The sequence below is a fragment of the Rhipicephalus sanguineus genome, unplaced genomic scaffold (assembly GCF_013339695.2).
Source record: "Rhipicephalus sanguineus isolate Rsan-2018 unplaced genomic scaffold, BIME_Rsan_1.4 Seq225, whole genome shotgun sequence".
Taxonomy (NCBI): Eukaryota; Metazoa; Arthropoda; class Arachnida; order Ixodida; family Ixodidae; genus Rhipicephalus; species Rhipicephalus sanguineus.
The window spans coordinates 499,170-571,258 of record NW_023614810.1 but is presented as its reverse complement, the minus strand read 5'-3'; the positions used below and the strand labels follow the sequence as shown (position 1 = coordinate 571,258).

Here is a 72,089-nt window from a genome sequence, read left to right as displayed (position 1 = left end):
CCTGTGTGTTGTTGAACAATAAAAAATTCACAGCGTGCGCGTTAACTAAAAGCCGAATTCTTCTGTCTCCCATTCCCCATTAGCAGCCATTGGCATGTTCCAGTAGGAAACGTTAGTAGAAGTAGAAGTGTAAGTGTTAGCTAAAAGCCGACTTCTTCTGTCTCTCATTTCCCATTAGCAGCCATTAATTGTTTACCTCCAAGGTAGTGCCTGGTGAGACTTCTCCTGTGCGTGATTAAACAATAAAAATTTTGTTCAAAACGCCGTTGATTGATGAAATAAACCAACGAAAGACGCCAGATGTTTTCTAAAAGCAAAACGAAAGAACGCCAGATGTTTCTAAGCAAAACGAAAAGACGCCAGCTGCTTAACGAAAGACGCCAGATGTTTTCTAAAGCAATGGTTTTCTAAACAATGAAAATTCACAGCGTAGATGTAAAATTAAAGTGAGCTGCAAGTCGTCATAACTCTCATCGAACCTTTAGTATAAACGCGCCCGATCTCACGTCGGTGATGATGTACTGGGCAGAATTCACGGAAGATTCACGGTTTACCGATGAACCTCCGCAGCTTCGCCCACTCATCATCATTCACTCCGTGGATATGCTGTGATTTTTTTTGCTTGGGTTGTCCACGAATACAATGCTGGGATGTTAGGTGTGGACAGATCGGACCAAATCATTGGCACTTACAACGTCCTCAGAAAATGCGTGCGATGGTGGAAAACTCTTTTTTCACTGTGTTGACATCGCGTGCGTGAACAGCTTCATTCTCTTTTAAGAGCACCGAAAAAACAAGTCCCGAAACTTTCCAGAAGCATTTGTTTTGATCAATTGACCTTTAGAGAATCACTAATTCATCAGATATTTGATTATGACGAAGTCGCGCAAGGACACGCTCCCATCTCACCCCCCTTCGCACCCTTGGACGTACCCTGTTCGGCACCAACCAAAAAGAATGGATAAAAGAAGAAACTGTAAGATTTGCTACGAGAAAACAAAGACACAAAACAGAACAAGTGTCTATTGCTCCACCTGCAAAGTTTATATTTGTTTCATGCCGTCGCGCGACTGCTTTGCCGAGTGGCACAGCCGTCAAGGCCGCTAGATTAACGAGCATCCAAAAATGCAGTACTTGGAGCACCGGATTGATATATACTAAACGATAGCTGAAGGAATAGGGAACAATTTGTATATATCAGAATTTCAAAAATAATTTTCTTGTTAAGCATACTCGCTCACTTTTTTGTTTGTACTTTTTGTGCATGTTTTTCTTTTATTGACAAATAAACTTTCCGGAGGGGGAAAGTTTCCGGGGGGGAAGTTGCAAGGGGGGGCAGCTGCCCCCCCTTGGAATTTTGGATACTAATTTTCTATGCAGTAGCAGTAAGCTACACAGCTTGATTAGCGCACTCCAGTCCCGCATATCCACGTGAAACATCATTCAGGATTACCAGCCAACTTTGCACGTTACATACTGCTATGGACTAATCTTGCCGGTCATGTCACGGCAATGAAAAAAAAAAACACCTATGCTGTATGCCCCTCCCCCTCCCCCACCCTCTGCTGATGCACCCCCCTGGAAAAAGTTCTGCGGACGCCCTTGCTTTCAACCCTCACAGCACTGTCCTTTCAGAGTTGGGAAGCCAAATGAAAAAGCTACGATTTGATGTATAGCAATGCTAAAATCTAGCAGTTGTTCAAGAGAAAAAAAAATTTTTTTGTGGAAGCACTGAAAATCAGCCATTTTCCCTCTGTAACGAAAGAGTTAAATTGTATAATTGCACTACAAGCGTCCAAGTGGTACATATATACAAATCAGTGCATTAGATTTTTCCGTGTGAACCTGATAATAAAAATAAAATGAGGTTTATGAAATTGTTATTCTGGTTCCTGCAGCAAGGGCGCACTGATTAAAATTTCTGACTATGGAGTAACGGCGGAAGTAACGTGCGTTACATTTTTTTGTAGGTAACGTAGGGCGGTAACGCGGTCCTTTATTGTTAGCGTAACGAGTAAAATATTTTGTTACTTAGTTTTTTCCGGTAACGCATACAACAAATGCTTATTACCCTGCTTTGGACTAAATTTTTCAAGCAGACTCTTTTTATGCTCTAGTTCGTGTACTGTGTGTTTGGGGAGTGGGGCAATGTGCATGCTAATAAGTGCACATTAAAGCTTAATAACATATATTGATCAAGGTGTGCCGTCTGCTTGTGGCATGTTTATGGGCCAAGAGAAAGCTTGTCGAGGGCGGCCATGACCTTTGTCAACCACATCACTTCAGCTGCTTCCTGCTTTTTTTTTTTTCTTGTGGGTCAAGAGTACTGGCATGAAAGGAAACCATTGACACGATTCTAACTTTGCTGAAAAATACTAATGTTAATTTCTAATGTAAATACCCAATGCACTTTCGAAAAAGCAACATGTTACTAAGACCACTTTGTGCAAGTCAAAAGAAGTATAGCTTGTTACAAGTTCTGCACGAAGCAGATAATGCCATCACCTTTCCTCTAATGTTTGCAGTGATACGCTTGCAAAATGTTTCTGAAGGTTATATGGCATTTAACTGCTTCGGATCTTAACTGGACTTTGCTCATTAATAATTTAGTAAGGCAGCTCACGGCCACTTCATGTTGTATGCAAAGAGTAAACAGTGTGAAACCGCAAGGTCCAAAACCAACTAGACGAGACAACGCTGTTGCACAAATACATGAAATTGTTTACAAAAAAAAAAAAACATAAAAGCTGGATACAAGACATATCACAGTAGCCCAATGTGCAGTCATAATCCCCCCGTCCCATGACCAATCTCATGGTGTGATGACAGTGGAATGGCGACACGCTCGCTTCGGCCTCTCTGCAGTTTGAAGCAAAAGCGCCTTTATCTAGTGATTAATATTCAATTGATAGTCCCTTAGAAGCTGGGGCTGCATACATCTTGGCAATTCCATTGTTAAAACAAGTAAAATGACTCCTTGCTGGTCCAACGATTAGTTACTTCGGGGTTTTACCGTCGACGCTGATTATACGAAAAATATCGGTATTTTGAATACACACATTTGATTCGAATATCGAATCGAATAGAAGACTAGTCAATTTGTTATTCAAAATTTTAAAATATTCGCACACCCCTAGAGAAAAGCAATGCACCAGTACCAGCTTCTCCACATAACGCTTTTGCACTGTGGTGCAGCACAGTGATACATCAGCAGTGGCCGTATTGTCAGAGGAACTAAAAGCACAATCCAGAAAAGAAATGCATCAATGCCACCTTCTCCACGTAACACTTGTGCACTGTGGTGCAGCACAGGGATGCACCAGCGCTTCAATGGTCACAAAGATTTGAAAGCGGATGCGAGTCTTCTTCCTGAAAAAAGTTCGGAAATTGCCTGTCAATTTGAGTGAAATATGAAAACGAAATAATGTTGGCAACAGCCTTCCGTCAGTGGAGCCAGATACAGTGCAAATGCCATCGCAAAATGACGACGGAGCACACTTTTTCGCGTTTGCATAGGTTCATTTGTTCTAGCTCACCATAATTTTGTGCGGGGATGCAACCTGTGAGCCGCATCAGTTCTCAATTATGAAAGCCTATGTGAGTGAGTGAGTACGAACTTTATTCAGGTCCTGAGGTGAAAGAAAGCGGTGCCGAAGGCCCCGTCAATCAATCCGGCGGCTCCACCCAGGTCGGGGCCGGTAGACAGAGTCCTTCGGCGACGGCCCGGGCCCTCTGGACAGCCTTGAGCCGAGCTATGAGCTCTGTGCTTTGAAGCGCTGAGTCCCATGACGACTGGTCAGAAAAATCTGTACCCGCGTTGGCAGGGCACAGCCAGAGCATGTGCTCGAAATTGTTGTATTCGTGGCCACAGTGCGAGCATACAGCAGGAAAGTCAGGATTGATCCTGCTTAGTGTCGTCGGGGGTATGTTTCGAGTCTGCAACTGTCTGTAAGTGATTGCTTGTGCTCTGTTGAGCTTTGTGTGAGGAGGGAAAGTTCGACGTCCTAACCTATATGAGAGGGAGTTCGTGTATGACACGAGCGGCTTTGTTATCGAGGTTCCTGCAGGCTGCATTAGCGAGGGGGTGGACCGCAGGCGCGGAAAGTGAGGCTCTCGCGCCAGTTGGGTGTGCCCGCTCGTTTGGGTTGCAGGAAGGAGATCCGGAAATGTTTTCCCATGTGAGCCGGGGAACCATGTAATGTGTAAGGACGGGAAAATTATCTTCGCCCTTTCTTGGCAGAAGAGTTGTGACAACCGTAGCTGCTTCGAAGAGACGAGGGCAGCCGAAAAAAAGTTCTTATGCTGTCTGGAGTCCGAGTAATGATGAGGCTCCCGTGCAGCTTTGAAGGGCCACCGCAATGGCCATTTCTTATGCTTCGTGGGTGAAGTTGGTAACTACCGTGGCGCGTTGACGATGCGAGCCATGGGCGTCGCACCACGGAGACGGCGTAAGCGCCTCGATTCCAATATCTTGCAGCGTCAACAAGAGGACTTGCGTTTCGTTGCGCATGATCTTGGCGAGTATGGCCTTGGCTCTCGCTTTTCTCCGTCCTTCGTTGTGGGTCGGGTGTATGTGTCTGGGAATCGGATTCAAATGTTTCGCTTTTTTTTTTGCGTGGCGTTTTTTGCAAAGTTGTGACTTCTCTGGCGCCATGAAGAGGGGCTGAATGCCGGCTTCCAACAAGATCTCGTTGCCCGCCCTTGAGAGCGAGAGCCGACTAATTTGGGCGTGCCGCTGTGCCTCAAACAGTTCGGTAGCTGTATTGTGCATGCCCAATTGGAGGAGTCGTTCCGTACTAGTATTTCGAGGGAGGCTCAGGACCCTTTTCAATCCTGTTCTAATTAGTGTATCGATTTTATTGAGCTCTGTCTTCTTCCAGTTGAGGAAAGGGGCGGCGTACGTTACTTGGCTGATGAGAAAGGCGTGAAATGCTTTCATGAGGTTGTCTTCTTTCAGGCCGTCCCTTCTGCCGGCGACCCGTGATATAACCCTGGTGAAGTTGAGGACACTCTTTTCTATGCGTTTGAGTGCCTCCACGTTGTCACCGCTGTAAGCTCCAATGACCATACCGAGGACCTTGATTGTGTTACACCTGGGGTCAAAAGGTAGTTATTCTGCATGCAGAAAGAAGATAGCTGAATTGCGTCGTTTTTTCATGCTGAAGCCCTGTGACTGTGAGTAGCAGAGGGGCGAGATCTTCGAGTGCATGTCGGTCAGGAAAATTTTATGGGACGAAAACAGGAAAATATGTGGACCTCAAACACTAGCTTGCTGACAATCTCAAGCAACTTCATGAAGACAGACCTTACCAAGGTCTGCCTTGAATATCCCTTCTAAAGCTATGAAAACTACATCAGTGAAGAAAATGAACTGCGAGGAGATAAATGCCCCAATTCACGAATGGCATAGGGTACTTGTCTCTCTCTAAGGGGAGCATCAGCTTTATATTAAAAAGCTGGTATCTTACATTCAGTTTAATTTTTGTTGAACCCACGAAAGCCAGGTTTATGTTAGATTCGAGTAAATGTTGCATTTTAATTGTTTCTCTGTTAGTAACAGAGAGGTGTCATACAAGGTGAGGTCGGCGTAAAGTTTCCTCAGATAATGAAGGTTTTTAGTGAATTTCTGTGTGTTTTCCTGAGAGCATACCAATTCATCAAAATACAGGTCATCGCATAACTGGGGGATGTATAATCAAGGTGCCACTGTAGAACTGCACATTTCAGTAGACTAATGCAGCAAATGTGTAATATCACAAGTATTAATGCATTGCACTTAAAGAGCATTATTAAACATGCGTCCACGGTGCCGCATTAAACGGTGCTTGATGTGGTGCATATAGGAGGGTCAGGGAAAGAATACATGCAACGACTCTCAAGCACTATAGTGCAGAATAATTCAGGCTCGATTTATTACTATGGTTGTAGAAAGTTAGTGTCACATCCATTAAAAGTGCCCTAGGACTGCCCCGACCTGCCTGTTTCATTCAGAGCTCACTTTGATCCACTTTGTCAACATCTTCCCACGTTGGTCACAGTATGAAGGCCAGCATTAATACAAATAGCTTAATGGCTGTCACGTATTTCATAGACTTCATAGAAGTACGATCACCGCAACAGACGTCCACTATCGCGTCTCATTGTACAAGCTGGATCTTCCTCTTGTTATATGTCTGGTTTCTATTTAAACTTCAGTTCAACAATCTGTCAAATGCATTCAAAGCTGATAGCATTTCAGAGATCCAGACTTCCAATCAAACCTCAACTGAAGATTACGAACTTGACGAATTACTAGATGTGCGAGATGACAACCGAAGGGCTTCATTCCAGGAAAGCACTGCATGAAGCTGACACAAAAACTGAGGAAGGCACAGGAAAACAAAAATTGTTGCTTAATCAAATGGTTTAATAAACTTTTGCATCATCTTGATGGCAAAGAAAATAAAAAATGAGAAATAAAACACCCACTTACTACTGGGTAAGTGTTTACAGACTGAAAAGTTACCATCTCTGGCAAAATTAAGCACAGTGCAGAAGATGAAGCAGAGAAGAAAATACCCCACTCTCCCCCCACCCCATGATGCTACGGGCATCTTTACTTTTATTTCTATCTGCATGCATGTCTTTGCACTGTGCTTCATTTTACCTGAATTACAAACTCTCCTGAGCTCCCAGCCTTTTTAACGCTTCTTCTTACTGCCTCCCTTTTTTTTGGCCTTGCAATTTTCAGCAGGTGCTGAAAGTTCGTTGTAGCCAGATTGCAAAGCTCTGGCTAGCTGGGCCACGCCCAAGAATGCTTCTTCCTGGTCACAATGCGCAGCCTGAGCCTTGGCACTTTCACCAGTTTTCGAGCCGCTAAATGCCTGTCCAGGTGCTGAACCTACGGTCTTCGAAGTGGCACGACACACGTTTTTGGACTGGCACCTGGCACCAGATGTTTGATTTTCCAAACGTAGTGGAATGGAAGTGCTGCAACATTTGCTAGTCACAGGAGTTGACGACCACTGGCTCACTGCCGCTGCAGTCGACTGCTTGACAGAAGGCTGGCTGCTTGGCACCGTGGTTGGACGTTGCGTCGATGTGCCTTTTCCACTGCCACTGGAGAGCTGTTTTTTTGACCTGGCTTTTGCAGCCTCCATGCAACGTTCTGCAGCTGTTTTCTTTTGGCATGTGGCTTCCTTGGCGGGTGGCAACTTTGCTCCCGACACTCCAGCCAAATCTTTTTGCTTTCCTTTGTCAACTGTGGGTGGTGGAACAGCCAGGAATACTGATGGCACAAAAGCCACTCTTGGCAATTTGTCCCGGGGTTGTTTTGAAGCAGACTTCACTGATGATGTCTTCGTTTCTGAACATGCTGGTGCTTTCTGTTGAAGTGAAGAAGGGGCCGACGGCACAACAGCCGTCTTCTTCTTCACTCCTTCTGGGCGGCGACGTCGCAGTTTGCTGATGCGCGGCCCCAGATCTCCGTAGGCCGCACGCACAGAAATCCTCGCCGAGCGGCGAGAGATGACGTTCGGCGCCGTGAGCGCCGCCTCCACCCGACGCTCCTGCTTCCAGATGCGGCAGTGCCGGTCCGTCATGGCATGCGGCCGGCCACAGTTGCCGCACTTGGGTTCGGCAGTGCACGAGTCGTGCGAGTGACCGCCACTTTTGCCGCAGCGCATGCATCGCGACGGGCGCAGGCACGACGGCGTTGCGTGGTTGAAGCGACCGCAATTGCTGCACTGAAGAGGCCGCGGCCGATTCGGCTTCACGTCCAGCTGCACGAGGCAGTGTTTCTCGATCACTGTCACCTCGGCCGGCGGTGAGGGCGCGTCAAAGCGTAGCAGCATGCTGCAGCCAAACTGCGTCGGGTGATAGCTGACCAGGGGCACCGAGGATACGATCTCGGCCTCGGCCATCTCTTCGGCCGTAAGGCGACCCTTGACGTTGTAGTGGTCGTAGATGATGCCCGAGCTGGTGCCCGGACGAGCGGCCAGCTCGCGGCCCAGAACTTCGAGGCCGCCGATGCTGCCGGTAGCCACGAGGGCCAGAACCGCGCTGCGATCGACGCCGTCGACGGCCACCACGTTGCGCTGGAAGTTGACCCGCACCGCCGCCACGCCTTGGATGCCGTATAACTCTCTTACGATAGCCGGCCGAGGAAGAACCCGGAAAGACACGGTGCGGTCTTTGGGCCTAAACAGAACGGTGCCGGCTATGGTGGCTGCCGGCGCGCCGTCGCCCATTGACTGGCGCGTCTCGTTTCTGCGTTTGCGGTGGGCCTGCCGTATCTCCCTCAGCTTGTCGGCACCCCGACGCCGCGCGCTGGCTTTGTCAGCGCCGTCTCGACTGACAGGCCCTCGGGCTTTGCCCCCCCATCGTCTGTAGTCCGCTCTCTGGGGCAGCCGTCCCTGCCCTCTCCAGCAGACAACGATGTGCTCGCCTTGGTACACTCACAAGACGCTGCACTGGGGTCTTGCACACCTCGCTGGCACCCCTTGCGAATATTTGCTTTCCGCGGTGCTGGGATTGGCGGCTCATAGTCCTTCGGCTGCGACCCTTTAACGCTATGTTGCTCTTGCGGCCTCAGGCGATGGCTCGCACAGATGGGGGCTTCTGCAGTGGACATTGCACCACCCGTGTTGTGGCAGCACTGAAGCGCAGGTTTCCCTACCACCGTTTCACAGTTCGTCGGTGGCATAATTTCGCTCTCAGTATCAACCGCCACTCACCTAATGCACTTCTCCGTCCGGCTGCTTCCTACTGAAGCTGCTGAAGCGCCGAAAACCACTCAGTGAAAGACGTAGCCGCAGTAGCCACACACACTCATGCAGCAAAACGCGCGAAAGACCAGAGAGAGAGATTCCCTGACAAGCTGGACAAGCTGGCTACCATCTGGCTACCGCTACCTACGGCTGCGGTTGGCTACGCGAGCTAAAAAAAAAAAAGCTTAGTTCTGGTTTTGTTTTGGTCCTTGTTGAACGTTGAATTTGTGTGAAGGGTTAAGCTACAGCATTATCGAACCATTCGCACCAGTATTTAGGCGAAACTGCTTGTATCAAACAACTTTTTTGGTGATAGTTTTAACATTGCGTTACCATCCATTTCAGCATGGCCTCCGAGATGGCGCGCCGGCGGGTTTCTCTCCGGCCATAGAGTTTCATTGTAAGAAACTCTATGTCTCCGGCATAGAGTTTCATACAGTATTATTGTAAGAAACTCTCTATGGTTTCTTAGGCCTCCGACTTGGAACGACCACCACGCCGCCGCCGGTCGTTACTGCGTGAGCCCTGCGGACTCACTTGACTCACTAGGCAGTGAACATGGCCTACAGGTGCACGCGCATTATGCATTGCCGGGTTGCATTCGGCCGCGTGCTGTGCACTGTATTTCAGAGTATTTTCTGTACACGTTGCGCTAATATTCTGCCAATTTCTTTACCGGTCGACAGTGTGTTTTGAACTGGTCAACAGTCGCGCACAAGCAAATTTCGAATGCGGCCGAAATGTTGGAAGATGTCCTTTTAGGTTCGGAGGGTATGCTTACCCACATATCAAGGACGCCATGCCGGCGAAAGCACCATTCATGGGCGATCCGACGTAAGTCTGGCGACAACAGCTTTGAACGTGTCCACGGTGCGAAAGCATCGTGATATTTGGAGGCGCCACCTGATTTCGCCAAATTGTACACACGTTTTTCACTGCATATCAGAGTGTCGTAGAGCATGCCAGTTCTCGTGTATGGATGCTGCCACTTTTTGAATGAACCGTGGCTTGCAATGTGTAAAATAGTACACCGTTATCGATGCTGTGCATACACAATTGTCTGGTCGGCTTTAACTTTGTCCAGCTGCTGTTCATCATGACATGATGCGTAGTTCGAAATTCGCCTACGAACTTGCGTGCGCACCTTACAAACGTAGTACGTCTTGTTCGTTTTCGGTGCAAGAGCATCTAGAGAAAAATGTCATTGCGGCGATCGCTCGATGTGTGTACACACAAAGACCTCATCACACGGCTGTGTAGGCCCACCCACCATTTCCTATCAATTACGCTGTTGGAATAGCCTGTACGCATTCTTTGCAAAGTCTAAACAAGTAACGCGCGGTATTAAACCTATGCGGCTTTGGCTCGACCACCGAACAGTATTGTTGGCTTCCGAATAATGTGAGTCTGTGTAAATTAGAATGAAAAAATAAACCTGAAATATGCGCCAAAGCGAACAGTCGAACCTCAGAAACTCTTTATTGAAGGGCTACATTCACTGATACTGTGGTGCTGCAAATAAGGTAGTTAGGCAAGGCTCTTCCCAGACCTCACAGTAACCCTCTGTTCCACCATTCTGTATGTTCTAATGTCAATGTAAATTTTATTAACTTCTGCGGCACCAAAAATGAAATTGAACAACTTGACTACCTACCTTCTTGGTGCTTGCTTGGCAGGATGCATGATGTAAGTGCATGTACACATCATAGGAGATGAACAACACTTCTGCTCTGTTTATTTTTTTTCTTCAGCATCTCATGGTATACTTCAGTGCAAATAATTCCGATGGCCATAACGTAAGCTCAGTTGCATCAAGTTATTCTCCATCTTGCACACTTAAATGTAAACATTTCGACAGAAGTCTGTCTGGCTGGGTGGAAGAATTAAGAAGTTGAAATACCTCCAGCCACAAATTCTTGGAGGAAACCCGAAGTTTCGAGACCGGATTGGTCTCTTCTTCAGGGGTGACTGTGCTGATCAGGGGGGCTTCGTCGCAGCTTGTTTTTGGCTCCGCCTTTCTCTTTCCCTCACGTTCCGGAGGCCGTGCACGTAGATCGGAGGCATTGTTCCGAGGGACCGGTTCACATTCGCAGGTGTTCTGGATGTGCCACGACTCGAGTAAGAGCCTCCTTCGCTTCCATCATAGAAACGGAAAGGAATCTGGGAAGGAGGCTCTTACTCGAGTCGTGGCACATCCAGAACACACCTGCGAATGTGAACGGTCCCTCGGAACAATGCCTCCGATCTACGTGCACGGCCTCCGGAACGTGAGGGAAAGAGAAAGGCGGAGCCAAAAACAAGCTGCGACGAAGCCCCCTGATCAGCACAGTCACCCCTGAAGAAGAGACCAAGCCGGTCTCGAAACGTCCGGTTTCCTCCAAGAATTTGTGGCTGGAGGTATTTCAACTTCTTAATCTTGCACACTGGCTTTTGAAAAAATCCGTAAACGGAGGGTGGTGCTCGAGCTGACGTTTCGACAAGTGGACTTTTCTTCAAGGCTGGAACGTCGGCTCGAGCACCCTTGTCGAAACCTGGGCTCGAGCATCCACCCCCTGTTTACGGATTTTTTCATCGCAGCTTCCATCTTCCACTTCGTGCCGTTTTTTGGATTTACACTGGCTTTTGTGTGTTGTATGTTTGTTGCCAGCACATTGTCTGCCGGGCGCTGGTCACTTGTCAACACACCGTGTAGCTTAACTAAGTACATTATGAGCAATCGAGACAGAGCACAATCTCACTAGGTGCACATATTAAGTGCGGAAACTTTCGGGGCCCTGGCTGTCGTCTCATGTTGCTTGGTGTAGCACTGGCAAAACCACGTATAGCATAGCCATCTGTATCAGAGATATGAGCGCACCAAGGAGAAGTCTTCCATCTCTTATATCAACCACGTATAGCATAGCCACCTGTAGCATGATGAGCACGCACGCCTAGGAGAAGTCTTCTTCCTCTTGTTCTTTGAGCGCCTTGAAGATGATATCAAGTGCTGAGCATATTAGGGACCCGGGCTGTCGTATGCTGTCGTCGTCTCATGTTGCTTGGCGTAACACTGGCAAAACCACGTGTAGCGTAGCCATCTGTGGCATACTGAGCGCGCGCCAAGGAGAAGTCTTCCATCTCTTATATCAACCACGTATAGCATAGCCACCTGTAGCATGATGAGCACGCACGCCTAGGAGAAGTCTTCTTCCTCTTGTCTTTGAACGCCTTGAAGATGATATCAAGTGCTGAGCATATTAGGGACCCGGGCTGTCGTATGCTGTCGTCGTCTCATGTTGCTTGGCGTAACACTGGCAAAACCACGTGTAGCGTAGCCATCTGTGGCATACTGAACGCGCACCAAGGAGAAGTCTTCCATCTCATATTTCAACCACCTATAGCATAGCCACCTGTAGCATGATGAGCACGCACGCCTAGGAGAAGTCTTCTTCCTCTTGTTCTTTGAGCGCCTTGAAGATGATATCAAGTGCTGAGCATATTAGGGACCCGGGCTGTCGTATGCTGTCGTCGTCTCATGTTGCTTGGCGTAACACTGGCAAAACCACGTATAGCGTAGCCATCTGTGGCATACTGAACGCGCACCAAGGAGAAGTCTTCCATCTCTTATATCAACCACGTATAGCATAGGGCCACGTGTAGCATGATGAGCACGCACGCCTAGGAGAAGTCTTCTTCCTCTTGTTCTTTGAGCGCCTTGAAGATGATATCAAGTGCTGAGCATATTAGGGACCCGGGCTGTCGTATGCTGTCGTCGTCTCATGTTGCTTGGCGTAACACTGGCAAAACCACGTGTAGCGTAGCCGTCTGTGGCATACTGAGCGCGCGCCAAGGAGAAGTCTTCCATCTCTTATATCAACCACGTATAGCATAGCCACTGTAGCATGATGAGCACGCACGCCTAGGAGAAGTCTTCTTCCTCTTGTTCTTTGAGCGCCTTGAAGATGATATCAAGTGCTGAGCATATTAGGGACCCGGGCTGTCGTATGCTGTCGTCGTCTCATGTTGCTTGGCGTAACACTGGCAAAACCACGTATAGCGTAGCCGTCTGTGGCATACTGAGCGCGCGCCAAGGAGAAGTCTTCCATCTCTTATATCAACCACGTATAGCATAGCCACCTGTAGCATGATGAGCACGCACGCCTAGGAGAAGTCTTCTTGTTCTTTGAGCACCTTGAAGATGATATCAAGTGCTGAGCATTTAGGGACCCGGGCTGTCGTATGCTGTCATCGTCTCATGTTGCTTGGCGTAACACTGGCAAAACCACGTGTAGCGTAGCCGTCTGTGGCATACTGAGCGCGCGCCAAGGAGAAGTCTTCCATCTCTTATATCAACCAGTATAGCATAGCCACCTGTAGCATGATGAGCACGCACGCCTAGGACAAGTCTTCTTCCTCTTGTTCTTTGAGCGCCTTGAAGATGATATCAAGTGCTGAGCATTTAGGGACCCGGGCTGTCGTATGCTGTCGTCGTCTCATGTTGCTTGGCGTAACACTGGCAAAACTGCATGTAGCGTAGCCATCTGTGGCATACTGAGCGCGCGCCAAGGAGAAGTCTTCCATCTCTTATATCAACCACGTATAGCATAGCCACCTGCAGCATGATGAGCACGCACGCCTAGGAGAAGTCTTCTTCCTCTTGTTCTTTGAGCACCTTGAAGATGATATCAAATGCTGAGCATATTAGGGACCCGGGCTGTCGTATGCTGTCGTCGTCTCATGTTGCTTGGCGTAACACTGGCAAAACCACGTATAGCGTAGCCGTCTGTGGCATACTGAGCGCGCGCCAAGGAGAAGTCTTCCATCTCTTATATCAACCACGTATAGCATAGCCACCTGTAGCATGATGAGCACGCACGCCTAGGAGAAGTCTTCTTCCTCTTGTTCTTTGAGCACCTTGAAGATGATCAAGTGCTGAGCATATTAGGCTGAGATATGAAGTGCTGCTCGAGCGCATCAGTAGTTCATTATGAACCAACTAGACTGCAAGGAAGTATAGCTGAAATGGGATCTTTCCTACCTATATGCTTAATAACATTCGACTGCAATCTGCAACATCATACTGGTAGTTAGGGGTTCGCATTACTAGTAAGCTACTTGAAAAACTGATATTGGCCACATACCCTCTCAGGCAGCTCACCACTAAAATGCTTTTGCTGGACATTTTCTCTAGCACCATCATCACTCTATACGGCTGGCATTCATCCACAGCTTGAGTGTTCACATTATGAGGAGGACCCAAAAAAGCTTCCCCCTTAACCAGAGAGTGTCACCAACATGGAGGCTCTCCTGTGCCTTCCATTATTATCAGTCCACAGAAAATTATCGCATCTGTGTCTTTTCCGCAATATCTACTGCCACAGCGTATCATCCCTGTTCAACCGCCACCACACATTTCATCTCGCATTAACCATCACCACTGCAACACCGTTGGCTTGTCATATTCCTCAAGCCAGCAAAACATTGGAATAACCTACCCACAGCACTTTCAAGCATAACTAGCACCAATAACTTTGACATTGTGCTTCAAAATTTTATTTTATAATGTTACCTGTTTTTATGCCACATTTTTTTGTAAGTCATGTCTCGTATTTTATTTAAGTTATGCCACATATTTGTGTTATTGTTGGCATATTTTCGCTTCTCGTTCTTACCACCTTGCATGCCATGTTTGCCATATTTCTTGCCGTGTATTTTATGAGCTACTTGTCTACCATTTATGGGACAATTCATTCTCTTGCTTTTCTTCAATATTAACTTCCACATGTCTGACTTTTTCTCTAAAGCTTCTTTAAAATTTTTCCTTACTTATATTATGTATCTATAATGAAGTGTTCATAATATATTTCCTTTATAGGGGTGATTTCATATATTCAGGCCTCATACCTAAAACTCCCAGTGATTTTAAGATGGCCACCTAGCGGAGGCCTGCATCTAGTTTCAACTCTGTGTGCAAATTGTGGCCCCTTTTCTGGTGGTGGTTCGGCATCTATTTTAGTCCACAAACTGCATATGCAATAAAGGGTTTTTTATAATGGCCCCATTCACATGGTGAGCGTTGAGATGGCTGTAGCGAAAGTCTGTGGCTTGAAGGAGATCCACCCTATAGCTTAGACCTGAGGCCCAGCGTCTACTGCCTTCTCTTAAGGCTGCAAAAATCTACAAGGCAAAAAAAATTGCTGCTGAAGATGAGTGAAGTCTGCGGACAAAGTTGAGACTACTTTTTGAAAGGCATACGATGTTAATTGAGGTGTTTGAAAAATATGTTGATTTTAAGGGAGGTTATACTGAAAAGTGACCCAGTTGTTTTATTGCCATTAAAAGTTTGTCAGGCAGGCAACTTATGGAATTACCGTCCTTACATGCCTCTCCTTCATGTGGACCTTAATAAGGGCATAACAAATGAAATGAAAGCGTGATGCTGCAAGCAGCTGTGGGCAGGAAGCCTTTGCAAGGTGTAACGACGTTTGCACTACCCTTCCTTGTATTTTCACTTTCTTGTGCTGCTTGTAAAGTCGTGTGACAAGGCCAAATGTGTCCCCCTGGGCACAGAATGTATAGCACAGGGGGCCAGAGGAAATTCGCAGACACATTTGATGTCGCTTATTTGGAGCATTGCACCACATATGTGCTTGCCTTTGTTTTTCAGGATGGGGGCAGCTCAACACTTCTGGCCATGTAGAATGGAATGGCTGCCCACAGACCAGAGCTCGGGTCGAGGTGAGATAATCCACACGAAAGGTTGTTGTGAAAAAGCCGATTAGGGATGGTAAAATCGATGAACGATTAATCGATTAAAAGTACGCCGTGAAACGATTAATCGCCATCGATGTCCACCTTTCAATTAATCAAATTAATCGATTAAAAACTGTTTCGACTATGGCACCCACCCACCCCCAACCCTTGGCCGGAGCGCATGATTGCGAGGCGAGCGATGCCGAGACGCAGAAGTCGAGTGCATCTCCTCTTTCACTACGGCGAATATTTGTACACTAGCAGTACGAGCCCGGAGCCGCCTCTGGCCCTACCCCATAGAGACAGAAATTAACTCGCCCTGATCTCTGTCACCTAAGGCGTCACCTCCAAGCCCTCCCCAAGGCTTCAAGCGCGGGCAGGAGGTGGCCCCACCACGACGAGGCAGAAATGCACTTGCCCGCTTCTCTCGCTGACAGTTTACTGCCTTCGCCCCTCTCACCCTCCTTTCTTCTGTCGTGTGCTGGCTAACCGTCTGCAAAGTACACATGGGGTTTGCATGCTATATTGCGTGATTATTGCATTTTGGGGGTGGATACTGTTTCCTTTGTCATGTCATGATGGCGAGCAATCGCAAGCGGAGCACGGTGTGGACGTTGTTCACAGAAGATTCGAAAATGAAGACTGCGAAGTGTGATCAACGTGGTAAGCAGTATACGAAGCCAGTAACGAACTGCTGCGCAAACACTTTATTAACGTGCCGAAAAGTCTCTCCAAAGAAAGGTGGTCAAGACGGAAATGACAGTGTCAAAGACCCTGTTCCTGAAGGCACGAATCCGCCTCTTAGGTAAGTTATCAATATCTCGCTGTGTAGCCAACAGCCGTCCACCTTTGTGTAACTTATTTTGAAAATCAAGTCGCTTTTCAGTAATGTAACACATTCTTATGTTTCAAAAGCATGGATTGTTGGCTGGGTGTCGGAGCGAAATATTTTTTGTTTTGGTTTTAGTTTCATTCCACCGCAAAAAGTTCCGTTCCGTTTCTGTTCCGGAACGAAAAAAAAAATTGTTCCGTAACAGTTTGTAACAGTTCTTATTTGTGTGTGAAAACTTGAACTTAAAGTAGCGATAAAAAACACTGGATTTGTGGTACAGTTACTTGCGCTCCTTAAGAAAGTGGGATAGGGGTAAAGCATGTTCTTCCCACAGTCTTCAGAGTGCAAGTAACTGTACCACGAATTCTCACCAACTAGCACAAACCAGTACTCTTCGTAGTCATAGTAATTATTTTTCTCAAAAGTCAATTAAGGATTTTTGTGAGCAGGCTCAGTGCTTTGTGTCAAGGGAATGAGCACGATGTCAGAAGCAGCACATCATTCAGTGCACTCTGATGTGCGAGACCACTGTTCTGATACAGCAAACTTCAAAGCCAAGATTGCTCTCTCCACGCTGGCCTGCGTGACAGGCACATGGAAGTCCACTTGCGTTAATATAAACATCTCTGGTTGCCACTATTTTCGTTTTTCGCACAATTTCAACACATCTTTACTTGGGAATTCCTGCCTGAAGTATGTGATACTGTACCCTCACCTATGCATCATGGCTCATGTCGCATGACCTCGGTTGTTTAGGATGGCCAAGTTTTCCCGTGAACTGGAAAACGATTAAAAAAATTTCGGTTTCAATATAGAACGAAATAATAGATAACGTTTCGGTTGCATTTTTGTTCTCGTCAAAAATATCGTTTTTTTTTCATTTTTCATTTTTGGTTTTCGTTCCGTTCCGACACACTGATTGTTCATATTCGTTCAAAAAGCTGGGTCCTCTTCACAGGGACCTCTTCCTTAGTCCCTGTGTTTCAGCGCTATGGCTCATTGAATGAATGCAGCAAGGCGGTGTGTCCACTCAACAGTGAAGTTTGTTTTCTGTAAATTTCAGACGTGTGAGCGCATCGTCTTGCGCTTATTTTATTTGTGTTCGTATTTGATCGGTGCTGTTTCAACGTGTTCCCGCACAAACTCTGCTCTCCTTGTCTTTGATAAACCAGTGGTTTTCGTTGCCTGCAGTGTCTATTGCAACTTTTTGGTATTTTACTTAACCCTCAGCTGTTACTTGTTTTTTTTTGTGTAACTGCACTATACAGTGGTCCTAGAAGCGCCACGTTGTAGTATACACTGTTTATTAAGGTGAAAGTCTTAGATGCCTCTTCGAATGCGAAATTTGACCGTCGGCGTCGGGGACATGTGATGCAAAAATCATCGCGTGAGGACATCACCATATGACGTCACGATGACGTCACATATCGCCGAAATGTGTGACATCATCATGACGTCGCTGTGATGTCACATGATGACGTCATCACATGACATCATAGCTTGGTCAAAGGTCCGATCACAGAGGCAGTGCAAAACCACGTAAGTGCAGAAAGCTTTCGAAGGGTGAGTGGCGGGGCAACATCAATACATCGACTGAAAAGAAAAATAAAGCGGCTTTCACCTTCGAGTCGTCTAAGTGAATGCATAAGAGACCCTGTGAGTTTTTTTAACTGGTTCATATTGCCGCTATTGTTTACTCCTCAGCAACTCAAAGATTATGTTTACCAATGAAAGAAAGAGAGAAAATATATTAGAAGGCAGAGAGGCTGGCCTGAGCTAGTACGCCCAGGCCTGCTACTCTGGACTGGGGAAACTGCAACGGGGGAAACAGAGAGTGATGATGATGGATACAGGAATAAGTGATCCACATATATATATAACAATACGTGATTACTAGCGTAAAGGCGACAAGGACGCTAACAATCATTTCATTATGCTATACTAACTAGCCCAACTGTCCATCTTATAGTGTATATACCTTTTGTAAAGCTAGCTTTCCTGAGATGCAGTTAGCCAAATTAATCGCAGTTAGGCACTTCTGCAAACAGCATTTTCTGGCGCAGTTTGCTTGCACTATGACGTGGAAATATAGACTCGGCTCTCTTGACATAAAACGCGTAATAGACAAACCCCAGCACGTGCATCGAGGAGCTCGTCTCCACTTGAAGCACGACAGCTGCTGTCATTAGTTGGGTGAATATGCAGCGCAGGGAAGCGCACTCGCAGATTATGAAAATGGTCTGATTGACCCTTTTCATAATCACCAACTTTACGCATCGGTTTGCCAAACATCTAGGATCCAGTCCATTAGTACCAAAAAAAATGACCTTGCAGCATTTGGTAATACTGTATGGTCACATATTCAGAGAAAATACAGCTTTCAGCTAATGCTTGCACTCCTGTGTCAGCCAGGCTAGAGGCCCCCATCTTCTGCTGTGACACGAAGGGAGGGCAGTCACGAAATATATGTTCTAATGTCTGATACATTAGACAGCGCTCACAGTTCGGGCTGTACGCACGATTGAAAAGGTTAAGGCAACGGTGCGACTTTTTGACCAGTGTGGTCACCGAAAGCACCTCCAATATTGGTTCGCTCTAGTTGGAAGACTTTGAGGAAATATGACCTGCTGCCGAATCGTCCATGGATGACGGCCACAGATACTTGAATCCGTGACATCACCCAAAGACGACGGGCCCCCTGTGTCCAGTGGGTGAACGTGTGAATTTTCACGCAGGCGCTAATGCACTCATGTGATCTCTAGCGCGTCTGATAGAAATACTTGGGGCGATATCAGACACAAACAATGCATCTCCATTTTTATAGCACCCATCGAAAATGTTGATTAATTTATTAATTGATTAAAAATCACATAGAAAGCATTAATCTTGAAGGATAAATCGCAGCATGTACGTTTTCACAGAATTACGCAGCATGTACGTTTTCACAATAAATTGGATTGGTCGTTTTGGAATGCCCTCTACAACGTAACGAAGCGCATTTGGCCCTAGAGTGAATATCAGAAAAGTTGAATAATTCATCTTTGTTAATTAACAAAGTAAGCGCAATATACAAATGCCCTAACGATAGCCACATGACGGTAAACTGTTGGTGGTTTTTTTCAGTTGTGGTTAACCACGTCTTTGTAAATATTTGGTTCCAGTTACGTGAAACACTTTGTATAAACACGATACAGGTGGCACCCCGAAAAGCTCTGACAATATATAGCATGATGTATCGTCAACATAGATGCTAAAGTCAGACAATAGAAAGCTCAGTGCCTATGGATAATGACATAAAAGAGCTCGTAGAGACGATTATGAGAAAAATGGAGTACTTGGAATTATATTTCTCAAATCCCCTTCGTAACATCTGTATATTTTTCTTATAATTTCCATTATTATCAGGCGAACTCAATTTCGCTGTTTTACTAAATCCTAGGCAGAACTTTTGTTACTGTGTACTCTAGGCACGCTCAGGTTATTTTAGCTTTGTCCTCGGCATCGCCTTGACATAACAGTAAGCTCACATGAAGTGTACATATGTAAACAGTAGCAATGGTGCAGACAGTAAAAAATCAGAATAAAGCAAAGAATGTATTTTAGCAGCAGGTTACAAATGACATATCAGAGTAAACAGATGGGCAAAAACTATACAGAGGCCTAGGTAATGTATGGGTTGCGAATGGAGGACAACAAAGAGAGCACTTGTACTACCAATCAATTTATCATTAAAAGAACTACTTGAATAATTTAGCGCGAAAAACAAAGATGCAGTGCACCAAAATATCTTCTGTTGCATAAATCCTTGTTTATTGCATCTAGCATTGGCACCGGTGGCGCAACGATTGTTCAAATCTCATTTGCATACAAGTAAATCTCATCTTATGTAAGGCAAGCTTACATCCACGAGATCTTTCAAATTGCTGATGCATGAAAGCAGCAAGATGCAAAGCCACCCCATTCTTGCATTCTTGAGATATTGCAACGAAGCATCACGCAAGACATACTTTGGTAACTACACTATAGCGGCATGAGAATCTGAGTGAAAAGATGTCGCACACGTTGGAGTATGCAGCACAGTACAGTGGCTACGAACAAGTGCCATGGCACCGACACAAAATAAAAAGAAAGAAAACAGAGAAAACAAACGGTCGGATGCACGTAGACGCTTTCGCGGTCTTGTTTTGTCCAGATGGCTCGAGCGCCATCATCTGACTCTGCTCCACCAATAGGGATGCATAAACCTTATCGCCTGTGCTCGCTGGAGCACTCTGGCAGACAGATAAAAGCACGTCAATGTCGTAAGCTTAGGTGGCTTAGTGGCAGCAATACCAGCTTTATTGTTTTTTTGAAAGCCTGCCCTTAGGCATAGTAATTAGTGGTGTCAAAAGTACAGATGCAAATTTGCTTCGTGTATAAAGTCTAATAATAATCAGTGGTGAGGTCCACGGATCCAGCGGTCGAGGTCGGGTGCTCGGCCAGGCCTGAGGCCTGTTGCACGGTGGTGGCCAAGACGGCTTAGTTGTAGGCCTGTGCAAGTCCACAAAAAGTGTGTGGCAGTCATATCGTGGATTGGGGCGTCACAAAACGGGCGCGATGTACCATACGGGCCGCGGTAACAATGTTGCGCCCGACAACCTTGAACCACTAGGGAGGTCTGATCCACACGGAGGAACAAGAGCTCATGTGGTACATCGGAGGCTTTCAGTTCAGCCGATGTTTATTGTTTCGCATGGTGATGTTTCTATAGCAGTATCTAGGCAGCAAGTTATCTTTTCGTCCACTTTACTTTCTTCACATTTATATCATAATTGCTACAAGTAACACCCCCTATACTTTCCTTGGCATTATTGTCTGTTAGTTCTCATTAAAATTGTGTCTAACAAAGAAAAACAAGCCCTTAAAAGTAATCTTCTTTCCTTCAGAGCAGTATCTTGTATCTTAAGATACGCGATACATTATTGAATGTATTGGAAATACAGATACAGATACTCGTTTTGCAAGACATATCGCGATACAGATACAAGATACCCAAAGAGTATCTAAGATAGTATCTAAGATACATGCATCTTCGATACTGCCCAGCACTGTAAAAAAGTAATTAACTTATATTATTACTAATTAGCTTCCTACAACATTTTAAGTTATAATGGAATTTTATTACAGTTTACAGCTGGCCAAAAATAATGAAATCACATTCCTATTACTTAGTGATGAAATTACTTTGGAATTACTTTAATAAAAGTTGATCATTCATGCACTGGCTCATGTACACTTTATTTACGGCACATATACATTAAATTATCAGAGATCTTTGTTCAGGTTCCATGCTTGAGGTCTGGCACTAAGAATAACTTAATATTTTTCCTTCTTTTTTGGACAGTTTTTTATGCCATAAGGGAAGCTGGCATGCATATTTTAGTCAAAAGTTATTGGGGAAGCAATGGGTAATTTATTAAAGATTACTTCCTCGAAGTAATTCATTCCATTACTAGATTACCAGCCAACATAAGCAGTTCATTACAGTGAAAAGTGATTTGTAATGTCTGGATTGAAGAAAGCTGCAGAAGTGGTTAGTATGGCTCGCCATGTGGTGGTGCCCTGTGTGTTGCTCATTTTCTCATTCTTTTTCTATTGTTTGAGGATGGGCTCCTTTCTGGCTGCTTTCATTGATCTCTGCTACATGGCATAAAGAGATTGCCTTCTATGATGCAGCGATCTCGTGCAAAGAACCATGAATGTTGGAAATCAGGTGTACCCGACAATCACATGCTCTGGTACATTGCAGGAACCTTGATTGTAGTTGACAGTAATAATGCTTAGTTGCAAATTGCATCATGATGCAGGGTTTGGAAACTGCACAGTGCATTGAATGCAAGATCTTATTGACTAGAACAGTATGCGATGTGCTCGATTGTTTACGGCTTTTGATGCGCATAATTACGCGCATCAAAAGCCGTAAACTTATAAGGTTTACTATTACATAAAAGTTGGCTTCTTTTCAATCATTTCCATGTGTTTGGTTAGGTGCTTTACATCAGTGATTGTATGAACTGGATATTTGCAGTGAATCCTGATGTGAGCTGTGAGGCCTGCAGTAGCACTGGTGGATGCCCAGGGTAAGCACTTCTGAGCAAGAAACAGGGAGTGCAAATTGAAGCATGTTTGGGAAGTAAGAAACGCTATCGAGAATGCTTTAACGGGAGAGCACTGCACAGCAGATCGGAAGTTATTCAACATGGAAAAGGGTAGCCACTGTTGGGAGCAAGCGATACACTGCCACATGCATCATGCAGAGTATGCCATCTAATTTATCTTGTCTTGTTTGCATTCCCGTTCATGTAATGCCATCAGGTGTTTTACAAGCCTGACTTAAGCACATTTCTCTGGCAGACATTGTCAGTGGCCGACAATTCGTTGGGGATTCGGGGCAATAAATGATGCACAGGATGCTTCAGTAGAGACGCAGCTTTTTTCAATAGTCTCTCAATAAGCCCTTGTTGAAGGCCGGTACCCAGCTGTAACTCACGAAATAATTGAATTTGTGTGCCTGAACTTATAACACATGCACGCAGGCGCACACACACGCGTGCGCGCACACACACACACACACATACACACGCACGCACATGCGCACACACACACACGCACGGGGTGGTTAACCCCCCCCCCCAGCGAACATGAATGCGACTCCTCTTTTACCTCAGACTGGAAATAGTCGTGACAAGTACGTGATGAAATATTTGAATGGAGGCATGTTATGACCGTATCTTTTTTGTGAAAAATGGCAAGTCATCTCACTTGCGCCAGTGGATCACCTTACCATTGTGTGTGGTGTTGGTGCTTATTCGTTTCTTTCGAGATGTGTGCAAGAAAGCCGCAATATCAACCTTTTCTTTCTCTGTGAAGCATAAAGCTCCGGAGCAGCCACTGTGGCACTTCTTGCACACAGGCGAAATAGTTTCTTGCTCCTGTTTATAGTTAAAGAAAGAAACAGATAATCACCACACATTGCACCCAAAAAATAAGCTGTCTACGAGTGTATTTCAGAATGCTGCTGATATTCCTGACCATACTCTTTGGTGTGCCTTGATTCAAATTTCCTCACTTCCTTGTCATGTGTGGTTCCTGTCTTGTGTAACAGAGAGGCCGCATTTCCTGCATGCTGGGCGCGATCAGTTTTGATATCACTTTAACATTCGATGCTTAGTATCTCGAATTACGTGGAACTTACATGATTTCTAAAAAAATGGGTATGCCAGCTTGTACAGTGTGCAAGCCTAGACATTGCTTGTTTTTCATGCTGCCCCGTGCCGACCGCTTTCTCCGGGCAAACGCGTGCTTTGTGTGAAAGACATCATGGAGAGGAAGAAGTGCACGTGAAATGCCAACCGCTTTCTCTGGGCAAATTCGTGCTTTGTATGAAATACGTCATGGAGAGGAATAAGTGCAATGTCGGTGTGCACGTGAAATGTTTCAAGGCTTACCACACCCGCACATAGCACCCCTAATACCCAGTGTCTTATATGTGTAGGACAGCTTGAAAACAGTGTTCCGTTAACCTGGCAGTAAATAAAGAACTTTTGCTTTCTTTTGAAGAGGTAGAAGTACACTTTATGTGAAAAAGAATATTTATTTTGTCATTTTTTTTGAGCTTGGGCATATATGGGTTAAGATGCTTCCTAAAGAAATCCACAGGATAAAGATTAACTGGAGTAGCCCACTACGGAACGATTCATAACTGTGCTTCTGGCATGTAAAACACCAGAATTATAAAGTTTTAGTACTGTTGGGCATACTGATGGTCATTAGCCTGGCACTTGCACACTGCAACATCACAATAGTGTTATGTATGATGCAGTCATCACTAAGGACAATGTCTTACTTGTGCTGTGAAGCACAAGGTCACAGGTTTGATTCCCAGCCACAGTGGCCGCTTTTTGAGGGGAGCAAAATGCAAGAACTTGCATCTGTTGTAATATCGGTGCACACCAAGGGGATCAGAATTAGTGCATGGCTCGTTTCTTGTTTCTTGTGCATAAAACCCTAGAATTAAAGTCTTCATGTGTTCATTACAGTGTCGTACTTCCTCTAAAAGAACCCTCTCTTTTGGAGTGCGATTCTTTGGGCAAGTAGGTTGTTCATGTCGAGATATTTACAGTGCAGAGAAAAACTTCTCTCGCGTCATCAGTTTTGTCTGTGCCTTTTCTGCGCTGTAAAAATTTTGGCTTTGCTGCACTGGACTCTATGGGAACTAGGCCTCCTAAAGGGATAGAAGGCCCCCGGTGCACAATGCAGACAGAACGGTTTTGAATAACCCTGGTGTGCTGCCTTTGGCAGTTTCTGGTGTGTTAGTTTTGTGGCAATTCTGGGAAAGGGTGCCATTTGAAACAGCCATTTTCTTAGAGGGCCAGGATGCCTTGGAGGTGCATTGGTTCAGCCAGGACTCAAGTGTTCTGACACCCTGTGTTGGTCTCCCCAGGGGAGAGTCTGCATTGGCAAGCAAGCAACCTTTGCGGTCAGTGCTGCTGGCTTGTCGCCGTCCAGGTTCCCACGAAGATGACGCCAGTCTCAGGTGCGTGTTTTGTTTCTTGGAATAATGAAAGGATTAATGTTGCCAATGTTGAATAATATGCGAGCAGATGTGGCTATTTGCCTTTTTTCATTGTGCCTTCAAGACCCAGGGTAAAGAAACATGCAAAAATAAATAAGGATGCAGTGAGAGATAATTAGCTAATTGAAGTGATGATGGTTGAACAAAACTTTGCATTGTCCTTGTAGGCGGCAGCTTTGCCTGGAAGGTGGTTCCACTCCTGAGAATTTCTGTTGGATAATTGACAGGATTGTAACACTACTCAATAATCAATACAGTGGGTTGGAGATGACACCAGATTCCTGCACAGGTAGGCATGAAACAAAGCAAAGTGAAACCATGCACATTGGGCACGCAGAGGAGGAAGTAGAACAAGAAGTAGTATACATTTTTTTCATGGAAGTTACGCTTACTGTGTGGCTATAATTGCTAAAGATAAAATATGCATTGCTTTGGATTAGTTTGAGTGATTGAATAAGGGTTTCAGAGTAGGGGTGCCAAATCTATCAAACGTATTTCATTTTACTCCTAGTTAATGGTTTGTATCAAATTAGCTTCAGTAATGTAGGAGCAGAGCAGAAATTTCGGCCAGTGAAACCTTGCATGCGGCTAGTATTGTTAATTACCCTGTCGTTATGTAAAGATCAGGAAAGGGTCGAGGTAATGTGGAATGCGTTGGTATTATCATACGTTACAGCTTCTAGGGGAGTATCATTAAGGTAATAAGATCGGCAGACCAAACTTACTGTGAGGTACACTTATGCATTAGTTGCTTTAAGTTGCAGTAACCATATGTCACACCAATTAGAGATATTGTTGCATCGCCTTGCAGCGTTTTCTTATCGGTACTGTCTGCAGTGATGTGACAGCTGCGCCAGTTGCACCAAACTGCACCAAGAGGTGAAAGCTGCTACATGCTGCAAGATTTTGGCAAAAATCTCACAATTTGTGCGGAATGTGCGCCAAGACGTTGTTTTGCAGTCTTTCACAGAAAAAGAACACAACAGGTGCTCAAATCCATATTTCAGTTACCACTGTAAATTGGAGTGGTCATGGCAGGAGACAGGCGAGTGCTACGCATGTATCCAAGAAATCTCCAAAGGCCAATGGTGATAAGTAAATTGCAGTTGTTGCCTCTTGATGAATACAGCTTAGCACCATATCCATACCTATAACCATAACATTTACGCTGAAATGTTGCTTGTTGCAGCCACATTTCCCAGTTACAAAGGCATCAACACAGCATCTCGCAAATGGCGACTTGAGAATCTAAGTGCGTGTTCTACCGTAAACTGCACCGCCGACATTTTGTGGAGAAAGAGTGCTCGTGGAGCATTTGCTTCGCACACATAGCTGGCGGCTCACAAACTCTTGTAAGCTCGCAGATTTCACGAGAGTTTGATTAAGAGTGGGGGCCTCTGTCTTTATGTACCGACCTAGATGGCGACACCTGCTAGGGGCGAGGTGGAAGCCGATGTTGCCGTGTATGAGGGAGACACCCCATATGAATTGTTTCAATCAAAATTGGACTAGCAGGCCTATATAATCTTAGGGCAGGAAAACGAAGAGCAGTAACTTAAATTCATCTTTTAGGGTATTCTGAATAAACCTGCATGTGCAGAAAGCGACTGCGTTAAACCTGATACAACTGCTCCAGCTTAAATAAAACAGAGACACGTAAATACTAATACTAACTGCTCAAAAGACTGATTTGCTGCTCCAAGGTGAGATTTTAGCCACTCCAGAAGCTGCATCAAGAGAGCGTCAATCAATCACATCACTGTGTCTGAAATCTTGCGGAGGATAAAACTGTTGTCTGCGAAACAGTATGAATTAGAAGAAGCCTGATTGAGTGAAATGTAATTCAGGAAAAGAGAGGGGCCTAGAATATACCATCCTTGGGGAACACTAGAGTATGCTAGGTTGAATGGCCGATATGATTATTTAATGCAGCAACCTATGACTGACTCATGCTTCATCCTTGCAGACGAGTTAGGATCAAGACTGAAGTTTACTTACTGAACTTAAAGTTATAGATATTCAAACTACCAAACATGAGAGCATTTTCTGCCATTTGATAAGTGCTTATGCAGCAGAACAAAGGAAGACATTGAAAAAAAGGCACTTGTTCATTTTTGCCAAAGATGTTTTGCTATTTCATTGGCTGGTTCACTTGGCAAATACCATTGGCACTTTCTTCCATTTGGGATTTTGATAACTTTATCTACAGCTATAAAATCTGACAAATTTTAATAGTTGTTACTGCCCATAGGGAGGCCAGTTGCACCACTTTGCAGTATGAGTCTGTAGGGAGTGAATCCTAAATTGTGAATATGCATGCCGAGTGTACAAAAACAGGAAACTAAGGAGGAGGCACACAAGCACAAACCTGCAACTCCTCAAGGCAGAATGAAAAGGCCAAACATGAAGGCTGCATGTGGCTGATAGTGTGGATCAGCACTTTCCAGAGCATTGAACCATGGGACAGCATTCTGCATCATAAGCCAACCATCCACAGCCCCCACAGGCCAGACATTTCTGTGTAGGTAATCAGACATTACTCTAGCATAAAGTGTTGTTACACGAAGAATTGCCAGCCAGTTTTTGCTCAACTGTCGCGGCAGTGCAGTGGGTCAGTTCATCTTCATTTTACATTACATAAATTGAGGAAAATGTTTTGCTTAGTGAAAGGCAGACTATGGCGTGGGTTTCTGCTAGAATCGGTGTTCTCTTTCAGTTAGAGCTCAGATATTGACAGAACCTGTGTTGCAGTGGCGCTGTGGAGGTGCGGCACCTGCCACCAGGTGTGTTGGTGCAGCTGGTGCCTCAGGACGAGAACCACTTCCACCTGGAAACGGCCGACACCCAAAGCGTGCTTTCTCTCTACGTCCAGAAGGACTTCAGGTGAATCCACAACAACCATTTGGGCAGCCAAACGTCGACTCTGTTCCAATTCTTGACAGCATCGAGCTCCAGTTGTCCGAGTAGTGGAACGCGTCTGCGCAATGTGATGGTGCCTCATGCTGACAAGGAAACAAACAGAATTGTTATTTCTTTAATTTCTTTTGTGTTAGGATCTATGAAAAAACTGAACGTGGCTCATATTAAGTGTATAAAGGTATCTGCTTGTGGGCAGATGGCCATACCGGCGAGATTTGAGCTATTCAAGCATTCTGCTCAGCTGCCACCTTATTTGGACGGCAAAGTAGCCTGCATTGTATTTGTCTCCAATGCTGTTTTCGCAAAGCTACCTACTTTGCCAGCTGCTCAAGAATTGAAATGAGGCTTTAAATGGCTGCTGCCCTTTTAGCCATCTACCGTTAGTATTGGAACACACCCATTGATACCTAACGGCAATGAACAGAGCAGGAAACACAAGAGAACATGGTACTATCACTGCAAGACCAATGACTATACAGGAAGTCTAGCTGTGCATGTGTTCTGTTGTTCCTGCAGTTCAAGAGAAATACACGTATATGATAAAAGTGGGAGTAAGTCACTCTGTGTTACTGCACACTGAGGGGGGGGGGGTGATGTGAAAGGCAGGGGTGTAGCCAGATATTTTTCCGGGGAGGGGTTCGACCATACTGCATGTGTATTTGTATGTGTGCTTGTATATATTGTGAGGCAACGTTTAGGACGCTCAAGACACTTCTTTCTTGCGTCGAGTATGAGCCCCACAACCCAAACCCAAGCAGTGATGAGAAGTATGCACATATGAGAAGATGAAGCGCATAAACAATGCTCACACTAATTTCTCCCGCGCGCGCAAGCGGCCAGCACGGTCACGATTCAGGTGGGAAAGGTACGGCGAACGAGTGGCTTGAGGCGTGAAACGTGAACTATCTCAGATGAACGGTAACAACTGTCCGAAGAAACCTCGATGGGGGTGACAAGGTAGTTGACTGGGGATGTTTGTTCATGAACAATGTATGGGTCCAAGAAAGTGCGATTGAAACTTCGCACACAATCCGAGAGTACGAACAGGCATCCAAAGTAATAATTAGAGCTGTGCAAATAGCAAAATTTTGGGTGCGAAGTGAATTCGAATATTTAAGTGTGAGTGCGAATCGAATCGAATATTTTTAGAATATTTCTCGAATATTTCTAGAATATTTTTCAAATACTTCGAAGCGAAATTGCAGAAAAAAAAGTTAGAGAGGATTCCTAAGCATATTCTTATGAGATAGCAACATGAAGTGTTTGTTTTCGTTAGGTTGATGAAGCACTGGCGGGTGTTTCATAGTTGTCTTATCAAGAATGAGGCAGTGTAGAGGCCGAATTGTATTTATGTACATGATTTGGTGCAACCAAAGTGTTGCCGACAACACTTTACACGTGATAGGCAAAGATGCCATTTCCTCAGCCCCTCCTCCTCTTTCAACTTCTGTGGAAGCCCAACTGATGTGGCGGACAAGGGTGTGCTCCCTTCAAGTCCGGAGTTCCAAATCTGCCTCGTAGACGTCGATATAAAAAATTTCTGAAATTTTGGATGCTAAAAGACGTTGGCTTCCAATTTTTTGAACTTCCTCCCCAATTTCAAGTCCAAAACAGCATTAATTGAGCCCCCATCTCTGCCACATCTTTCATCTCCATGTTGGAACCAGCGTTTCCTTGAATTAATACATTTGCGACCGTAGCAGAGCTTGAAAGGCAGCTTTGCCGCAATGCCGGGGTGTGATGAGGTAAAACATATTGAAAATCTAGGGACCACTTCCAATCGGACGTTGACTGTCTCTTGGCTAAGTTCGACCATAACGGAGCTTAAAAGGTAGCTTTGCCGCAATACGGGGGTGTGAGGAGGTGAAGCATACTGAAAATCTAGGGACCACTTTCAATTCGACGTCTTTTGGCAAAGTTTGACCGTAACGGAGCTTAAAAAGCAGCTTTGCCGCAATACAAGAGTGTAATGTGGTGAAGCATATTAAAAATTTGAAGGGGTCACTTTCAATCGGGCGTTGACTGTATTTGTCTTTGGGAAGTTCGAATAGTTCGAATAGTAAAATTTCAGTGCGAATCGAATCGAATAGCAACACCATTAGAAAAATATTCGAAATTTCGAATATTCGCACACCTCTAGTAATAATTCATCTTCAGGATGGAAGGTGACGTCGCGATGAAAGGTGTCATAACACTGCTTGTGGACTTGTTGACTGGTTTCTGTGTTGAGGCGAGCAAGTTGTCGACATTCATCCAGCCTAAAGACGAAATGTTCTGGTGTAGTTGTAGAGGTTTTAGTCGTTACATTGAAGAAAGAGGCGTCGATAGTGAATGTCGGCGCACGACCGTAGACGAGGTAGAAAGGTGAATATCCAGTAGTCTGTTGGATAGCGGTGTTGTGTGCAAACGTCACGAACAGTAAGATTTTGTCCCAGTTATCGTGGTTTGGTCCGATGTATATTGATATCATGTCTGTTAGAGTCCGATGGAATCACTCTGTTAAGCCATTTGTTTGAGGGTGGTAGGCTGATGGTCTTATGAACTGTGCCACAATTTTTTAGCACTTCTTCAAGAATTTTGGACAAAAAGGTCTTGCTGCTATCACCATGATGGTGCACCATGATGCAATACAATGGCTTCCGAAAAGAAGGCGCGGCAGCATCTGACACAGAACTAGTGTGTAGAGGGGCGGTCTTTGCATACCGTGTGAAATGATCGACAGCTGTCACGATCCACCGATGACCTGCTGGCGTTACGGGAAGTGACCTGACTAGGTCAATTCCGATAATGGCAAATGGTGTTTTGGGACATGGGATGGATTCTAACAGGCCAGCAGGAGGTGAAGTTTGTCGTTTCCGGTGTTGACAAAGTGTGCAAGAAGCGACATACTTGGCCACAAAGGTAGAAAGGCCAGGTCAGGAGAAACGGCTCCTAAAGCAGTTGTATGTCTTGTGAAACCCCAAGTGAAACCCAGCAGATGGGTCGTCGTGCAGTGCTTCGAGAACTTGTGTACGCAGCGAACTGGGAAGTACTGGCACTCACCTAAGTCCATTGGTATTGTAAGTATAGCGATGCAGTACGTTGTTTTCCAGCTTGAACAGCCTTAGCTGACGACGTAGTCTGGCATTAGGTGGAGAAGACGTGCCACTTAGATATCTGATGATGCGGTTACAATAGGGGTCGTCATGTTGACACGAGGCGAACTGAGCGCAGCGGTTGGAAGATAGGGACTCAGCAACTGCCAGTGGCGATAACGCGAGTGAAGATGAAGCCTCATGATCACCTGAGGGGAACGAGGGGCATGGTCGAAGATGAAAGTGGCATAGGGCAGTGAGAGAGGGCGTCAGCATCCTATACACAGCGTCAAAAGTGTACTCTTGCAAGCGAAGTATCCAGCGACCGAGGCGCCCAGACAAATTTTTCAGTGAGGACAACCAGCATAACACGTGATGGTCGGTAATCACAGTGAAGTGGCGTCCACAAATATATGGTTGAAATTTTTGTATGGCCTAAACTACAGCAAGACATTCCTGCTCTGTTATCGAGTAGTAGTTCTGCTCCGCAGGTGTTAGTGCACGACTGGCATATGCGACAACTCACTTGTGAAGTGTCGTCGCACTGTAGGAGGACAGCACCGATTCCATGGCTGCTTGCATCTGTGTGCAGAAAAGTAGGCGCACTCTCGTTGAAGTGACGTACGTAGGGCAGAGGACGCTGCCATTGCTGCCCCGCAATGGCAGCAAAGTGACTGATGAAGCGGTGGAAGTAAGACGCCAGGTCAAGGAAACATCGCAAATGTTTTTATTTTCTGGGCGAAGGAAATGAATCACGGCAGCAATCTTGTCCAGGTCCAGTCAAATGCCATCTTTACTGACAAGGTGGCCCAGCACTTTAATGCTTTTGCTGGTGAATTGGCACTTTGTATTGAGCTGAAGTCCAGCGTTCGAAATGCATGTTAAAACTTCGTCCAAACACTCTAGGTGCTGAGAAAAAGTGGACGAAAAATTAATGATGTCGTCTAGAAACAGGTTTTCCACTTGAGGCCATGTAAAACAGTGTCTATCATGCGCTCGAATGTTGCAGGGGCATTGCATAATCCGAAGGGCATTAGACGTTGAACTCATAAAGCCCATCCGGCGTTGCAAAGGCTTTTGTCTTTGTCCGCTTCGTGCATCAGTATCTGCCAATACGCGGACCGGAGGTCGAGACTAGAGAAATACTCTGCGCCTTGAAAAAGAGTCGAGGGCATCGTTGATTCGTGGCAATAGATCGACGTCTTTTTCGTGATTTATTAAGTGCTCTGTAATCGACACAAAATCATACAGAGCCGTCCTTTTTCCGGACCAACACCACAGGAGATGACCAAGAGCTGGACTAAGGCCAGATGTCGCGTTTGAGCATGTCGGCAACGTTGTCCTAGATTCCGCCAAAGACACACGGTATGGGCGACGGCGGCGTACACTGGAGCTTCCATCGGTTTCGATGCGGTGCTCTGCAACGGTAGTGCGGCCGAGAACCTTGGAATGTACGTCAAACGATACGCTGTGCTTCTGAAGAATGTCTAAAAGGTCTCTCTTTGTCAGCAGTGAGGTGGGGATTGATGGTAGCATTTAAAGCAGCGCTCGCAGCCTTAGGATCAGTTGAGGCAGACAAGGTGGTGGTTTTTACCACCTCTTGCTTACCATCGCACAAGGCCAGGTGCGATGGTAAGCCCCGTAGGTTTGCAGCAACCAGATGGTGCAATGAACACATCACCATAACAATGGTATCAGAAGCCAGCGTAACAATGTTCTTGTCTCCCAGCGAAATACAACAATCAACGGCTGTGACAAAACGCAAGCTGTGAGGAACGTCATCGGAGGAAAACTCAGTTCTGTCATATGAATGACTCGCTGACGACAACATATGAAAGCTGATGCTGAAGAAAGGAAGTCCCATCCCAAGATGAGCGCGTGAGTTAACGAGGGCAGCTCAAGAAAACTGAATATGATGAAGGATGCCATCATGGAAACCCGCACTGTACAAACACTGGAGGGCGAATAAGAACTCCGTCAGAGCAGTGAAGGGGAAGGCCATCGAATGGCGTCTTCACTTTTCAAGCGGGAACACAAGTCTGCACTAATGACGGAAAGCGATGCTCCTGTGTCCACCAGTGCCTCACTCCGTACACCTTCAACATGCACCAACAAATATTTGACAGACGGTCCGGAGGAGTTTCATATAGTGCGAAAGATGCAGCTTTCCGTCCCGAAGCTGCACTATTAGTTTTCCAGTTGATGACCAGGAGTCGAAAGCAGCAGGTCGAAGTGGGGAAGAGGAGCGTCACATCGGTGAAGGTGAGCGACGACGCAAGAATCGGGAACTACCAACTGCGCCGAAGTTCTGCGGAGACTGTGATCGACGTGGGCTGTTCCAGTATGGGCGACGATATTGCGGTAAAACTTTCCTGTTCAAAGTCTTCGTAGCCTGTCTTTCGTCTTGCTGACGGCGTCGGCAAAATCTTGAAAATATGGCCACGGATGCCGCAATAGAAGCAAATCGGCCAAGGAGTGCGCCAGGCGTTGTAAGGATGGACTGGCGCGTGGCGTGAGGGAGTTGAGTGAACCGTGTACTCAGGCACCTGTAGTGATGTCTGCTGGGGCGGTGGTGTCATAGTAGCAATCTGAGCATAAGTTGGCGTTGGCACGGAATGCGGGCTGGGACTTGTGTGCCGGTCATGGAAGCCAGTTCCTCCCTCACGATGTCACGTAGATTGGCACCAGGTGGCGTCGTACGAACCTCAAGTTGGCACAGCGAGCTTGTGCATGGATGATCGAGCGGATGATCGATCTCTCGGATCCTCTCGGATGATCGAGCGGATCAGTGCACGCAGCTCTATGTCATTGCTTGGCCTCAGGTCAGACATGTCAGGTTGAAAGCGTGTGGTCGGAAATCATCGAGGCACTGACAGGTAGTGACAATATCGACTACGGTTGTGGGATTCTGCACTACGAGCACATTGAAGCGACAGTCCCAATGCCCTTGAGCAGGTGGTGCACATGGTCGTTCTCTGCCATTGAGCTGTCGACGCGACGGCAGAGGGCGAGGACGTCTTCTATGTAAGAAGTGTATGACTCGCCGTGTGTTGAACACGCCCAGCAAGCCTCTTCTTTGCGACATCTGAGGCACAGACGGGCTTGCAAATATTTGGCGTAGCTGAAGTGTAAAAGAGGTCCAATTCGGGAAATCTGTCCCATGATTGAAGACCATGTCTTTGCGATGCCTGTGAGGTAAAATGCAATGTGGTGAGTTTCGCAGGCTCATCCCAGTGGTTGATGGCACTCACGCGGTCATACTCCTCCAGCCAGTCTTCAATGTCCTTACCACAAAGCCCAGCGAACATTAGTGGATCCTTTGATGCTCGCCCCGGCAGCAACCCCATGAAGGGGTTGCGCCGAGGCGAGCTTGTGGTTTGCTGCCGTGCTAAGCTCCTCGTTGTGGACCCAGCGAACGCAGTGGTGTACCGCTTCCTGAACGGAGCTACCGGGATGTTTCTAGATGAAGCGGAGATGGTCGGTTAGGGGAGAGGATTCAGGGCTGGACATCATCTCCACCACTTGTGAGACACATTTAGGATCTCAAGAACTTCTTTATTGTGTCGAGTATGAGCCCTAAACCAAACCCAAGCTGATGATGAGTCATGCACATATGAAATTAAGTGAATAAACAATGCTCACAATGTACACATGCAAAATTTCAAAATTTTGGGGGGGGGGTGGGGTTTGACCCCTCCAGCCCCCCCGTACTATGCCAGTGGTGAACGGAGCTTAAAAATGAGAAGCAATGTGTGACACATTCATAGCAGCAGCCCTTCTGGCTACATGTTGCATGTGTATAGCCTCATGTGCTGCTTACGTGAGTCAGCCTCGTCAGATTCCTTTTGTGATACCACTACTGGCACAGGTTTCTGCTTGTCCTTGCAAAGTAAGCACTTTCGCCTATTGTACCTGCTCCTTTTGTTTAGATGAAGTATTCTCTCCATTTTCTCAATATGGGGGCTCTTTTCTGCTTAAGTCTCTTTGTGGCTCCGTTGCAGTTTAGGCACTTTGTTTCTTGTGGCGTGCATTAGCTTGTTCATGGCTCCCAGAATAGCCTTCGCTAACTCTGCTAGCTTGTCGTTTAGCTTCAGACTTTAGGCCTATCAAAGGGCCAAGGTGATGCCACTCAAAAATGTTTATTGCAGTGGCTTCTGTCTGTCAGAGATGAAAGTGGCATCAGCGTCGATTTAACCTTGTGGGATATCCTTGTGCAAAAAAAAAAAAAAGAATGTGTACCACTACATGTCCAAGTATTCAAATTTCTCCATGAATGCATCTAGTGTAATCTGTGTGCACAACTGTGAAGTCACTTCAAGTGTAGAGTTTTCTTTTAATACTGAGAGGAAAAGCCATTTGCTTGCAAGCAAAAAGCTATAGTGTTGTATGAATGACAGGGCATTTACTGACTGTGGATACATGCTTACAATAGCACTTGGAGCACTTGCCACTTTACCGTGCCCACGCAAGGTCAGTTATTGGTCTTCCTTGTTGGGCACCCACATGCACCATTCCAGAGCATGTATGTAAAACACTACCCCAAATCTAGGGGTTGGCACTTACAGACGAGACTTGAAGCATGCAACTTGTACAGTATTTCTTGATGGATGCTATGGGAGTCGTGGTATAAACCACTGGTATGGGCCCCTGTATCGAGATGGCAGCATCTAGGGCAGCCCCAACGCGGGAAACAGGTATTGTAGCACATCTCAGTGTCTTCAGCAGTAGGGCAAATGCTGTTGGTTCACTTGGGAGGTCAAGAGGTGAGCACGGGCCTTTTTCGTGCGTGGGCAGGCCAGGTTGCAGCATTAAGCTGGACCATGGTGCGGTGCAATGCAAGTCCTTAGCCGAACAGGAAAAAGTATATTAACCGACAGTCATGGTAGAAGCAGTGCAAAAGGGCGGCAACACGAAAATAAGAAAGACACAGGACAGGTGCTGAACTAACACTGTCAGTTTTATTACACAGAAGGATAGTCCGACTGCACAGGCACACTCACATTACAGATATTTGTCACATTTTTCGAGTAGGCTGATTTCACAATCATGGAGAAAGATGGATGGGGCAGAAATGCAAATGTCGTGGTTGTTCTTAATGTGAAGAGCTTCTATGATTTCACGGGATCTTTGATCCACGTGCCTAATGATGACATGCGTGCTATGAAACAGAGGAATACAAGCACATGAGCGACAACGAGGGACAAATGTGAAGTAGGTGTGCCCTTAATGTGTTTTTGTGCTGGCATAGCTCTCATTAAGGCAGGCACCAGTCTGTCCATATATCTGTTGCCAAAAGTTAGCGCGATGTTATAAACTACACCACGTACACATGGTACAAAACGAGTGCAGCGACTGACAAAGCACACATTCTTTTGTGACTGGCCTGTCTTCTTCCTATCTATTGCGGCATGAGCTCTTCCAACTTTGCCACGAGAAAAAAACACATTACGTCAAAGCCTTTTGCAATCTTCTTGAGCTGTATGAAAGCCCATAAGTGTATGGAATTACTGAAAGGTTGTGGTGATGCCATATATACACGCACACCACCTGAAGAAAGTAGGACAAAAGCATGGAGTGGACTGTGAGCTTTCTAAATTGTTCGCTTTAGTACATGCTCAGAGGGAAAGGAATGCATGCCAGAAGATACTGTCAAGCCCTTTATGACTTGTACAACCAAGGTCGTTTACGAGATCTCACTAAGCTGTGGTAAATGTTACATCGGCCAAGCTTGTTGATCTGTTAACGACCGGCTCAGGTAGCATCACTGTCTCTAAAGGCTGTAGTGGTTGGTATGCACTTACCTGCGCACATCAAAGTAGCGGTTGTGCACCGCTCTTTGATAATGCAACAACTGTAACCAAATCTAGTGACAGGCTCGTGAGGGAAATTGTCCAGGCTGGCCAAATACACACACTATTGGACATGTGCTGAGCGTACCGTCAGTTGCGCTGATGGATAAAGAACTGTGTTATCGGCAAGGTGTTAGTATATCAAAAACTTTTCAGCGTGTTTACATATAAGTTTTGTTTGTGACGATTCATGCTTGCCCACTCGGCTTTCTTGGAATATTTTCAGTAAACTTCAGTTGTAAAGATGCCTATCCTGTCCACAATGTTTTTTCCTGTACTGTGTTTGTTTCGCTCAACGATTTCACTCTTGCTAGCTAGCCAGCGACCTTTTGGAAGTGACCACTTTCCTGGAGCGTGAAGCTTGTAAAGCAACACGAATGTCCTCCACTCACCTCACTGTGAAAGCTGGCTTAGGCCAACTGGTATCATTTTAGTGAATCTGGTCAGTCAGCACACACGATTAGCACAAGATTTTATTGGAGAACTTAGTATGGGTGATGTACTAGCATATTGTACCACTTTAATTATTGACACCGCAGAATAATGCATATCGCAAACGAAAGGTACCTCACCTGATGGATTGATGAATGCAAGCAGGTGCAAGGAAATGAATGAAAGCTTGTGGCCATCATCTGCAGAAAATATAATTGAGTTGAAACACATTAAATCGCCGCTAACATGGATGAGGCAGCAGGTCTGTCTCCCATGACTAGAGCGGCTAAAGGGGCATATCCATCTCTTGTAAATGACCACGAAAGCACATTGGAAGGAGTAGTACTCTAAAAGGTGAACTCACAGAGCTCACTCCGAACAAGGTGAACCATGCAATTGTCGCTTTCTGAGCAATTTGCCCATCCTCTCCTATCCTGTCGGTTAGTCTGAGATGCGATACCCGAGTGATTTCATTGTACGTTCAAACTCGTGCTGTGTTGACGCAGGTACTTCTTGCAGCACCCGTATGCGCGGCTCTTTGTGTCATACTTGTGGTTTCGCAATTTCCTGGTGTTTGCCGAGGACCCCATCTCGCACAGCCGCGCCGAGAGCGAGATCCCGGTGTTTGGCAACGTCTTCTCCTTTGTCTGCACCAAGTACCCGCCCGAGTGGGGCTGGCGGTGTGCCAAGGTGTTGCTGTGGCTCCTAGCCCTGTCTGCGGCCTCGTCTGTGGCAAATACTTCATCCACCACTTTCTGCTCCGTGAGTTTTTCTCCGGCCTTCCATGCAGAAACACAGTATTACCATGCTTTATAAAGACTGATTTGTACATTTATTTTTCCAGTTAAGGGAACCAGTGTGTACTGAGGGCACAAAGAGCCTACAGATGCTCCACCATCCAGCACTTTTCTTTTGTTTAGTCACATCAGGTGAAATAGCATGGCCAGCCAGCATTGGTGCTGATTATGTTGGCACTGAGATTTTTCATTTGGACTTGTCTGAAAAAAACGAGCGCAAGATGTGGCTCTTACTTTTTTTTCTGTAGCCACACGAAGGGCAGCATGCCACTGCATCTAGATTTGTCAAATGTACAATGGCATAGGGTCATAGAAACTTTCATGTTTTTCAATTTTGCAGGTTATGTAGGGTTCTTTTTCTTGAATATCTTCAGCTATATTGGAAACTTTAAATACATGTCATGCAGGCACTGCCAAGCGCTTTAACGGAGCTGAAACTCGCTTGAGAAAAAGCTTTCCTATGCGTAAGGTTCAGTTTTTTGATAAAAAAAGAAAAGAAACATAATTGGGCCAGAAATCATGCTAGGATGACTGTCGATGTTAATTTGATCGAGGCAGTGCAGCAGCATGCTGCATACGTTTGTGGGCCTCCCTATGAGATGGTGCCACACTGCCAGCACAACTGTGCTTCCGCTTGACTCAAGTGTCGAGTAGTTAATACTTATGCAGAGTTGCGTCCACATAGTTTGTGTTTTTCTGTGTGTCTCACTGTTTTTGGGGAGAATATCAGAAATACTTGCTTTATGCTTATGTCCCATGTGTGGTGCCTCTCTTAGACTGCTTCTCGAATTTGTGTATTGGATGCAACTGGAGAGGTGGAGAGAAGTACCCGCAGTCACGCAGTTTGTTCTTAAAGCGTCAACAAAAGGAGTAAATCGGATGTTTATTGATGAAATATGATAAGCTCAGTGCAGAAAATTTTCATTGAAAGCATACATGGAAAATTTTTTTTCCAATGCAAGCAGAATTCATTCTAAAAACAGGGCGTGCAAACACGGACACAAGAAAGAAGTCAGGACACCACAAACGCCGACTAACAACTGAAGAGACGCAAAATGGCTGAAAAGAAAGAAGGCACGAAAACTTATCTGCGCATGCCCATGCAACAGGCGTTGTGCGTTTCTTTTCAGCCGTTGTGCGTCTCTTCAGTTGTTAGTCGGCGTTTGTGGTGTCCTGACTTCTTTCTTGGTCCGTGTTTGCACGCCCTGTCTTTTTAGAATGAATACTTACCAACTAGCTCAGCTCTCTGTTATTCGCAGCAGAATCTTAGAGGAGAAAAAAAAACGAATAAAGTCAACTGAATTTCAGGAAAATAAATAGTAATGTTGCCACACTGCATGTCATTTTCAAACATTATTCACTTTTCGATGGCCCTTGAAGAATTGCAGATTGAGTGAAAGAGCATAACAGAGACACTAATAAATGCATGGATGGCCAATTCAGTATCAGCCGCCTTTTCAGTGTGAAACAAACGTTGGAGGAGCCATTTCACTCCCTGAACCGGGGGCAGGGACGGGGGGGGGGTTCTCGGGCATTTTCACGATGGGTGGTCGAGCCACTTGCCACGCATGACTGCTCAGCACCTCGACTCTGTTGACGTGGGGAAATGAAAGGTGTACTGCTCGACTGAAGCTTTCTGCACCTCGCATGTTGTTACAGTGCCTCGGGTATTCATTTCATGTCATTTATTAATACTGTCACCCTGTTGTAGGGCTATTACAGGAGTGGAAGGTACGTTGTAATAGCAGCAGGCGTTTACTGTACGTACAGAAAGAAAATATTGGCCCCCCTTTGATTGATAAGCGATGTCAGTTGATGACATGGTGTAATGATGTCATTGTGTTACTTCATGATGACATCACAAATTTTAATGATCTGTGACATCTTTGTGTGATGTCATTGTTCACTCGGAGAAGGCCACATGGTTTTTCTGTTCGTGGACGGATGCCACATAATTAAGCAGGTGTGACTTTTACAGCCCAGCTCTAGAAGGTCATTTCTTGAAATACTTTTTTGCAATATAGAATTGCAAGTACTACATGAACTTTTAGATATATCGTATATATATATATATATATATATATAATATATATATATATATATAGATACATATATACATACAGTTATATATACATACAGTTATAGGATACCGAAATATGCATCATAAATCGCTTCCATCATTATGAGAGCGAAAAAAATTTAGGAGAGCCTTACGCCAAAAATGCAAATATTGCAACAATACCTTGGTTTGGGCGAGTTGGTCCATCATTAGTGAAAACTTGAAAGCGCGAACGACGAAGACGAAACACAAACAACAGGACTTGCGCTTAACTTGCAACTGGCGTTTATTGGAAACGAACATCGTGATATACCCCGCATCAAGCTCATGCATATGCACTCGTCATCCCCAAAAGATAGCGTGGGTTTATTTGAAAACATGATATTTGAACACAAATCTATATTATATTATGTGACATTTTTTTGGCATCCCTTGACAAACGTATAAATGTGAAACTAACCGAAATGCCAATCATCCGTATTTTTAGGTATGTCGATGACTATTTAATAGTCCTAAAACGATCACCTGCCCTTTGCCTTGACGATCCAGTAGCAGAATGTCTCACATTGTTCACCAACCTTTCTGAAGGGCTGAGGTTTACGGTAGAAATGCCCTGTAGAAATTCCATCCAGTTTCTAGACCTTCAGATTATTTTTTCATCATCTAATCATGCCTGTTGGAGTTATAACCCTAGGTCAAAGAAAAGTGTTTTACCCTTCGACAGTGCCCACTCCAAGCTAATAAAAAGAGGCATAGCCTCTACTTGTATTATTAATGCCTTGCGCAAGTCATGCGTTCACCAGATAGAACCAAGCGTGTGCAAGCAAGTTAGCAGATTAAGGAAGGCAGGTTTTCCAGTGCATGTTGTATCATCTGTATGCAAGACATTGCTCAAGAAATCAAAACAGCCAAAGGAACGCGCCACAAGAAATCTTGACAAAAGGCCTGTGCATGCAATCCCATACCTTCACAAAGTGTCTCATAACTTGAAGAAGATAGCTAACCGACATAATATCAATCTAGTTTTTTCAGCGCCTTGCAGACTATCTGCTGTCTGCAACCTTCAAAGGACCAAGAAACGCGTGCAATGTCACACCAATCATAAGACTGTCTACACTGTGTGTACTGCAAACGTAGTGTACCATATTCCTTTGAGTTGTGGACGTGTCTATATTGGACAGACTAGCCAATGCTTCAATGACAGGGCGAGACAGCACAATAACGATGTCAGAAAAGGATTCGGTAGCCACATGGCAGAACATTGCAAACAATGTGCTTGTACCCCTTTATTTTGCAACACCACTTTTCTGAAAAAAAGCAGTTCAAAAACAGAACGCGAAATCGTCGAGGCTTACTTGATAAAGAAAGCAGGTGATAAGTGTGTCAGCAGCCCCTCTTTGCTGTTAAAAGAAAATGAAGTGGCTTTCTTTCGAAGTACATTGATACACCGTAGATTTGTGTTCAAATATCATGTTTTCAAAATAAACCCACGCTATCTTTTGTGGGATGACGAGTGCATATGCATGAGCTTGATGCGGGGTATATCACGATGTTCGTTTCCAATAAACGCCAGTTGCAAGTTAAGCGCAAGTCCTGTTGTTTGTGTTTCGTCTTCGTCGTTCGTGCTTTCAAGTTTTCACTGCAAATATTGCTTCTGAAAGCAGATGCATTGTTTATCAATTGAGAGAGATTTATCAAAGTAATTTTTGTTTTAAACAAAATAGAGAATATTTTTGATGTAGTCGCTTACCTGTCTCAAAATTTGCATGGTGCATAATTTTTTCTGCAATGCCTCTGGGCCACAAAGACAAAATGCTGGTGGGAGAGATTGCTTCAAAGTTAATTGCTTCACTACTGGAGTTGCAACCGTAGTGAAGAGGACTGGATTGCACGTGTGGCCATCTTCTGTCCGCCTGCCTGGTGCTTTCACTCAACGTTGTGAAGCACCCCAATGCACGATTATCTGTGCTAATGAACTCGAAGTGGAGTTACAGTCACTAATTTATGAGATTACTAATGTTACGACCCAATTTTGCTTGAACTCTCCACTTGAGTCGGTGCTTCTTTAGTTCCTCTTGTTTGCCTGTGTTGTTTCCATGCTGTTAGCCTTTGACATGTACTACCAGCTTGCCCAAAGACTCGCTCGTTTGCGTGAGTCGCCCCACATTTTGGCCAAGTCTCATTATTAAAAAAAAGATGTGACGTGTGGTCCATGAGAACTGCAGAAACTACTGGAATTAACCTTGCTAGCACAGCACAGCACACTACAAGCATGCCATGTGTCTTGTGCAGGCAACTTGTTTCGGCTGAAGATGTTTCGTGAAGAGCAAGGCACCTGGATGATAATGCTGCTGACGGTGCTGGTGTTTGTGTACATGCTGTCACTGGTGTACAACGCGCTGCTGCTAAGCGGCCACCCGCGGCCCGACCAGTTTCGTATCAATGCGCTCATGGGTGTCACCAATGCCAGCTTCATGAAAGTGGCGGCCTGTGGAACCTGGCTGGGCGACTTCCTCACTGCATGGATGGTAAGTCGCACGGAAGACTCGCGAGCTGCAAGTGGTGATCGGCTGTCCTACTTGTGCACAGGTGACCGACATGATGCTCCAGGATGAGCTGTATCCCAGCTGGGCGCCTGCCTTGCGTGCCTTCTGGCAGAGCCACGGTCGCACTCGCATTGTTGTCTTCTGGTCCGTGTCGCTGCTGCTGTCTGCTGTCGTGATCAGCCTGATCGTGAGCGACCACATTTCGTGGGACTACCTGAACCGCGAGTTCGTGGCCACCACCGAGCTGTCTCGTGCCTTCCTCGCCTCCTTCATCCTCGTCATGGACCTGCTCATCGTCATGCAGGCAAGTCACTGCCATCATTTGGGTGTTGCCTTGTAGCTTGCACTGCAGCATCATCCATTCACTGCTGTCATCCATTCTATTCGCAAACCACCCTTTAGCGTTCCTTGCGGCTCTTACCACGTTTCAAGGACAGACCTTGTGCCAACCTGTTTTAGCCCAATTTAGGCTCACCAAAAGGCAGCCTCTTTAAGGTACTTTAATGACTTCCTAACCAAGCAAATATGGCAATGTGCGTGCTTGCATTCAAGAGCACGCCATCTACAACATAAAAAAAAAAGCCCCCAATGAAGGTGCGAGCAATGACATGTGTTGCACCTGACCGAGGCAATGGCATTTTTCATTTCATTTCAGTTTATTATACTGTCAGCCTCACTTGGGCTATAACAGGGTACCAAAAAACAACAACAAAAAACAAGAACATACGTACTAAAAAATAAGCACTCCCTATACAAACAGCTATAATTAACAAACAACAATAGTTGTCAAAGGATAGCCAAAGCAGTATTCTCTGAAGCACAGCAAACAAGCATAAAATAAACTATACATCCTTAAAGGGACACTAAAGGCAAATTACAATTTAATTCAAAGTTTCACTCTGACATAAATTGTTTGAGAACGTCTAAAACATCAGTATTATCAACAGCAGTGTTCTACTAATCGAGAAATTAAGGTAAATGTAGGACACGCCACCAGTGAGACATTTCGGGATGAGCCCGATGACGTCAACAGTCCCGAGTACAATTAATCGCTAGTACTCAAACTACTTATAATAAAAAATAACATTTCGTACATTAAAAGAGGTAATAAAATGCGGCTTGTGTGTTTCTGTTTCATTCATGGAAAAAAGAACTTGGCGTTACCAAGGAGAACAGCGCGGGTGGTTCAAAAGTTCCGTTTTCACTGCGCTGATCTCCCGCTCGCGGGTCGCGTCTCAGTGGCAGTTTCGTTATCGCGTACTGTTGCGTGTGCTTTGCGCGCTCATGAAGGTCGCAATGACGGAAAGTTCGACAAAATGCCGCGTCCTGTTATGTTGCCGGGTGCCTGAATGGTGTGCGCCGCTTGAGCAACAGCATCTGCAGCCAAGAAACCAACGTGACTTTCCAGTGGGTGCCGCAAATAAACCCCTACGCCGAAGTGGCCGAGTCGTGCCGTGCCTCTGCGACAGTGTGCTGAACAACCAAGAAATGTGCGTGTGTGCTTGCTGCACTTTCGTGCAGAGGATTACGAGATCAACCGCAACTTGGGCAAGGCTTGTAATGTAATGAAGGAGGAATGCACATTTCTGCCAGGGCCTTGATGTTTCCCCACTTTTCATTTCTATGTATTTTGGTTTGTCAATTTTCACTTGTTCTTTAATTATTAGAAAGAGTAATTTAAGCCTTTCATACTGTGTCGTTTGTTCTAGTGGTCGAACGAGGGCTAGATTACAAAGCTGAGTTGGAGAGTGGAAATTCTGATATTTATTAAGTATGAAACGTGAAGCCAGTCTTTGTATTCTGTCTAGCTTTTAAATTACTTTTTGTATATGGATCCCATACCACCTTTGCGCACTCCATGATTGTCATGAGTGCCTTGTAAGCAAAGCATTTGATTTCTGAGCTGGCATTGCGCACATTTCTCTAAAGTCTTCACAGCGCTTTGTTGGCCTTAGCACAAACGTTGTCGACATGCAAATTTCATTGTAGATCTGAGGTTAACAATAAACCCAAGTATTTGTGTTGTTCAACTCTGGCAAGCTCACGATCGTTTATGGAGTACGTCCATTCTATAATGCGTTTTTTCCTGGACACGCTCATCGCAATAGATTTTGCTGCGTTTAGATCCATCTGCCAATTAATGCACTTGTTATTTATTTTCTGGAGATTTACATTCAGTTCTGATTGATCAGAAGGAGATTTAACTGGATTATATATTACACAATCATCTCAAAAAATCTTATGGGGACTGTAATATCTTTAGGTAAATCATTGATAAAAATCAAAAACAGTAGTGGGCCCAAGACACTACCTTGGGGAACCCCAGCAGCATTTCTCAGCAGATGAGAATTCGGACGCTGCACTGGAGCTCTTGCGCAAGCTGCAAACGATGCTCATGGAGTCACGACAGAAGAAAAGCAAGCAAATGCAAATTAATATTACTTTTACTTTTGATTCCGTTAACTATGCCAAATAAATAAATGTGTTTTGGAGCATAAATAGCGTCATTTATTTCACATTAAGGCTCACTGCTCACATAAATGCATATCGATGCTTGTTTCTGGCATATCACTGACTGATCAATTAATTCTATTTGCTGTTGGAGCTCCAGGAACTTAATTTACCGAATCATCTGCCACGAGCGTGTAGTAGCGCCTAGTTTTTGATAACCAGTCCAGAGGTGGCGTCTTTGGGGTCTGCCTGCACAGTGTGGTGCGATGTCAGTTCATTCTTGCGCCCGCCTGCTAATTCGAACTCCGCTTAATTCGAACAATTTTATAGTCTCCTTCGAGTTGGAAATAATGAGCTTTTACTGTACCACCAGCACTGTGTATTGGTCTGACCTTAGCGTCCTCCCAAGCTTGGACAGCAACCGCTGGTTACTGAGGACTGGAAATAATTGTGAAATACTTGGAAACCCGAACTACGTAACTATGTAGAAATTATTTGGTATTCTCACAGGTCCTGCGCTTTTCTTTTTGTCATTTTAAGAGCAGGTTCAATATTTTGGACACTAATTGCTATTTTGTTTGGCAGGTGTGTCAGAAGCATCATTAAAAGTCGTACTTGTCTATCATCGTGCATGAACACTGATGAAAAAAAGCATTAAACTGTGCTTGCAGTTTTTCTTTATCGGCATTAAGACGAGTTGTGTATTCACGTATCTCCAGAACTCTTTGGGTGCTTCGTGGAAGAATTTTTTTTAACTTAAGTTTTAAAAATTATCTTTGGATTTTTTAACAAGACACCTCAATTCCTAGATAATGTGAATGGTTCTTTTCGCCTCAGGGCAAGGTTTCTTTGAGTGTGCTTTCCGTTGCGTTTTAGCATGGATCACTTCACCAAGGATTTTTCTTTGCCACAGATGGCCTGTGGCGATGCATGAGGCGAGATTGCGTATCTTGATGCGCACGTGTAGTTCCTGTCTGCTGTTTAATCTTGCACACGTGGTTTTTATTGGTCTTCATATTCTGTGTTTTTTCAATAAACTTTCAGTTGTTAGTATGCGCTTGTGTCGTCCGTATTTTCCCTTGTCTACGTTTTTCGTGCAGTTTTCCACATCATGCATTAACTCGCCCAACAGTCTGTTCTACTTCTGTGTTGGTTCGTGCCTTGCTGTCCCTGCCACACGAGAATGCCGATTGTGAGTGCGGCTTCAGCGAGAACAAGCGCATTATTGATAATCGTGACAATCAGTGCAGTGGTGGAACTGCTGCGCCAATTGCACCAAATTGCGCTAATGTAGAGCTCCTGTTGGTACAAAAGGCTACTTTTGTGGATAATTGTGCCACACCTGTGCCAAAAGCGGCACATCAAGTCTGTCGGGACCGAACCCCAGTTTGAAACCAAAACTGCTGCTTTGATTTTCCTTGCGAGGGTGTTCTGTTGCTTCCGGCTCGGGCCGTTTTTTCTTTCTTTTTTTTCCGGTATGCAGTAACTGTGAGTTCGATGGAGCGTATGACGTCCGGTGCTGCAGACGTTGCGAGAATGAGCCAGTTTTTCAATTGCAAGCATTAATAGCCTAAGAACCGTGATGGCATTTTGAGAGAGCTGTTCCCCTAAACCAAAAACTCCTGCAGGCTGTGAAAATGTCCCGCATGCAACAGCTGCAACGACTGGAAATGCCAGCCTTGATGGAGTCACCCACAAAAGATCCCGGAATGAGGATTCAAAGGAGACTAGAGAGGCTCCAGAGTGAAATCAAGCTGGCTCAGCCATGCCGACCTGCTCCTCACAAAGACGGGAAAGTGAAATGCGTTTCTGATGTTCCTAGCAGCACCTAAAGGAAGAAGCTCTCCGAGGCTCTGGCAAGCCTGGAGTTGCTGCGCAAGTAACAAGACAGACACTTGCATGTGCCTTGTTATGGAGTGACTTCTGCTTGCACTACTATTTTATTACGTCAGTGCCCATTCGTTGTACATAGATTGTTCACGCATGGTCTTTGACTCTTGTATCCTTATGATGTATATGATAATGATGCTTTGCAGTACTTTAATGCCATTGACAAACTACAAAATCTGGGAAGTCTGCCGTGTAATAGCTCAGTGTACCTGCTCCAAAAGCTGAAATCTCTGCTACATGACTTGCTACAAAAGCTGCTACAAGCAGCCAGTGGCATCCGCCAGGTGAAAAGCTATATGAAGCATTTCATCCGTGACCCACACAGCGTGCCATTTACCAGGGATTTTCATCGGGCTGTTAGAAGTTGTCACTCCGCCTACTCCAAACGTCTTCAACGGGAGGAGCAAGAGAGACAGAAGAGGAAACGTTGGTTGAGAACCAGCCAATTGTCGAGAAGAGGATGAAGCTCTGTGGGGAAAAACAGACTTGAAAAACGCCTAGCTTCATCTAAAGTAATGCTTGAGTGTGCCCAGGGACTCAGCAAGACTGGCCTGGCTCAAAACAACATCAATGACATTGAGTCTGCCCAGGTTTTACTGGCTCAAGCTAATTGTAGCCTTTCCGAAAATATGGCTAAGCTAGCAGCAGTAAATGCAAAACTTCAAGAGATGTAGAAGCCAAGGTCTCGGCAGCTTCCTCAATTTCAAATAATACTAGTGCACCCTCTGTGAACAGGTCGGGTGTTCTCATTTCAACTGAGAAAATACAAATTTAGTTATTGCTTTTGTTATTGCTTTTTTGCACAGCAGTATTGCTTTAGAGTATGCCAGTACTATTTAGAATTATGCTTGTCAATCTAAATGTTCAAATCTCTTAGAAGTCTTTAGCAGTGTGCATGTAGTTGCTCCAAAGCGCTTCGAACTGCATATCTAGGAGCTACAAACTGCTCCAAAATTAACATTTTGCACTCCGAAAAGTGCTCTAAATCTCACTTTGTGAGTGGCACCACTGCTGAAAGGTCCCTTTGCCCTTTCTAATACCCTGGTCACACGGGCAAACTTAGTGTTATTTTGAGTGAGTGCACTCACAACCCCAGAAAGTCACTTTGGCGGTGCATGCTACACGAGAAAGTGAAGTGTACTTTGGAAATGATGGTAATTGCGATGGGTATTTAAGTAGCACGACAGATATTTGTTATTTCAGGCAATGGTTTTTAAATAATGATGTGTTACAGCTATAAGCAGTGTTTAAAATAAAGTTTACGTACAATTGTGGTGGGCTGCGGCCATGCACAGCGTGTGCTGGGCATGCCTGGCGGTCGTGGCTGTAAACTGCCCGAGAGCGAGAATAGCAGAGTAATTTTTTTGTGGTGTAGTAGTTTTAATGCATAAGAGTATTTCTAATAACGAAAACAGTGGTTCAAAATATGCTATGAACTCGGTTTCGGATAATGCCTTATTTATTTTTGAGCCACTGCTACCGAGGCTAGACACTCCTTCGCAGCGAAGTGAATTCGGCGAACGCACTCACCGACAAGTGCACTTTGCAGCGAGTGTCACTAAATGTTCCCGTGTGCAAGCGTGCATATGACACCAGCAGCGAAGTGCACTCCTTCAAATGCAGTTAAGTTGCCCCGTGTGACAGGGGTTTAATACTTTAACTTAAGTGCTCCTTAAGTATAAGAAAAGGAGTGTTTATGAATACGGAGGTTAGACACGAACATTACAGAGCCTGCCCACTACACTACTCTCTAATCCATAAAATGCTTTGTTGGGCGCGTTGGTTCATTCTGGAATCTTCCGGCCAGTAGAAGCGTGGGCAGCCCACATGCAGGGTTCTTTGGCGATCTCAGAGCATCTGCGGCGTTACGGCTCGGCCAGGACCAGATTCTCAGTCAGAGCGGTCGTGTGCGAAGAGCTGCATAAGCTGCTTCCTCAATCGCAGCCTCAGTTCAGCATACTCTGGCTGTAGCCGAGTTGCTGCAGCCTCTGCTAGAAGCGATGAAGTATGCTACTGCACTTGTGTGCTTGCCACTGCGGATCCACATCGGGACCTGCGCCACTGCAATTTCGTCGTGAGCCACTGTCGCTACCCCTATGCTATCACATCTGCCAGTCACCGGGCACTACGCTCCGAAGAAGATTGATGTTTGGCGCACCCTCGACCACCACTTGCTCTGCTATCACTGCGAGGAAGCCAACCATACCCACTGCCGCTGCAAGTATGGCAAGACGGGACTGCGCGGTTTTTCCGTCAACGCACCACTTACACAGCGAGGTAAACAACCACATGATGGCGCCGACGACCTTCCCGTTTGCGAGGCCATTACATGTTGCCGCTGCGTTGAGAGTTCACCCAGAGCCGATCTGTCAGTCCATATCTGGAATACTAAAAGCAGCAACCGATGGAGGTGCGGTTGCTGCTTGTCGCTGTTCTGAAGATCCTCCGTTGCCATGGTGATAACGATAAGCAAACGATTCAGACAACATTTCATCAGGCTGCCAGCCAGCCAAATTATTGAAGACAAAATTCTGCCTCAAGAAGCTGACTTGGCGCAAAGTAACAGAAGCAAAGCAAGCCAACGCAGCCATGATTCGACGCCATAACCTAACCATATTGCAAGATGACTAACCACCAATTGACAAGGTTATCAACGGCCACAATGTCACTGCGCTGCTTGACACCGCAGCCGACTACACCGTCATCAGTGTGCCGTTCATCCTGAAGCCTAAAAGTATAAAGACATTGGGAAGGACCCGAAATCCGGACATTGGGAGGTCATCAAATAACACTTGCTGGAATTTGTTCAGCGAGAGTCACGATTAATTACCAGACTTACCCTGCAAGTTTCATCAGCCTGCAGCATTGTTCGAGGGATGTCATCCTTGGCGTAGACTTCCTAAATGCCCGTCCTCGTTCTCACCCCATGTGTTTGTGTTCATTAAGCGCTGTGTATTCTAATAGGTCTATACCAATGAGCTCGCCTTGAGTTAAATGATTTCTTAAATAAGTTCTTAAATGAGTTCTTAAATGAGTTCTGAAATAAGTACGGCACAGTCATGGACTTGAGATCCAAGTCGATAATGCTGGCAGTGGACAAAGCAATGTCTCCAGATGCAAACCTCGGTTACCGTGCTTTGAATGTGCTCAAAGATAAAGTCGTCATTCTACCTCACTTTAGGGCCGTAATACCCGTTGTGGGAATCGAGCGTGCCCTCCCCTTTGGCGCCTCATCCTCCAGCTAGCGCGTGTGCTGGCCCTGCGTGGCTCGAGCTCCAGGAACCGCCGTTAATCAGCAACATGGCTACGGTGGCTACGCCGCCAGGCCTTTTTGCCTGCTAGCCATGTGTCGGTGTTCCCCACACAGTGCCACGTGTCCGGACATGTCCGAACAATGCTTGCCGCACAACACGCTAGCCTGCGTCACTGCGCTTCGCGGTCCTCATTGGCCGCCAGTGACAGTGCCCTCTCCCAGGAGCTCGCTTCTGTGTGGCGCTGGCTTGCTGTGTCAGATGCTCTCAGGCCTGCACGAGAGGTTGACGCGCTGCTCTGGCAAGTGGCTTCTCATTCGTGCGCTCGACTGCTGTCCTTTGTGTGATAGTCGTAACACCGCTGGCAAGCGTACTCAACCGGTCTTGCGAAGTTTCCCTATACGGCTCGCAAGCCCGTGATGGTCGCACTGTGCTGCATCTTGGGTTAATAAATTCGTGTTTGTTGACAACCTGCCTTGAGTGCCTTATTTGTGCCCTTTCGCAGAGTCGACGAACCCGGCTGTAGCGTCTTTGTTCGCTGCGGCAGTGGAGAACGTCGCGTTTTGGTCGCCTCGTAGGGTAAGCTTGGCGTAAAACCTATCTCCACACTGTCAGTACCAAAACACCCGCCGACATAGAAGGCGTCATCGAAGGTGATCGACATCTGCTGCTTGACCATGAAATTTGCGTTGTGAGAGGAATCACTTGACTGCATGAAGGAAGAGGAAGGGTCATGCTGACGAACTTTAGCAGCGAATACAAACACTTAAGCAGAGGCATGATGATAGATATAGAAGAAATAGTGGCTGTCAGCAATGCATTTGCTTTCTCAGATTCTGATGAAGCTACAGTGGCGATCCCCGACAACTTGACCATCATTTGACATCAACCCAAGCCTTTTCACTCACAAACAGGAACGCTCGGAAACCTGTAGCAATACAAAAACTGTTTCTCATTGTTGTCAAAGAGTTCGACAAATGCCACTTACCTTGCACCTCCACCAGATGTCATGCATTTGTGACGGTAAAGAAGGCAGCAGTCAGACTGTTAAAGATGGATAGCTCCTGTTCTGAGAACACGTCACTAGCAAGACTGGAGTCCGGCACGACCCACAGAAGACAGCTGCCATTGCTGCCTTCGCGCCACCCGGCAGCAGGAAGGAAATAGGCCAATTTCTCAGTCTGTGCACTGTTACGACCAGGGATTAGCGGCATCCCACCGGTGTCACCAGTTTGTTACGACTCGGGTCCGGCGGGTCGCGTCAGTGGTAGCTGGCCTCCACCGAAGTGCCTGTTAGCCCATCTTTTGCAGAGAGGAAGGTGCTCGTACGAAAAGACAGAGGTTTATTTCCATCAGATCAAGAGGATAGAGAAGAGAGAGAGATTTTACAACAAGCATTGGCTTATAAAGCCCCAAGTCAACAACCCTGAGGCACTCAAAACTGTATCCGCAGCTCCCGCCAATCCGGTGACTTGCCATCCCGGCATCCGGCCTCCAGAACAGAGGCAATGAGTCACACAATACACACACCACGCCCCAACGATCCCAAGGCGAGGATGAGATTCTGAAAGAGTAGAGGGGGGGGGGGGAGTGTTGCTGACCTCGAGGGGGAGACGGACGGTGCCCTGAACTCGCACATTCTTTCATGTCTGCGTTCGGAATAAGGAATGCAGAGGTTTGGTGGGAAACTCGAGGCAGGCGCTGTCCCATCGACTGCGCCCGGTAGAAAGAGTTGTCCGAGGCCTCCCCTTTGTTTCAGCCAGAACCCGTCTGCGGCTGCATTCCATGCCTGCCTGCCCACGCGGGCATAAGCTCCCGAAACATGCTCCGCTCCGTGCCTTCCTCCAAGCGCCGGCCTAAGGGGAAACCTTACGAGTAACAAGCGTGACCAACAGTAGCGCACATCATGGTGCCGGCCACATCGCATTCCAAAGCCGATCGTAACAGCACCTATTATGGGTGGTTGCCAAGAACCTTTCCTGCATTGCCAGGTCACTAACTTATTTTACTAAGTTGAACGTGGAGTTCAGGTGAGAAACACCACATGTGGAAGCATTCTAAGAACTGAAGCGACGCCTGCAGTCACTGCCTATACTCGCACACTTTGACAAGGACGACGATACAGAAATCCACACCTACACAAACTGGATAGGACTCCGTGCTGTGCTTGTGCAAAGGACGGGAGGACTAGAAAGAGTCATTGCTTATGCAGGTCGGTCACTCTCGAAGGCAGAAGCGATTATTCCACGATGGAAAAAAGAGTGCCTTGCCATCATTTGGGCTACATCAAAGTTTCATCCCTACCTCTACGGGAGGTCACCATAAGCAACCACCATGGCATACTTAAAGGACCTTCAGGCCACCTCGCATGCTGGAGTATCAGACTCAAGGAATTCGACATCACTGTGGTGTATCGGTCCGGACAAGTACTCTGATGCCGAGTGGCTGTCCTATTCACCTGCTACCTTGAAGTGAGCAAGATGAAGACAGCTTTCTCAGAACTGTGAGCGCAGACGACTTCACTGAACAGCAACAAACCAACCCAGAACTGAGGAGCCGGTAGAATACTTGGAAGGCAGGACCACCGTTGTCCCTAAGGTATTTAAGCGAGGACTGGCATAGTTTTGCTTCCAAAACAGCGTTCTCATAGAGAAGAACTTTTTGCCAGTCTGAGCCAACTACCCTCTTGCGGTGGCTTTAGCAGTATGGCCAGAGATTCTACAGGCTTGCATGACGACCTGACGGCTGGACACCTCGATTTTTTGCGCAAGCTAGCGAGGATACAAGTATTACTGGCTGTGCCTTACTACCGATGTTTCTCATTACATAAAGATATACCGAGACTGCCGGTGACTCAAGACACCGCCATGTCCAGCCAGGTTCCTACAACGGTCTGCCAACCGTTCCAGCAGATCGGAATAGACTTACTGGGTCCATTTCCAACTTGGATGTCAGGGAATAAATGGATCATTGTGGTCACAAACTACCCGACTTGCTACACCAAAATGAAAGCCCTGCCAAAAGGCACTGAAATTCTTCGTCGAGAGTATCCTGCTGCGTCAAGGCGCTCCAGATGACCAACAGAGGTACGGCGTTCATGGCTGACCTAGTGCTAGCGAATGCAGCCAGACAATTCCTCACTGGACAGCCGCCTCCCAAGTGTCTAAATAAAATTCTCACCGACATGCTGACAAAGTACATCAGTGTCTAACACAAGATTTGGGATGCCATCCTTCTGTATGTGACTTTTGCTTACAACACAGCCGTGGAAGAAACACACACATAGCACTGTCAAGCTGGTTTACCGAAGGGGTCCAGCATCGACACTTAATGCCATGCTGCTGACCCTCAGTGATGAGGGCAATCTACACGTTGTAGTCTACCTTTAGCATGTCGAAGAAGCCAGACAACTTGCCCGTCTATACATCAAGAATCAGCAGACAACCGTGGGCATCGTTACAAGTGTTGACGATGCTTCATAGAATACCAGCCCAGCAAACCTGTTTGGGTCTGGATGGCAGTATTTGGCACAGACTTAGCAAGAAGCTTGTTTGACGATACTTTGGGCCATACAAGGTACATCAACGTGCAGCGCTATGGGCTATAAAATTGTACCAGACAGCATTACTAACTCTCAGCGGTGCCACGCACAAGTGGAAGTCGTCCATGTCGTCCACATTAAGCCATTTTATGCGTGTTAAAGGGTTGATTTTCTCCCGCAAGATGCATCCCCTCAGTGTGTATTTTTTATTGCTGAAATAAATCCTTCAGACGAATCTATTGAACTCTTTCCGGCACAGTGGTCACCCCAGGTAACCGCCTTTTTTTCATATTTTTTCTCTTGAAGCATACCAGCCCCTTGTGTCAGATTTTGTATGGCACGTTTCTAAAGCTCTCAAATCCAGAATTGAAGAGCTGTACTCAGTCAGCACAGAGCACTGTGTCGCTGAAGTTGGTGGTCACCTAGAGGGACCACCGTGCATGAAGGGTCTTAGAAGCTGGTATATTGTTTTTTTTTGGTGCTTAGAGGAGAAGTTTTGCGAAATACTTCAATGAGCCTTCAAGATTGAGATGGATGTGTGGTATATACAATGTCCTCGTGCTCCTGCAGGGAAAAAAGCACTGTTTTGCAGCCTTCCACCGAAGCTGACCGGTAGACCCTTACTGCAAGGTGGTCACCTCAGTGACCGCCTCATATCTTTTGAACTAAACGTGCCAATTCTTTTTTTGCTTGTGAGAAAATCATTTTATCAAACAGAATTCACCATTTTTAGCATGAAACTCTGTTTCTTGCCAAAAATTAAATTCTGTGCATGAAAGAGTTAATTAAAAAAAAAATTGTCTAAAATATTTTTGGGTGACCGTAAAGTGACAAAAAGTCATTTGTGTTGTTACGTACACATGGTTTATTAGTGAATGACAGCAAGATAAATTCTAAAAACACCATATGACTGTTAAAAAATTGTCCGTTAAAGCAAACGTCTGTGTAGTTCACAGACGTACAAAAATAAGTGCATAAAGTGGCTTTAAATGGAAACACAAGGGAAGAAAAGCCACCTTTGATCCACTCAGCATCGTCTCACCACGCACGCTTTTGAGATGTCACTCGTTCATCAACATTTCAGTCTGAACTCATAAGTAACTCCTCGTATGACGGCTGACACTTACTGAATCAGATTCTGATTGAGCAGTCAGACGGCAATTCGGAGGAATAGCCGCTACATGCACTTGCGGCAGAGAAGCCAGCGCGCACTTCCATTGCACAAGCAAACTGTGCGGGTGAGTGCACTGAAGAAAACTGTGTAGTTGTGAGTGCGTCCGGAAAGCAAAAACAAGTCCGAAACCTATAATAATCATTCGTCTTATTGCCAACGAGACGGAAGCAGTTTTTGCGAGTACCGAAACAGGAAATGCAACCACAGTGGCATAATTTGTGTCAGTCAGTGCCTGCACGGAAACAGGTGCAATCGCGTACCGAGGAGCCAGGGGCATAGCCAGAAATTTTTTCAGGGGGGGGGGGGGGCTTCAACCATACTTTATGTATGTTCGTGTGTGCATTTGTATGTGGCCTCAACCCCCCCCCTCCCTGGCTACGCCCCTGTGGGGAGCAATAAACAAAAGAGTAACAAATCGGTCACCTTTTGAAAGATTATAAACCAGAAAGCCCTCAGTTTTGCATGTGCAACAAGCGGGAACCGGCCGCAGAACGAAACCGAAACTAGCCGCGCAGCGCTGTAGTAAAGCATAAAAAAAACGGAGAGACATCGGCACAATAAAAAAATTCAACGTATTCCTGCAGTGTGGCAGCACATGCCAAGCAAGAGAAATAATCGAAAAGTGCGCATGTTTTAAACATACATGAATGGCGACAAACATGTACGTCTGACCGTCTTGTGGCTGTTAGCGGATGACGTGTATGTACGTCTTTGACCCTCAGAGGGTTAATGAACCCGAGAACTCTAGTTTTGCTTGCTTTAGTGTTACTCTTTCTTTTCGCATGCACTTTTTCGCTTCAATGTTCTTTTTTAAATATTCGGACAATGCTTTTTCAGAGGGGGGCATTGCCATGCACGCTTCCTTTTCTATTATCATGTGACCGGCCGGATACATGTGTAACCATTGCTTGGTGCTAGCTGCATTGGAATGTCTGGCAACCTTTCTAATTAGTTTAGACTCTTCTTGTTAAATTGTGCACACAACATGAGTAGTCGAGTTTATTCTGGAATTAATGCGGCTTCCAGCAATAACGCTGGAATCTTTGCTATGACCTGAAGCAATGTAGCAAATTGGGCTAGTTGGAACATGATGGCCTGCGCAAACAAGGCAAGAGAAAGCGCCTGTGCTTTCTTCTGCCTCTTGTCTTGTATGCGCTTGCCGTCATGACTTTGCGATGACTGTACTCGCCACTATCGTTGTATTGTGAGTGTTGCGTTCTTGCGCAGCGAGTCTTACTTGATTTTCTGGGCACAAGTTTGGCAAATAAAGAGTTTCATTTTTAAGTGTCTGACTTCTGCCTTCTTCACAGTCACAAGCACGTGACACTGCTGTAGAATCAATCGCCACAGTTGAAGTGGTCAACCACTGCTGTTGTGACTGTGCAGGACTGGGACTTTCCGCACTTTGTGTGCGACCTGAACATCAAACTGCCTGGTTTGCATGCGGCCTCCTTCAAGTACCACATGTTCCAGAAGTATGTCCACTTGCCCGAGATTGTCTTCCACATTAGCGGTAAGTGCATTGCTGATCAAACGGGTTTGTGCCATATTCTGTTCGGGCCACATTTTTTATTTTAACGTTGCACCCCTTTAGCCATGTATCCGGCTGGAAAGTAACTAGTGCACGGCACGAAATGCTCACAATTGATTGTAATGATTACTTGGGCCTGCAGTTTCATGGTGCACTGAAAGCTTACAAGCGGGATGTGTCGAACCTAAAGACATATAGGTTCGGTATGCATTTGGGTTCAACGCCCTCTACATCACTCCATTTCTGTTCTGATTTGTAGAAATAAGAATTTTTAATGGTTCCCAAACTGGTTAGGCACAGTAAGCTTCATTTTCATCACATTAATTAGCACTGTGCTGCTAAATGCACTCAGCTGAGAGTTACGTTGTGCTCGTAAGTTCACCAGGACTTGGATTTTGCCATTTCCCATTTATCTCCTTTCCAATCGTGTTGTGCATGCCGAGGGCATGTCAGATTTTACACAGTGATCAATGTTTTTATGTAACTATCAGCCAAGTCCAGGGAAAACAGCTGCGGCACGGCCACTGTATGAGCACTGCACTGCATGGCAAGCATGTGTGGCCTTTCCACGTGCCCATCTCTGAGCCCTTCTCGTGTTTCTTTTTATTGCTAATCATGCTGAGCATGGGTGAAAGAACAGAAGAAACCCACGCCCAAGCACTTGGTACAGATGGTTAACCAGTGAGGCAGAAGCGGCAACCCTTTGGTGGTTGTTCCAGTCAGAAGCCTTTCTGTGTGTTTGGGGAAAAAACGCTCGGGTACAAAAAATGCATGGGAGGAGATTTATTTGAGAATTAGTTATCTACAACCTGACCTGTCAGCCGTACTTGAGAATAGTATGCTAACACTCGAAGCAGTCGCCAAGGTTGAGGTGAGGATTTGCATTGCGTGTGTAGCTGCAGAAGATGGTTGCCCTTCTGTCAGTGCAGTACTTGTTGCCACTCACATTCTTGTATATGAAGTGTGGTGCTCAAGTGGAGTCCTCCTCGGCACTGAAATTATCATCTGCATCACTAAGCTTGCGTGAGTCCTGTCTATACAATGTACGTGCAGAAGACATCACCATCTGGTCAGCAATATGTGCTAACAGTTGCATGTGAAAATCTCAAATCTGTTTGAAAAAGTGCTGCCGTCAACTAAAGACGACAAAAACTGCAATTTGTAATTGAAAAAATTACACCATCTCCCACTAAAGGGGACCATGAGGCGATTCGAAGCCGGAGCACTTGCACGATCGCATTCCGTTGGCGTTCGTTGGGCATGCTACCGACCTCGCGTTGTGGAATGCGAAGAGGAACGCTACGCGTGTCGTGTCTTCCGTCTAGCCTGGCCGTTAATTCTCACAGGGCGAGCGGGGAATGCGGTCGACAGGTGAGTGAGGGGGGGGGGGGAGCATAGGAGAGGAGAGAGAAGGGGAGGGGACGCTCATGCAGTGGCGCTCATTGTGGCGTTCCGCAGGAGAGGGGGAGGGGTAGTGGAGAGGTGAGGGGGAGAGGAGGTGTGTGGAAAGGGTTTGCACATGCGCAGTAAGGGTGGTCACGCCGCACACCACCACCGAATTGAACTCCGCCAAAATGCTTCGCATCTAAAACAGTGCCTCGAGATGGCACTGAAATGGACAGAGGATGCGAGCAAGCGTGCATGTCTGGAGCCTCCTGACGTGTGACCGCAGCCGATAATTTAGCATGTCAGTGTGACCTCGACACATGACTGCAAAGGGCTAATATCCCGAGGGTTCATTAAAGTCTTTCTCAATTACTGGCTACGTCTGTCCAGAAAATTAGGTGGTGTTTTCCACCCGTGTATTCTGTTCTTCATTTTTAGTGGACCAGTGTTGAGTAGTGGGGCTTGCGCACTTTCTGTGACACAAACGTGCGAGGAGTTTTTGGGCACATCGGACGGACAAATTTTGGTTTTGCCTAGCCATATACACCATCGCTCTAATATTTTTTATTTATTTAATTCATTGTGTCCTTAGGGCCTGAGGGCATTACAGGGGGGCGTGGGGATACATAAACAATACGACATAAACTACAGGACAAAACAAGAAAAGTACATGACAATACATGGTTGCAAACACACAGCAAGGCAGTTTTATAGAATTGCAGTGGGACTGCATTAGAAAAGGGAGAAGAAGTTGCACAATAATAGGCATATAGACGAGAAGAAAAAACGATTTTACGAAATATGACGTTATTTGTTGAAAAAGTGATGTCAGGGAAAGGTGATTTCAGCTGACGCAAGTTCTGGGTGTGAATGAGTTGTGAAACATTTTGTGTGACAAGATGGAATCCCAACTTTATTATGGTAATCAGTGCATGCTGACATGTATGATGGTCTTGTTAGTAATTTTTCTTTCATATATCTGTTCACGATAAACGGCAGCGCACACCGGGTTAACACAGATACACAAAACAGAGTTGAAGTTCAGCGCATGTGTCATCCTTTTTTTTGTGTTTCGTGTATCTGTCTTAACCCGGTGTGCGCTGCCGTTTATCGTGAATATGACCAACCAACTAGCCCACAAGTACATTTTAAGCAAATATATCTGTTCTAGTAAAATTTATGAAAATGACATAATGAAGCTACTGACCTGCGATGAGAGAAAGAGGAGCGGATAAACCTAATTTCATAGTAGTTACGCTACTTGTTCAGTGATAGAAAGTACGAAATGGCAGGCACGGTGTTGCACAGCTTCGAAATCAGTAATGAGTGAACCAGTGCCAGAGCTGCAGATAGATGCAGAGTATTCTAATTTCAAGAGTGCCAGTGTTTTATAGAGGAATAATTTTGGTGAACTGGATGAACGAGAGAAATTCCTGCGAGGATACCCAAGCACACGGTTGGCAGTATTTGTGACAGAATTAATGGAAGTTTTTCAGGATAGGTTAGAGGAAGTATGAACTATATGAACTCGTAGGATAACAAGCGAAACATTGTTACTATGGCAAGTAGAAAGTTCATTTGAATGATGAGAAATTCGCATATTCTTTCACTTATTATTTTTAGTTTCATGTTCTAAATATTCCACCAATTTAGAATCTTGTTAGTGTGAGACTGAAGGTATAAGCCATCATTGGTGTCATTAATTTCACAGTAAATAACATGTTCATGAGCAAGAGATTATTTGAAGAAGAAATGTTTATGTGGATGAGAAAGAGGAGGGGCCCAAGAAGAGACACCTTAGCCACGCCAGAGTGGACAAGCAAAGGATGCAAATCAAAGTTGTTCACTGTTACGAATTGTGAGGAGGGCCGATCAACTATGCTAGTACATTAGGGTCTATGTTAAGATTACGCAATTTAAGAAAGAGAAGTTCATGCGACGCTTTGCAAGAACCCCACGATGAAGGATGAAATGAAGGTGGAAACCGTGCTGGGTGACAAAGAAGGAATTTGATTCTGCTAGGGAGTGTATGACATGCTCCATGCTATAGCAGTACTAGTAGTTAGGGTTGTCATGGCAATCTTATGCAGAGGAACCACGCTCCCAACATTCCAATCATTGGGAATGCGACCTGTTTTCAAGCAGTTCAGTAAGGGTTATAGAACCTTGTAGACTTTGTAATTAATGTTTTTGGCACCACAGGAAGACGAAACTAAGATTTCTATAATGCTCCGAATGCCTGATACGTCAAATAGGTCCATGGGAGGAGCATGAAAAACAGGGTAGTTGCAGAAGTTGTAAGTATTGTGGTAGTGTCTTTCTTTTTCCAAAATTGTTTAGGATTGTTGATCAGCATAGCAGGCAAAGTGTGGTTAAAGGACGAGTCCTTGGCATCTTTAATGCAGCTCTTTGTACTCGGCAGCCACGAGAAAGTAGGATCCTCATCGTTGCATGAAATTAATCAACCTTGTAGAGTGAAATAAATGCTTATTGCAGACTCTTTTTAAAGGATTATTAACCCTGTCACATCCCAAAAACCTGAGTGGCACAGCAAGATGCATCCTTATAAACAATGCCCAGTGAGTGGAACAGAATGCCGTGAAAACTTTGTACAGGAAAAGAGCTACTTCACCGTTAACGGCGTTGAAGCCTCTGATGCGTTTAACTCGGTTTAGGTAGTTACGGACAGGAATTTGAACATCAGAATGCAGCAAGGAATGATCACTAAATCCAGGTAGATTCAAGACTGAAAAGATAAGGTGCACTACATTAGTTCTAAGGTCAGTGTTGTACACGTTCCTTTAAAAGAGGATCAAAAGCTCGTTCCTCATTCCTTCCTAATTTTGGAATGAGTTCCCGTTACAAGTTCCTTTAATGTGAAACGAATGCGTTCCAGTTACACTTCGAACATTGCAAAGTGTCGTTACTTTAACGTTACATTCGATTATATTAAGAAGAGAGCAAACAGTGCTAAACACGGGACGGAGAAGAAGAACGACAAACACAAGCGCTGATGTCTCCGTTCCGTGTTTAGCGCTGTTTGCTCTCTTCTTAATCATGTACCAACCAGCCCAGTTAAGCGCACTCCTGCGATTATTTAAATTGAAATGTTTGTTGGATAATAGTACTAATCGCACACTGTTTTCTTGGTACGTTTTCTTGGTACGTTTCACTAGCAAGGGCTCTGTGAGCCCTTGCTAGTGAAAGCTTTATGTATGCTGTGAAGACAAGGTCGACGTCGTGGTTTATTCCTCTTAAGTCCTTTTAACCTCTTATATAGGTGACCGTTACCATGTTATTAAGGCGGAAGCCTTAGATGCATTGTCAAACGCGAAAATTGACCGTCAGTGTCCCGCGTCGGCGGCATCAACATGAGTGGTACAAAAAATGTGACAGCATCGCTTTGCACTGCCTCCGTGATCGGTGGGATCGGTTAATCGGCTGTCGAGCGATGCGATCGTGCGAGTGTCGTTGGGCATGGTCGACACGGCACGCACAGCTACGGAGATATTCCGTACTTCGGGGACACGAGTCCGATGTATTGCAGCATGGCACACATGTGTCCGGACTTCTGCAACGCCATTCAGTTTTCCTTGCGCGTGGACTCAAACGCATCGTTGCGCGTGGATTCCTTACTTCTGCGACACAATCTAGTCCGATATCTTAATTGTACGGTGCATACAGCAAAGAACGCGTCCCGACTTCTGCAACATGCGGGGTCCGTTCATGCCGCTCATTAAAACGGCCGATGTCGCACAGGCACTTTCGAAATGCACAGCGGATGACACAGAAACCTTACGAAAAAGCTAGAACCACAGGAGCAAATGTATCCACCAAATTTGGTGGCAGTCTGGCAACATTGACCCCTGAGTCTGGCAACAGACTTTTAAGGCACCAAATGGAACCCTGCCCAAAAGAGCAGGGTTCACATTTACGGTTTTACTTCAAGGATAACAAACATCACGACGCATGGCTGATAAAGCTAGCTTAGAAAGAGGCAATGAGCCCAAGTCCTGCGCACGTGTTTGCAGCAAGCGCTTCCGAGAAGGCGATTTTGTATGCAGACTAGAAACGAAAGTGTTAATCTGGTGAGCAACAGTGAGTTCACACGTGGCACCTCCCTCTTCACGTGAAGACGCCCACACCTTGAAGTCTTCTCAAAATTACTTCAGGGATGTCATTCCTCATAGTCAACCCCATCCTACATACGCTGATCGGGGAAAACGTCGTGGGGAATACACAGAGAAAATGAGGAGGGGTGACGCAATTTGATGGAAGAAAGCAGTCTGGGAACGAATTTCTGATTTGAAAAAGACAAGATAGAAACCTTGCAGAAAAGCCCATACTTAGTTTTTTTTTGTCATTTCATCATTTTGTACCGACATCTGCCCATGAAAGCTCGCCTTAAGCTTGGAGGCTGACATGTCGGATGAGTTGGTAAAGAGCTTCTCAATCGAAACCCTTAAAGGGACACTAAAGAGCACAATAATTTTTCTCGCATTAGTAGAGTAGTCTTCCACGATACCAAAAACACCATGCTTGCTGCGAGAAGACGCTTAATAAGCGAGAAAACACGAAAAAACAAAATACAGGTGCGACGCCACCTTGGAATTCCCACACCATTTGCCGTGACGTCACATATTTTTGACGGCGCCTGCTTGGGCTTACATAGTTTCTAATCGGTTAAATCGAAGTACATTGTCCTCTGAGGGGGGCAGAGACTTGACATAACAAGTTTGGGGAAATTTCGTCGAGCCAGTGGCGCCAAAATACGTTAAACGCTCTTTGAATTTTTTACGAATTACAAAGTTCGGCGTGAAATTTAAAAATGAAACTTTGAACTTGGTTTTCTCCTCTAATAATAAACCTATGGTGGTGAAGTAAACTACACAAGAGTTCTCCGAGCACAATTTATCAATCTAAACGAATTCATTGTTTCTCTCAGTGTCCCTTAAAGCAACAAGACCGTGGGCAGCGCTTCCCTTTTCGATTTTCACGTACACTTATTACGTGTGGAAGAACCAAGGTGGTTTTGGCCAAACCAGAAGAAAACGAACATTTCAAGTGATAAGTTCCGTGGCGAAGCTAGAAGGAGGTTTGGGAGGTTCAACCTCCCACTGCTCCGATATTATTACATTTTTGTATATGTATATATGCACACACATTCAAAAACATGCCAGATCACACATAAAGGGAAGTCAGAACCCTAGAAAAAAAAAACCCGCATTTCCCCGAAGGGGAGTATGAGGAAGTGCGAAGCACGGGCTGATGTTATGAGGCGGCGCGCACGACTAAACTGCAGAGCCGAGCGAAGGAGACGGCAGCGAGAGAGCACGCGCCAGCCGACCCACGGAGGTCTGGCCGTTTTTAAGTGCAAAGCACTTTCACTGATGATGATGATCTGTCTTCCGAACTCGTTCCAAAGAACCCGCAACGCGTTCAACTTGTTGGCGGCGTTGCGCACGCCCGAGATGGGGCTCAGGTTGTTGTCGAACCACAGTCGATCGCACACCGCGCAGCTATATCCGAAGCTGCGGTCCAGGAAGTCTCGCTTGAAGCGCGCGTCCGGCCAATCGAATTCGAGGGCCCGTGCTCGCTCGCGCATCGCGCGTCCCCGCGCCAGATCGGCTTCGGGGTACTCGGCTCGCTTCGCACGCTTTCGTTCGGCGTCTCGCCGCCGGCCTGAATCACCACAGTCAATGCGCGGGGCGCGCGCAGCCACGGAGCGGAGGGCGGAGCGCGCGCAGTCACGTGGGGCGTGACGTCGCTGCGCCGTTGCTACAGACGCTCCTCTCCTCTGCTCGCGCCGTTGCTATGGGACGGCGGACACAGGGTCGCTTATAAAGTGCATTCGCACTTAAAAAAGCTTTTGTCTACGACCCTGGATAGGTACGTTTATGGTTAAAATAATGCTTATGTGGAAATAGGCTTACACCGACCTTTTTGTCTTATTGCTTTTCATGGGCTTGGATATGAGAAAAAAAGAAGGGAGAGAAGGAGAGGCATTCCGAAATCGTGGCGCAGAGACGTGCTCATGCAAGGGCTACAGAATGCAGCGCAAGCCTTCACCTCCTCGAAAACAATTCCAAGACAGAAGATACGCTGGACCAGACAAAAAAAGGCAGTGCTGCTTATGCAGACAAAGCGCCGACAAATTGCCACAGGCTTCCAGAAGATTTTTTCGTTTGTTCAAGGAAAGGAGCCCCATTTAACTAGTCAAAGGAGTCTAGCCTCACGGGTGGTACCAGGGGAAGAAGGCAAGGAAGGGGGTGTAGGAATAGTGTGGGGGCATGCCCCGTTGGTTTTGAACCTGTAGGGGCGACCTTACCACGAGGCACGAGGCGCTAGCGCCCCGTTTGTCCTCAGGAATTCCCCGAGCGCATGTCGGGCGAACTCGGCTCGGCGCCCCCTCCCAAGTGGCGCCCGGGACACTTGGGGGCACGAGGCATCAGTTACGCCACCTGGCAGGTCCCATATGTTGACTGATGGTGCTGGGACGTTGTTGTGTGCCACGTGCGGTTCGCTGTGGCCAAGGGTGATGGCCGCCGTGTCCTTCTCCCCTATTTCACTGGAGGAGAGGGGGCAGTATGGGAATGCTCGGCGGCTGCGAGGCACTCATAAAGAGAAGAGATGTTCACGTGTGCACTCGCAGCTCGCGGTCAGCAGCCGCTGGCAACGGGCATCTGTGGCCCATGCTCGGCGGAGTAAAGATGGTTGCTGGTCTGTCTTGGTCTCGTCCCTGAGGGGTTTCTGGGCCAGCCGCAGCCCGAAACCCCACAAAGTGTACTGAGAGACAAAGCTATTTCGGACGCGGCTGTGGCGATTAGACTGCTTGAGTGGAATAAAAAAAGCATGAATTCGTTTTGTTCGACTGCCCAACTTTTCAGAGATGATTTCGCTGTCCCACGAAGTCCGAAAAATCGGACGTTAACTGTATTTATGTTCCGCGTATGTTTCTCATTTAATTCGACTGTTCACCAGTAATTGCATACTGAATCCTAAACCCTGCACTTCTGTAAGATGAACCTCCCTAAACCCCTGTCCCATTGAAAACTGCCACTTTTTTTCGTTAGCCCGCCCCCTGAAACCTTTTGTTGTTTCGGGAGCGTCGGAACCCCCCAAAAACACTACCCTCGGCTACGTCACTGAAGGGTGCATGTTTGTTGGCAGATGCACTGGAATTGGGACTCAAAAAGTTGCAGCCCCACATAACCGCTTTTATTGAGCAGTCACTTTTGTTTGAAATAACTATTCAGAGTCAACTGTGGTTGACAACTGTGTTTCAGGCAAGTGGTTCAACTATGGCATCATTGTGGTGGTGATGCTACTGGACCTTAACATGTGGAAAAACCAGATCTTCTACCAGCCAGAGGACTATGGCCAATACACTGGTTTCGACAACAAGGTGCGCACCGTGGTCAACTATGCCACATTAGCTCTACAGGTGAGTGAACCTCGTTGCTTCCATATTTATAGCCTAGTCATAGCAATATTTTAGATGCGAAGCAGCTTTTGCTTGGGGCTCTGTCTGTCCTTCCATTGGTGACCATCCACTCGGGAATCGTGTGCTGGCACGGTAAGACGCCCTGGCCTCTCCCCTTGACACTCTCTCAGCAAGCATTCGATGGCGTCGGGGAACGAGATTCTACAGACGCGCGATGAACCAACGCATTGTATCCTAGTCAGAATGCGCTGGCACGCACTAGCGCGTTCGGGCCTGTGTAAGGGCCTGGGTAAGACGCTGTGGCCTCTTCCCCTTACACTCTCTCAGCAATCACGTGATGGCATCGGGGAACGAGATTCTGCAGACGTGCAATGAACCCGTGTGGCGTGCTCCAACAAGAGTTTGGGACGAGTAACAGCAACAGCAACCACAGTGAATTCATGGTGTTCTCCACTTGCAAGGATGCGATAACATCGGGCAAGGTGCCCGTGATGAACGGAACTTTAAGTCGACCCATGCGCTGCTTCACATCCCCACATGGTTCCCTTTAGGGAGATGGTGTAATTTTTTAGCTCTTGTACATTTTAAATGGTATACAGTGATCAGACCTTTGTACAACCATGTCACATGGTCCATTACAATTCACTGCACCATTGAAAACTCATTACCCAATGGAGGCGAAAATGTTTGAGGTCCGTGTACTTAGATTTAGGTGCACGTTAAAGAAGCCCAGGTGGTTGAACTTTCCGGAGCCCTCCACTACGACATCTCTCATAATCATATTGTGGTTTTGGGACGTTAAACCCCAGATATTATTATTATTGAAAACTCATTACCAGTTTTGGTGTGCTTTGGCATGAATTTATTACACACCACATATCATCATCATCATCAAAGACGACTGCATAACAATTGAAAAAATCCGTAAACAGGGGGCAGTGGGTGCTCGAGACGATGTTTCGACAAGTGGACTTGTCTTCAAGGCTGGATTCAGTTCCAGCCTTGAAGAAGACAAGTCCACTTGTCAAAACGTCGGCTCGAGCACCCACTGCCCCCTGTTTGCGGATTTTTTCCTCGCAAGCTTCCATCTTTGACTTCCTGCCGTTTTTTTGCATAACAATTGGCGACTTGAGTGTAAAGATACCTAATAATGGTGCATCATTCTACTGTAGCAGCTGAGGTGCGTGCAGTCACAGAGTCCTCCCGTGCTGCAGGCAACCGGACTCTGTGGACCCTGGAGTACAGGCTGAACCAGTTGAATCCAGCCACCAATCGCAGCCTGGCGGAGGAGGACATCCTCATGAACTCGCGCTACCTGGGATACCCACTATCAGTCAAGGGGCTGGCCTTCCTGCCTTCTTTGCTGGGATTTGCCATGTTTGGGGTATGCTATCACGAAAACTTCTCTTCATTATCTGCCCAACTACTACAGACAGTGGAACCTCGATTATATGTCCCCCGGTTATGGGATGTCCACCGGTTATAGGAAGACCCGAATTTTACGACGAATCGGTTTGGTCCCGGCAAACTCCCGTAGAAACAACGTACCAAAAACCTCGATCATGTGACAGAATTTCACAGCGACACCGCCTTGTACGACGCCTCTCTTGTACAGTCTGAGCAAAAAATACCGTATTTACTCGAATCTAATGTGCACCCGGTGTTTGTGAGTTCAAAATAAAGATTCACCTGAATGTAGCACCAGCTTTTCAATACAAAACTGACGATGTTGATACTAGAGAGAGAGACCAATACAATGTGCCCAGGGCCCGGATACTCTCACGTTCTAGAAACTGCTACAGAAGGCGAAAAAATCAACCGCGGCGCCTTCTGGCTTCAAGCACCGAGAGTGGGTCTACTGACTCCTGCCTTAGGACTCAATAGGGGCCGCCATCCGCGCTATTGCACTCACATGTAGGGGCGCCCTCGTCGGGGCCCAATTTCAATTCAAAATACTACTTTGTATAATGCTACACTTAAATAAAACAAACTGTTTATACCGATTGGCCTTGCCAGGTACCGCAATCTTTTGTAATCGTTTTGCTCCAGCTGACTCGTGAATGTCAGCAGCCTATCGACATCATTATCGTCTGTTCAAAATATACAGCGGCAGAGGCGACGCAATGGCAGGCAACGGTTCGCGGTGCGTTCGGATGAGTCTCGCGCTGTTTTGTTTCACTGTAAATATTTCGAGCCACTGCCGGCCGACACACTAGCTTTCGTTCTGTTTGTTTTGACTCGTTAAAATGCTTTCACAAAGTGCATTCAGCTCACTTCAGGAGAACAAAAGGCCCGCTGAAGCGTTCACTGGACGAGCACTCGTTTCAAGCCCGTCGTTGTACGGACTGGTGAGTAAAATCCATTGCTTCTGTTTTTTAACAATGACTTCGTGCGTGCAATATTAAATTTTTCAACGTGTCATACTCTTCTGCCGAGAAAACAAGCATTCTTTGCAACGTGGCTTCATGTGGGAGCGAGTTGCTGAGTCAATAGAAGTGCATTCCAGAAGTTTATCGCCTGGTAACTCAAACCAATAAAAGGGGACAAACACATCACTAATGCCTTGCATCTGTCTTCGTAACTAGCCCATGTATCGGTGCAGAAAACGTACGAGCCATACTTTGCTGCAGTCGCATTTGAGAAGCAAGGTCTCGGCGTTGTCAGTTATTTTTAATACACATTTAGCGCTACAAATGTTTCACATAACGTACTTTCGGTTTAGTGTGATAAAGAAACCGGTATCAGGAATATTCTTGTTTGTTTTTTTTCTGCCATAGCCTCCTGGTCCAACTGACAAGGAAATCATGTACATAATGGGCAAAGCCAGCTACAGACACATCTTGTAAAGAAGAAACCCCAGGTGAAAAACAAGCTTATAGGCGTGTTTTTTCCGATATGTAGTACAACTGCTGTTTACTCGTTCACTATGCTTATATGTTTACTCAACGTCGGCAAAAAATCTGGACTCAGACTCACTCATGGAATATATCTTGCCCTTAGGGCTCACTCAGACTCAGACTCACCAAAATTTTCCTCAACCAGACTCACTCGGACTCGGACTCACTCAAATTTTTCTCAACCGGACTCACTTGGACTCAGACTCACCTAAATATTACTCACTCGGACTCAAACTCATGGATTGATCCGAGTCTGAGTGAGTTGACTCGTGAGTCGTTCGCATATAATTAGCTTTTCAATGAGGATGTCGACACACTTAAAGGGACTGTCTACCGCTCGGAAAAATTTTTTTGATTGTGGTGAAATTGAGAAGATCGTTCGTCACATCGGCGGCAATGAGCACGCTTTCGTCCCATAAAAAAGAATTATAATTTTAATCTGATGTTGAAAACCGTGCAAGAATGACCGCTAGCGTCACCCAACAGCAAAGTGGTCGCAATTCCCGCATCTATAGGTGTGACAGACTATCCACGCAGGTGGACTTATTTTGCTTAAAAACAAACATGTAGAACTTGAGAGTGTATTTTCCACTCTTGAAACAGCTTTCGATTGCGTCAAAAAGTAATTTTTGCTGTATTTTTTTATCTCACGCGCCCAAAAAGACGCCTGGCGGCGCTGCTGATGCCGCCGCTTTCGAGTTCTTCTGCTTCAACACCCCGTGCTGGTTGTACCGTTACGCTGCACTGTCGTTAGGATGTCTCGCGTGTGCTGCGCTGTGAAGGCATGCATTTATAATCGCTACATCAGTACAGGAGTTTCGTTACTCGTTTGCCTGCAAGACCGTTGCAGAAACGTCTGTGGGAAGATTGCGGCAGCAGTGCTAAAATAAACACATAGACTGCAATCATAGCAAAGGAGTGTTCTGTAATCGTATAATAAGGCTTCATTTAACCGATCGTGCGCTTAAAACGACTGTTACATTCATTGCATTAGTGTTCAGAAAAAAAAAAAGAAATCCTACAGAAATGACACGTGCTTTCGGTTTTAAGTTTTACTGGCACTACAATCGTCATCGCGTCCACCAACCAGTGTTGTGGGCCGTATTCACACCAATGGAAGAAGACCAAATGCAGATCGAAAATTCTGTTTTAAATTTTCTACTCACTTTCCAGAGAAACCGCTGCAAGGTTGGACACTTCAGACGGTATGCTTTCGAATGCGGTACACAACAGAAAAGCGATGAAGTACGGTAGACAGTCCCTTTAAGCGCCAATATCTCGCATAATCGGTGCTCTGCGATACGCATCTTGATCTTGTACTTTCACATAGTACAAGTTACCAGTGACTGTTCCAGTAAGGACATTTTTATTTAAAGATATGACTCACACGAGATATTCTTATAAAGAATATGCTTTGAAAAATTTTGCAGGGGGGGGGGGGAGGCAAGGGGGGCTCAAGGTACGCCTCTGATCAATAAATAATGAGCTGGCATATGAACGCTAGTGTTGAAGTATCTGCGAGTAGAAGTGGGTATCAACGTGAGCTGTCATAAGGCTGACAGTAATGCTGAAGTTGAGTAGTTACCACCATAGGTCGGCAAAAAAATTTGGAGCTCACTCAGACTCACTCAAGAAATATATTTTGCGCTTAGGGCTCACTTGGACTCAGACTCACCAAATTTTCCTGAACCGGACTCAGACTCACTAAAATTTGTCTCAACCGAATTCACTTGGACTCAAACTCACCAAAATATTACTCACCCAGACTCGCGGCTTGATCTGAGTCCGAGTGAGTTTGTTGACCTACGTACAGTTTATTTTAGCGAAATTTCATATTCACACGTTACGCTTATCAATATCTGGTGATGTGATTACTTGTTTTTCCAGGACTGCCATGCAATGACAGGATCTACCCCCAAAAGTCCATTCTGCAAGGACGGTGAAATATCTGAACATCCACTGCAACAGGTCATCTCGAACCTCATGCTTGCGATGTTGTACTTGTGAATGGTTTACCAGGCATCTGACGCAGGGGTGCTTATGATCGTCCACGGTTATTAGCTGTCTACAGTGTTATGCAATCTACATTTCAGTAACGTTGAAATCGAACAATGGCATTAGTTGCATTACAGGGCACTGCAGAGCTCAACGAAGTGGGTTCTATTCCCGGCCACGGTGGCTGTATTTCAATGGGGCCAAAATTCGAGAACACTTGTGTACTTAGATTTACGTCTCAAGTTCAGGGGAAGGCGGAAGCTGGAAGAGATCACACATTTGAAAAAGCGGTCTTGTCTTCTTCAAGGCAGCAACTGCATCGATGCCCCAGGCAGTCAGAATCAATCTAAAGCTGCCAACTACTGTACGACTCATAATCATATCATGGTTTGCTTGTGAAACGCCTGAAATTATTAATTACATTACAACCAAACATCACGGCAGGAGGGGAAGTAATTATGAGAGTCCTTCCGACATTTAGTTATGCCTTGTGAGACAGTTTACAAACTACGCTTGGAACTTTTTGCCATAATTAACTGTGTTTAGATCATAGAAGTTTACAAAATGATATGCCAAGGCTTTAGAAGGCTGTGCTCGAATGCATTAGCCTTTGCATTCAACAGGACCTTTCAAATTATTTGCAGCTGATTGTAAATGTGGCAAGCACTCCTTGCAGCACAGATAACCAAGCATGTTTATGTCGTGGTGATAAGCGAGATGTGTTCGTGGGATGTGGTAGTGTTTTTTTTGTTTTTATTTCATATAGCAGAGAAACATCCAAAATTTGCTTGAGGACATCAACATCTGCTTTCTGGCTAGATTAACGTGTCACAGTTCTAGTGCCTAGCACTGTGAAGCCTATGAAGTGAAAGTCTGTGCACTGCTGTCACGAAAAAAACCTGAGAAATTGAAGAGGTAGCTAAACATGCATGAATTTGACTTGACACACTGCAATGAGCATGATCAGCCACACTGCAAGCTTTCACGCATTTCAAGCCGGAATTTCTAAAAGTAGCAGGGAGAAAAGATATTTCAGCTTCCAAGCACAAATATATGTCACAAGGTAGCAGTGGGCCAGTGGCTCAAGGTGGTAGTGGGACCCACTCTGAAAGGGGGACAACGACGAAGTGCTGAAAGGACAGGCTCCGGTCCGCCATTGTCTCAGCGTCTATTTCTGCTTGTATATATTTGTAAATATACGTTTTCTCGTAACATTATTGGTGGAGGTGCGGGGTACACCTGCGTGCCTGCGTTTCCTCTCGGAAAACCAACACGGAACTTCGGAGCGGTCGTCGCCTCCCTTTCCCTGCAATGACTGACCGAGGTTCGCCGGCGCAGCAGCAGCAGCAGCAGCAGCAGCCCCATGTGGTTCTCCTGCCTCCTCGAGACCCAGGAACCTTTTCGGGCACTGACAAAGACAAGGTGAATGTGGAGGACTGGGTCGCATTGTACGAGCGCGTCAGCGAGTATTACAGGTGGGACCCCACGTTGATGCTCGCCAACGTGGTCTTCTACCTCAGGGATACCGCACTCGTTTGGTACGAGACGCACGAGTCGGAATTAACCACCTGGGACACCTGCAAGTCGAAGCTCATCGAGTTGTTCAGCAGGCCATTTGGTCGCCAGCAGGCCGCAAGAAAAGATCTCGAGTCCCGCGTTCAGACGTCGACAGAGTCTTACGTCTGCTACATACAGGACGTACTGGGTCTTTGTCGAAAGCTGACGGGAACATGACGGAGGCTGACAAGATTGCCCATATCTTGAAGGGGATTGCCGACGACGCGTTCAATCTACTGATGTGAAGGATTGCACCACCGTCGACGCCGTGGTCAAGGAATGTCAGCGTTTTGAGCAGGCCAAGAGTCGTCGCATCAGCCGCCATTTCGTACGACTACCTAATACTGCAGCCACATCGACCTGCCAAGACC

General features: G+C 45.9%; 1 protein-coding gene across 1 annotated transcript; it reads left to right on the top strand.

The window, feature by feature from the left end:
• The first annotated feature begins 15,427 nt into the window (after positions 1-15,427).
• On the top strand, positions 15,428-65,841 carry LOC119376792 (transmembrane protein 117-like). Its single transcript, XM_049411484.1, is given in 11 exon segments — positions 15,428-15,464; positions 22,379-22,430; positions 24,794-24,886; positions 27,677-27,808; positions 37,706-37,911; positions 37,914-37,961; positions 42,348-42,583; positions 42,645-42,905; positions 56,295-56,421; positions 65,112-65,269; positions 65,821-65,841. Coding segments are annotated over 11 exon segments (1,371 nt in total).
• The last annotated feature ends 6,248 nt before the right edge of the window (positions 65,842-72,089 follow it).